Source organism: Myodes glareolus, chromosome 1 (assembly GCF_982192425.1).
Source record: "Myodes glareolus chromosome 1, mMyoGla1.1, whole genome shotgun sequence".
In the NCBI taxonomy this organism is placed as follows: Eukaryota; Metazoa; Chordata; class Mammalia; order Rodentia; family Cricetidae; genus Myodes; species Myodes glareolus.
The window spans coordinates 69,438,671-69,498,153 of NC_142026.1; the positions used below are offsets into that span (position 1 = coordinate 69,438,671).

The following is a 59,483-nucleotide window of genomic DNA, read 5'->3' on the forward strand; positions in this document are numbered from 1 at the left end:
TATATGCAAAGCACATGCTCACACACTGGGCCACAACTCCAGCTCTAGAATGTTTTCAATGTCATAAAGAACTTAGAAGAGCAATGTGGAACCCTGGAGAATGGATGAAGTGGGCTATGTGATCTGGAGATTTTTTTCAACATAGTATTTTTATTATTTGTGAATTTCACATAATGCATCCTGATCTCACTTGCCCTTCACCCTCAAGACCTCCTCCCCCATAAAAGAAGAAACAAAAACCAAGTATGTTTTTAATTATGTGTGCCTGTATGGGAATGTATAAGTGCAGGCGCCGAAGTGTGAGATCCCCCTAGGCTGGAATTATAGGTAGATCTGAACCTACAAAGGTGAATGCTAGAAACTAAACTGGGGTCCTCTGCAAGAGCAAGAACTTTTAACCATCTAGCCACCTCCCAACCCTGAAGAGTTGTTATTTTAGTCTGATTGTACACCATGGCATACAGAGAACTTGTAGAATCAACTTGTAGAATCAGTTCTCTCTCTACCATATGGGTCCTAAGGATTCAGCTCACATCAGACAGCTTGGTAATAGGCCCCCTTTAACAGTATTGTTAGTTCTTTATTTTTTTGACCTGAAGATTTTTTTTTAAATCAAATTTGAAAATGGGCATCAAACACATGCTCTGGTGTTGCTAGTGTTTTGTCATTTAACACAGATGAGCAACTAGCCAGGGAATCTTCTCTCCCTCAAATGGTTCTTTAGGAAAGATGGCAACATAAAGCTAGCGGATAGTCCCATGTATCCCTGGATTCACTAGGGACTTCTAGACCTTTGGGCCTCCAATGATTCCTGCTGTCTGCACAACTGAACCATTCCATCACAGTGGCCTAAAGAATAATCTATTCCCCCAAACTACCTGGAACTTGGGACCCAATCACCCAATCACTCTAGCTTTAATAGATCTGCTACAAGTATATGATAAGCTCCCCCCCCCCCCCAAGACAGTTTCTCTGTGAAACAATCCTGGTTGTCCTGGAATTTACTTTGTAGAGCAGGGTGGTCTTGAACTTAGAGAGTCGCTTGCTTCTGCCTTCTGAGTGCTGGATTAAAGGTGTTCACCACCACTGCCTGGCAAAATGTTTTAATTTTGCTCATTTAAGCATCAGGTCAACATTTTCTTAAGCAGGTATATTAGGGTTCTCCAGAGTAACATAGTTGAATCTTTTCATTCTCTCTCATATGTATAAATACACACACACAAACACACACACAGAATTAGAATGACTTACAGGTTGTGGTTCAGCTAGTCCAACAATGGTTGTCTACCAATAGAAGGTCCAACAATCCAGTAGTTGTTCAGTTCACAAGGCTGGATGTCCAGTTGGTCTTCAATACACACCAGAATTACTATGTAAGCTCTAATACCAGTGAAAGAATGAACTAGCATGAGAGGAAGGAGGCAGAGAGAGCAAGTTTCCTATGTCCTTTATGTAGGCTGTCAGCAGAAGCGGTGGCCCAGATTAAAGGTGGAGTTTCCCACTTCAAAAGATTTAAATAAGAAAAAATTCTTCACAGATGTACCCAGCTGCTTGTGTTTTAGTTAATTTCAGATGTAGTTGACAACTGAGTATAGCCATCACAGCAGGAAACACAAATTTTAAAGCAATTATATTTATTTATTTATATACATTCTTTTGAATTTGTCACTCACATACTTTATTTTGTATATAATTAGCAGTTCTGTGTTTGGTTAACTGGATTTTTAAATGTAGGAGCATTTTCATGTTTTATATTTTCTTTAATGGCTAAATGAAGCAATTACGAACTCCCTGATTGTTTCACCTGCTGGGTGGTGTCCTGAGCAGTCCTTCAGGCATGGGACTCTCCTGCAAAGTCTGCAGAGTGCATCTCAAGGCTGGCAAGGCGGTGGTTTGAAAGGCACTAGGACTGCAATTTGGACTGCTTCTTTTTGAACCTCATCCCGTGTGTTTTCTGATGTCCAATAAGGTGTGAGCTCTGAGTGAAAGCCCTCCCACACTTGGTGCACACATATGGCCGCTCCCCAGTGTGAGTTCTCTGATGCCTGGTAAGGTGGGAACTCTGGCGGAAGGCTTTACCACATTGCTGACATCGGTAGGGCTTAGCCCCAGTATGAGTTCTCAGGTGCTGAGAGATGGCTGAGCGATCATTGAAGGTCCTGCCACACTCTGAACACTCAAATGGTCTCTCTCCACTATGAATCCTATAATGCTGTGTGAGGGAGGAGCTCTGAATAAATGCTTTCCCACAGGCCCTACATGTGTACGGCCGCTCTCCTGTGTGGATCTTTTTATGGACAGAGAAATACCTAGCATTCTGGAATAGTTTACCACATTCACTGCACCGGCAAATTTGGCTCCCTTTGTGAATCTTGATGAAAAATATCTGCTGAGCATGCTGGCTGACAGCTTTCTTACAGTTGTTGCCTTTCCTGGGAGTCCCCTCTTCAGAACCTTTGTGGTAAGTTTTCACATGGGGGCTATATTTGATGGACGTGTTGACTTCCCTGCCTTCCCCTCTTTCAGAGGTCTTTAGGTGAACCTTTATATGGGGACTGCGTTTGATGGAAGTACTCATTTCTCCGACTCTTCCACTGTTAGAACCATTCTGGTTCATTCTTACATGTTTCAAGGAATTCCTGTTTCCCTGCATTTTACCCCCTTCACAGCCTTTCTGGAGAATTTTTACAGGCGAAGCCTGTGTCAAGGAATTGTTCCTGTCCCTGGCTCTTCCTTCGCCAGACCCTGTCTGGTAATTTTGTATAGATGACCCTTGTGTCACAGAATTGCTGCTTTTCCCAATTTTACCCCGCTCAGCACCTTTCTGTTGTATTTTTGTAGACGTATCAGGTGCCATGGCGTTGTTCCTGTCCCTGACTCTCCCTTCAGAGCTGGCGGTTTTCTGGTACACCTTTGCAGGTGTTGTAAGCATAACGGGATCTCTGCTGTCCCAAACTTTACCCTGCCGGTGGTTTTTTATACAAGGACCATGTGTCTTAGAATTGCTGCCATCTCTGACTTGCCGCCCCACAAAGCCCTTTTGCTGTTTCTGTATGGTTGAATCTCGGGTCATAGAAATGTTTTTTTCCTTTGCTTTTCTCTTTCCTGTGCCCTTCTTGTTAATTTTTACATGCAAGTGCTTTCTAGGCAGAACATCATCAAGTGAGCCCTGGCTTATAAGAAGCCTAGTTTGCCCCTGAGACTGCTGGCTTTCAGAGAGCTCTTCCTGAGGGAGGTCTTTTTTCTGTACAGGCTTGACCTGATTTGATTCTATGGTATGAATTTCTTGGACCTCATCTTGAGAGATATTTTCAAAGACAATGGGCTGAGCAACATTCCTTGAAAAATCTTTTGGCTTTGGGTTGTGACTTGGTTCTACCACAGAACTGGGAGATTGTGGAGTTAACTCTTTGTTTCCCAATGTAGGCTCCCACCCTGAAAGAAATCAAAAGATAAGCATGGTGGAGTTAAAAGTGCCAGAGTGACAGCATAACAAACAGTATTTAAAAAATGAGATTACATCCTCTCCTCAAATAGCCAAACCAGGACCAATCAAACTGGGGGCCAAGATACTGGGTGAGGGCAAAGTGATTACTCTCATTCCCCCAGGCAACCTGAACCTGAGGCTTCTGCATACCCAAGGTTCCCTACCCTGCAGGGTCACAGGTCCAGATAAAGGTCCTGAACAGAGTGTGAGACCCGAGAGCACAGCCACTCCTGACAATGAGCAGAGATGAAGTGTGTACCCGAGGGAACCCTGTGGCAGTCTAAATGTAGGCACGGACTTACCCACAGAGACCAAGTTATCCAAGGTCTCCAGCATAACATCACGATACTCAGTCCTCTCCACGGGACCTAGCAGTCGCCACTCCTCCTGATTGAAGTCCACGGCCACATCCTGGAAGGTTACTGGCTCCTATAATGTTATACAAGTTTGGTATTTGTCAAAGGGGGCAGAAGAAAGGCCACTGGGAAGTTAACAGGCAGGGACTCCTTTGCTTTGGTGGTTTGCTCAGAGACAATGACTTCTCCAGCACAAAAGAGATCCACAGGGTATTTCTCCAAAGTAAAGTCTGGGTCTCATGCTGGTAGACAAAGTCCATGATTGACAAAGAGCTATAAGTGCAATAAGTAAGCCACATCAATCACAGTAGCTCTGTATCAAGGATGCACTGTCTCCCTCTAGAGACATCTTGTCCCCTAGAGTAAATCCCACAAGAAGATGCAGTTCTTGCCTTTGTGGACAAGTCTGACCTATGTGTAGCATTCATCTATGCTATGTCAGTATTTTTTTCCCCTCTTTCTTTTCTTTTAGTTTTTTGAGACGGGGTTTCTCTGTGCAACAATCCTAGCTGCCCTTAGGATTGTAGACCATGCTGTCCTTGAACTCAGAGATCTGCCTACCTCTGTCTCCTGAGTGCTGGGGTTAAAGATGTGTGGCACCACTGCCTGGCTGCTACTATGCTAGTTTTTTTATGAGCAGCTAAAGATTCTGAAAGGAAGACTCCTTCACTTCACCAAGTTGCCTAGATTGGGGAGGGGGTGTAATTTGTCCAGCTGGAGAAGAAACTACTTTAGAAGGGACAGAATTTGGAGCAGCAAGTTTGGGATTAATCAGTTTCTTCCAATTCCCAGGCAGCAGCCTTGCTTGAAGCCTACTCTAGACTGCTCATTACATGAGAGTCAACAATTTCAGTCACATGTCTGAGCCAATATAAACCACGTACACAACAAACACCATTGACTCATCCCATATACACACCATATTTTAAGGCTGGCAGGGCTAATCCTGCTGCATGCACACTTCCTCAGCGGAGTGTTCCCGAAGAACAAGGGCTCTCTCATTGTAACCAGGGAACAGTGTGGTTCTTACAGACTGCCTGTCGTTGCTCTGCTTTCTTTGTTCATCAGTCTCGGTTCACTTACTCCTGCCTTTTGCTTTCTCTACGGTCAGGTCACAATATCAGGAGCAGGGCTGCCCTTCACACTTCGGTTGTTTCAGAACTCCACTCAGTCCTAAGAACTTAGAAGGTTGAAACTGCCTATCTTGTGTGAACCTCAGCAAGGCTCAGTGTAGAAGGGGTCATCTTACGGGTGTGAAGCTGTAACCTAAAGAACAAAACCTAAGCTTCTTACTTACCTCAGGTGATACAATAGCTGGTAAGGTGGCCACGTCCTTTTTCTCCTCTTTCAGTCGACCAGTGGCCTCATTATGGCAGGCAGCCAGAGCTGGAGGAGACATCACATGAATGGATCAGTGGGGTGGCAGCCCTTAGGCAAGCAGAACTGCCAGGATCTTCGACCCTTGAGTTGTGCATATACATGTCCCTTGAAGGTCTATGCTGACCTCTTCACAATGGATAACTAATTCCCATACCTGGAATGGCCTAGATTGTCACCCTGCAAGGACCACTAAGGGACTGGTTTTTCATTATTAAAACCTTTTATTGCCTTCTCCCTCCAGCTTCTGTTTTTCAGGCTCTGGCCTTATACTTTCTTAGTGGTAAAATCTATTTCTAGCCCGCAAGCCTTCATCAGGCTTGTGTGGCTGCCCTTCCCTTCTGCTGCCCTGGAGAAAGCTCTTTCTTTGGCCACAGGTTGTGTACCCATTTTGTGCTTCTGTCATATTAAATAATCCTGGCCAGTGCTAACAGCCTTCCCACAGACTCCTTCAGGTCTGGCCACGCTCCATGGGCTTTAACAATACTGAGTCTACTCCAGCCAACATGGGCACAAATGTGACTCAGGTTGTTGGTCTACCACGATATTACTTCCAAGATATGGAGGACTTTCAGAGCTTTTGCTGGAACGTTTAGGAAAGAGACATCATATGTTTGGAAGCCTTAATGGGAATGAAGCCAGCTCTAGGCAGCCAACTGAGATATGCAGAAAGGTTAAGTTAAGGTGCTTATTGAAGGTATAGAACTAGGTATAGATGTTCCTAGTTCCTAGAGTTAGAACATCCTTGAATTCTTCCAGTAATTCCAGTAAAATTTCCTTCTTGGAGCCATTTTTAAGTTTGTTTGTTTGTTTGTTTTTTTATGACACCAAAGAATCCCAACTAGTACACTGACCACAAATAGTTTTCTCAGGGTCATTAGGTTGTGACATGTTAAACATAGGGCAAACTAAATTTCATCTCATAAGCACTACTGCTTGTTTGGTGTTTGTAATTGTGGTCTATGTGCATGAGGGTATATGCATGTTACAGTGCATGCAGAGGTCAGATGAGGGCCTCTGGTGTCCTGCTCCATCACTCTTTGCTATATTTCGTTGAGTATTGACCTCTCACTGAACTTGTAGCCAGGCCAGCAAACCCTAGTGATCTTCCTGTCTCCATCTCATCCAATAGTGTAGTTACAGGCATGCATGACCATAACGAGATTTTTTTTTTAAAATGTAGCTTCTGAGAAGTCAGATTCCAGTTAATGGTTGTTAACTGCACCCCACCCCCAAATTCTGGGGATTAAACCCAGAATTGCAATGCAGTCCAGGTTAAGTGTTCCACTATTGATGACAGCCCCAGCAGGTTTCTATTTTGAGGCAGTCATGGTAAGTTGCTCACACTGGCCTTGAACTCACTTGCAGCCCAGGCAGGCCTTGAACTAGAGACTTGACTTGACCTCTTAGGTATCTTAGATTCTAAGCCTATGTCATTAGGTCTGGCAAAATATATTAAGGTTTCAGAGATGAGAGCTCTAGCATCAGTCTCACTAGCCTAAAGTCAAGACTCTCACAGGAATATGTTCTTTTGGATAAGGAAAGAACCCATTCTTTATCTTTTCAACTTCTACAGACTACCCAGAATTCTTGGCTCATGGCCCACCGGCATCCACTCAGCCTCCTTTCTTCCTCATTCTAGTCCTAACAGGTATCAGTGACAGAAGCAGCCTAGATAAACTCCCCCAGTATCCCGACCTTTCCACCACCTTAGCACTGTCATGTGTATTCACTTGTCATAGCACATCTCTCTGCAGGACCACAGGCTCAATAAACTACAAAGGAAGGCTGGTTGTGTGTCAGGGGTACCAAGAGAACAGGGGGAGGAGAAGCACTGTATCTGAGCTTCCATTGAAGCCCATGAAGTTTTTGTTTGGGAGAACAGGGCAGGATACCAACCACTTCAGATTTCTTAGCTTTGACCTAGTAAGACGTGGAAGACACAGATGTTTGTGGTCTGGAGTAGGAACAAGTCATCCTTAGTTGGCTTGTTCCTCCACTACTCTTCATTCCTCCTCAAAGCCTTCATAGAGAAGTTTCTCACCTCACCCTTCCATGAGACTCACCATCTTTCTTAGACATCGAGGTCCTCTTTTTCACCAGGGCCACCGCTGCCTGGCAGTCCTCTGGGTGCTGTGATTCTACCCATACCCGCAGCTTCTCAGGCAGTGCATTCAGGAACTGCTCCAGCACCAGCAACTCCAGGATCTGTCTCTTTGAATGTGTATTGGGTTGCAGCCACTGGTGACACAGCTTACGAAGCTGAGACACAGTCTTCTGGGGATCAACTGATTCTTCACACTGGAAATGTCGGAACTTCTGGTGAGCGACTTCCGTGTCAGCCAAATGCTTGCTTGCTTGTTGAGCTGGCTTGAGGCTACTTGGGCTCAGGTCTTCTCCATTTTCAGGATAGAGGGATTGAATCAGGGCATTCCGGGGACCAGCTACATCCTTGTTCAGTGTAAGGACCTCAACGACCTTGATCTTCATCAAGGGATTCTCATCAGGAAAGGAATTTATTTCATGGTCCAGAGAAGGCCCAGAAGATTCTATGAGTCAAAACCAGAGTAAAAACTAGGCAGGGTGGCACACTCCTGTAATTGCTATCCTTGGGAGCCAGGGGCAAGAGGGGATCCCTGGAGTAAGAGTCTAGCAAAGTTTATATATTCAGTTCTAGGCCAACCAGAGTCACAAAGACAGACTCATCTAAAACACAAAGACAGAGTTGAGTATGTAGCTCAGTTGTTAGGGAATTACCTGGCATTTGGGAAGCCCTGGGTTCAATCCCCAGCAACGTATTAAAACTAGGGAATGAAATGCACGCCTACAATCCCAGTACAGAAGAGATAGAGGCAGAAGGATCAACCTTGGCTATAGAGCAAAGTCAGGCCAGCCTAGGATACTTGAGACCCAGTTTTATATACATGTTTTAAGGAACATAAATATTGCTTTATTCAGTATATAAGCAGCTGTCTTATTCTTATATACAAAGAACAATTCTTAAGTTACATGCACTGCAGCCTAGCTGTATTGATTACCCCCTCTCCTGTATAGATTTTTAACTTGTGTTTTATTTTGTACACCAGTTGTTTGTAAATCATTGTTTTTATTTTGTCTAAAAAGAAATGAAGTTCACGCACTACATTTTTCCTTCTTTCTAATTTTTCTTTCTTTGCCTAGGGTCTAGCACACACTTACTGAATGTTCAACCACTGAGCCATATCAATGAGAACTCACACTTTTTTTGGAGACAGGGTGGCCAACATGGTTGGCCTTGAACTCTATGTAGTAGAGCAGGACTTTAAAATTCTGATGTTCTACTTGCTTCCTGAGGTCAGAGATTACAGGAATTCAGAGCATACCTGGTTTATGTGGTACTGGGGATTCAGCCCAAGGCCTTGTGCATGTTGGGTAAATAATTTGCCAGCTGAGCTACATCCCCATCCCTTCTTTTTGATTTTTATTTGAGAACAGGTGCTCACTAAATTGACTGGTCTTGAACCTGTGATTCTGCCTCAGTTTCTAAGTAGCTGGGATTATAGCCCTATAACACCAGGCCTAGCTATTTGTTTCTTGCTTTAAAATTTTTTTTTTTACTTTTTCAGAGTAATATCTCTCCCTCATCACCTCCCCAAAATACTTGCTTCAATGCTTTGCACATTGATTTTAGAAATGTATTTGAGACTGCCCAGTTACCTTAGATTCTAAGTATAGATGTTAGAGGATGGTATACACTTAAGAGAATCATAACATACATATTTGAGACAGACAGATAGATGGTAAACAAAGGTCCTAGAGAAACAAATACATGAAAGATGAGAGAAAATGTGCTCTTTACAAAAATCAACAAACCATGCAAACACACTACTGGACTAGGCTCTAGCCAAAGACATGGTCACTCTAGATTCTGGTCTCTCAAACAAATCAGTAAGACTCTTGAGTCCTCAGAGGTCTTTGAAACATTTTCTGTCTCAAAATTTCCCTTTACTCTCTCAAAGCCTGGACTCACACTGAAATTCTTTCTGAAGACATGCCCTTGTTTCTTGGGATTTCTTTTGCTATGTATTCACTCGGTAGTATCATTCTAACCTCCAAGCAATTCACTCATATTAACCAACTGCAATGGATAGAATTATAGTAATGATGGCTCATTTAGGTCAGATAACAGAATCAGGGAAGTCAGAAATTGCTTGACTACAATTATAAATTCGTGTTATTCAAAGTTTGTACAGGGTTTGTACTTTTATGACTTCTGACATTTCCCTTTTCTTATTCTCCCTAGTCCTTTCTCTTGAGCATCTTTTTCATTCTCAGAAAATGTAGGGGTTAAAGCTGATAGAATACATCTAAATGGTCTTTGCCCATATGAGTCCTCTGATACAGAACACAATGAGGACTCCTACTGAAGTTTCTTGCATCGTCATGCTTACAGGGATCCCCATCAGGAAATTCTTTAACCTTCAGTGGCTTCCTAACAGCGATGATTTTCTTCAGACTAATGCTGGCATGACTGCGATGGCAAGTAAGAGAGCTGCACGAGGAGCTGGCTCCTCATGCACATTCTTGCGGCTTCAGAGTTCTCAGAGGCTATAGGCTATTATTTGGTATAAGAAAATTTCCAAACATAAAATTGTTATTTTTTCTGGAAAGGGGGGGGTCTCATGTGAATTTTCTCCAGGTAAGACTAACTTAGGTCAGAAGCTGTTCCCGTTCCAATCATATTTCTAAGCTTTCTTTCCTTAGAGTGAGTTCTCAGAGACTGAAAATTGAAAATTTCACAGAAACCCTGTACAGATTAATATCTGGTTTTATTCTTCTAATAGTTAAGGAGGTCCAAGCTGAGCTAAAATTGGGCTTTCTCACACTAAATACACTGCACATTGTTTTTTGTAACACACACACACACACACACACTATACAAAGATCTCAGAGAACAAATACATGAAAGATGAGAGAAAAAGTGTTTTTGGACAAAAGTCAACCAGTCACGCAAGCACTGTACTAGGCTTTAGATAAAATGTATGGCCATTCAAGATTCTAGACTCTCAAACAAATTCATAAGGTACCGAGCACTCAGAGTTGTATATATGTGAAATTCCTTCATTTTCCATATATTCTAAACTTTCATATAATTATTTCTTTCATTTCCCATGTTTGTTCATTTTCATTTTCTGTTTGTTCTAGCATATAGACATCCTCTTAAGCTATACAAAGAATTAAACCCTGCAATATCTGCCTCTTTCTCAAACAAAAAAGAAGACACTTGTTTTGTAATTTAAATTCAAATATATTTATAAACCTGTTTACTGTTTGAAAGTGTTGCCACAATCAAATTTATCAGGTTCAAGTCACACTTCTTTTTTCCCTTTTTGTTTTTCTAGACAGGGTTTCTTTGTATAACAGTCTTAGCTGTCCTAGAACTTTGTAGACCAGGCTGGTCTCAAACTCACAGAGATTCACCTGACTGCCTCCTGAGTGCTCAGAATTAAATACATGCGCCAGCACCACCTAGCTCCTGCTTCATTTCTTAAGTTGACAATATCAAATTTTGGGCTAGAGAGATGACTCAGCAGTTAATAGCAATGGCTGCTTTTGCAGAACCTGGGTTTCACTCCCAGCATACATACAGGGTCGAAACCACCTGTAACTTCAGTCCCAGGGAGGATGCCCTCTTCTGGCCTCTGTGGGAAATGCATGCATACAGTGCACAAATACACACACAGGCAAAATACATGCACATAAAAGGAAAAAATTAAAAAGAAAAAAACATTTTTGGAGGTTGTCTTTTGATTATAGCTTGTTCATTTACTAGTTAGTCTCTTTCTCTCACCTTCCTTTCTTTATTTCCTGACAGGTTCTATGTTACATTGGTAGACTAGAATTCATAGATCAGCCTTCCTCTGCTTCCCAAGTGATTTGATTAAAGGTATGTGCCACCATGCCTGGCCAAAAATCTCTTTTATGCATTGATTTTCTAATGATTAAGCCTTTCACTTGAGGGACATACATGTGCTTTTCTGAATGACCAAAGAAAGACAACAGCCGAATATATGAGCCATGCCCCTGCCCCTTTTTCCTTTTTCAAGACAGGGTTTCTCTGTGTATACCCCTGGCTGTCCTGGAACTCACTCTGTACACCAGGCTGTCCTTGAATTCACAGAGATTCAACTGCCTCTGTCTCCTGACCGTGCACCAACATCACCCAGGAAGCACAACCTAATCCATTTTTTCAACATTTTCCCATGCAGTCACAGGATCTTATTCAGTTCAGAGCTTTCTTGAGGAAGAATGACATTTACCTTAAGATTTATCCATTTTCTCATATCACTTCAACAACCACATCCCATGATGTCATTCTAGCTATGGTGGAAAACTGGAGAGGCATGCAAGCTGAACTGTGAAAAACAACCCCAGCTTTCGATTAAATCTCTGTTCTGTGCATCAATAAGCAGCACAGCACACCACTGTTGGGAGACTAGAGGAGACCTGTTATCTCATTTAATAGTAATATCTGACACTCTAAAATCTCATATTTTTATTTGCTATCTGGACCTCTTAAAATTCAAACAAGTACATTTGATTAGCTTAGCAAACCTTCTCGGCTGTGTCTAAAGCTTCTGTTCATTTCTCAGTTATCAACAGAACAAGTAGAGGCACAACACAGTTAAAGAACTTTTAAGGTGGATGCTATTGGGTAGTTCTTTACCTGATTAGCGTAAAGTTTTACTTAACATTATGTCTTTATGGAGAGAGAAAGAAAAACAAAGGTTTTACTTCTCAAAATAGGTTATACCAGCTTAGTCTGTTTGTGGGGCCCGGAGCAGCAGGACCAGGACCTGTCCCTGACACTTGAGCTGTCTTTCTGTAACCCACTCCCTACGCTGGGACGCTTCACTCAGCCTTGATGCAGGGTGAAGGAGCTTGGTCCTGCCTCAAGTGGATATGCCGTGCTCTGTTGATTCCCATGAGAGTCCTTATCCTTTCGGAATGGAGAAGGAGGAGGAGGGGAAGAATGGGTAGAAGGGAGGAGTGAGGAGAGGGAACGGGAGGAAAGGAGGGAGGGGAAACTGTGGCTGATATGTAAAATAATTAAAAAATTAAGAAACAATGAAATAGTTCATACCTTTAAAGTAAGTTAATTTAAAAGTTTCAAGTTATGTTTTCCTGGCAATACAAGGCTGGGTGTGTAGCCCTATGGCAGAAGGCCTGTCTAGCATATAAAAGGTCACAGCACCAGGCTCCAGAACCACAGAGAGAATTCTTACAGTGAACAGAGTACAAACAAATAGACAGAAAATCCCTTCAGGCTTCCTTCACTCATAAGAATTCTCAGCAGCTTCTTAAATCCAGTTTAGCTGTTCACTTACTAGATTCACTGAGTCTACCCTTGAGTCATACACACTCCTTAATTCTCCCTAAACCTGCTGCTGCTCTCTCACAGCGGGCAATTTCACCCCTAGATGCTACCAAAGCCTCCTTCCTTCCTCCATCTGTGTCCTGCCACAGTTTTCTTCACAAACCAACTAGAGCGAGCTGTAGAAGGCCATGACACACCACTGTGCAACAACAAAAGCCAAACTCACTGAAGATGACACCAGATGGAGATTGATAGGTGAACAGTGCCAGAGGCAGTGGCTCTGATACTACTCCCACCAGAGTATTACAAAACAAAGAGAAGCATCCGGTAGCACATGCTGTGCTTTATGTCCAACACTTAAATAGAAAAGTTGAGGACAGCAAAACCAGTGACTACCACCTCATCATTCACGAAGAGTAACACAAAGGTAGAACCTTATAGGGAGGCACTTCTTAAATCTGCTATGTGACCACTAACTACTCAAAGGAGAAAAACCATTTGGATTACCTTGGAAGATTCTGTAATGGAAATAGGAAGTATTATTGATTTTCATTCACTTCTAGCACTAGATTAATATTTATTCATTCAGATGAATGTTGATGTGAAACTAAGTTGAATCTAACATCATTCTCATCAAAACCTAGATATCTTCCCATTAAGTTAGGCCAGTTTCCCGCTCCTTACTTTCAGAATCGTGATGTGCTCAAATATGTGATGATGCAACTATGTAATTATCTAAAGCAAAGACAAAAATTAACATAGGGCTAAAGACATGGCTCAGTGGTTGTGGTGGTTTGAAGGAAACTCATACCCATGGGCTTATGCGTTGAATACTTGGTCCCCAGTTGGTGGATCTACTTGGGAAAGATTACAAGTTGTGGCCTTGTCAGAGGAGGTATGTCACTGGGGTGTTTCAAAGGTTCATGCCAGTCCCAGTTAGCTATCTCTCTGCCTCCTGCTTGTGGATCAGATGTAAGTGCTCAGCTATAGTTCGAGCACCATACCTGCCTGCCCGTTGTCATGCAACCCACCATGACGGGCATGGGCTAACCCTCTGACATGGGCTAACTGTTAGCAAGGCCCAAATACATGGGGTTGCAAGGTTTGGAGTTGCCTTGCTTGGTTTTGACCTTTTTTGCCTCAGTGTTTCCTTACTTTTCCCCTTTTGGAATGGTTACATATATTTTGTGCGATTTCTATGTGAAAGTATGTAACTAGTTTTTTAAATTTAAAGGGGATTCCAGGTAAGAGTCTTCCTTGAGCCTCAGAAGAGACTTTGAACTGCTTTGTTTTTACTTAAAATTTTATTCATTATTAAGTACTTTGGTGAGTGTATGCGTATGTGTGTGAATGCAGTGCCCTCAGAGGACAAAAGAGGGTGTCAGACGCCTTGGGACTGGAGTTACAGATGGTTGGGAGCCACCATCATGTGGGTACTGGGGATTAAACCTGGGTCCTCTGCAAGAACAGCCAGTGTTCTAACCACTGAGCCATCTCTCTAGCCCCCAAGACTTTGAACTTTTAAAGTGCTAAGACTGTGAAAGACTATGAGTTTTGATCTTGGACTGAATGCATTTTGTATTATGATACTGCCATGGGCTTATGGGGCCAGGAAGTAATATATCTGAATATTTAGTTCCCAGTTGGTAGAACTGTTTGGAAAGGATTAGGTGTGGTCTTGACAGAGGAGGTGTGTCCCTGGGAGTAGGTTTCGGGTTTCAAAAGCCCACGTCATTCCCAGATATCATGAGCTCTGTCTTGCTGCCTGCTTGTGGATCAGCATGTAAGCTCTCAGCTACTGCTCCAGCGTTATGTCTGCCTGCCTGCTGCCATGCTCCTCACCATGATGATCCTGGACTCACCTTCTGAAACTGTACGCAAGCCCTCACCTAAATGTTCTCTCTTATAAGTGGCCTTGGACATGATCACTTAGATGTTCACAGCAACAGAAAAGTAATTAAAACACCAATGTTTAGAGAATTTAGTGGGATAACAGATTCTTCTGAACAACCATGCAGGAAAGGATTAACAAGAACAGGTAACAGCAACAATATAAGTCTAATCAAATTTAATGTACATGCTAACAGAATATTGTCAACTAACCCTAGGCAAGGTGGTGTTATCCAAAGGACTAGATGGCCAAAAAAAAGTTGTTTTTTTTAATTACAAGGGGAATGAAAACTTGTTGAAGTTCATTAATATACAATAAAATGTATAGAATTATGGCATGTGCCACCAGAGAGGAAAAGCACAAAAGTTCAAAGTGAAGAGCACAGAAGAGGCTTTTACACTATGACAATAGTCATTTAGTCTATGGAAAGATAAGATGGTGTTCCCAACAAGCAGAAGAATAAAGCAGTATATGGGGCTGAAAGAACTCATGTCCACCAGGGACAAGTGAAGCTAGATAAATAGAATAACTACAAAAAAGTAAAAAATGCCTTAATTCACAAAAGTATGCAGACAATATGCCTATGTGGTTAAAATCAAAACCAATAAACAAAACTTGGAAGAGAAATAAAAAGAGGAGCCAATGTGGTAGCACACATTTGTAATCCAGAACTTCTAAGGTAGAGGGACGATCAGGAATTCAGTTAGGTAGCAGGTTGAGGTCAGACCTCATTTCAAAACAAAACAGAAAACCAAAGCAACAACCAAACCCCCTACCGCATGAACCCCAAATACCGTAAGTCCCACCCCAAATGAAGACTGAGGCTGTGGATGCTAGTTCAGTGATAGAGTGTCTGTGCTGCTTACTGTGTGAATGACCCGGGGTTAATTACCAGCACCATGAAAACAGTGACTGCGGATTGGAAAATAACCTGTACTAATCACAACATGCTGCCTGAGTTCCCGTGCTCTCCACCGCTTAGAAGACATTAGTCTCAGAACAATCCGTAGGCCCATCCCTTTGGGGAACTCCCTCATGCCTGGCTCTCACCTGGACAGGTATCTTGAGGAATTTCTCTCTCCACTGGCCAGAAGTCTTCTACTTCTTCTAACTGAGATATCACGTTTGGCTTGGAAAAGTGGTGTTCTGCTCAGGGGAAAAGAGACAGGGCTTGGGGAGTCTGCTTAGAGAACATGCTGTCCTGCTGTAACACCATTCCTTCCTGTCCCTATAATAATATTAGGACATAACGACTTTAGGCCTTGGGCAGTGACAACTACACATCCATTCCTTTAGTTGGATTTCTTGGGTTTCCTTAACAGCAGAGGAACCATAAAGTAAAAAAAGGAGATTGCTCAGTTGGGGGACATTCTGGGGAAGCTTTTGCTTCTTTGCTAATGTGACAGTTGAGAAAGAACTGGTCAGGAAAATCTACTTTGCTTGTTTCTGCCTAAACATAGGCATTAAGCTTAGAGCCACGGCTATGCAATAATTAGAACAGAAATCTTCCTAAGAACCACAAGAAAACAGTCTTTGATGATACCCCTGAGCAGATGGACACCGGTATTTCATACATGGGAAGCGTCTTTAAAGTTATAGGCAACTGTCACTGCAGCTATAAATAGCCCTTGTAGGCTCTGCCCAGCACTCAGGGGATCTGATATATTGATTGGATGAAATACCTGAAGTTATACCCAAAAGCTGCCTTTTTCTTTTCTACCAAGTTCTCCACTGCCGTAACACTTCCACTCTGGTCTGTCCAGGATAAGCCCAAGTGCAAACAGTTCACAGAAACATGTTTGCTTTTTAAAAAAAAAGGGGGGGGGGGAGGAAGAAAGAGGTAGAGTCAAGAAGACTGTCCCTCAACTTCCCATCTTCGTCCTTCTCCACTTCTGGAGTGATGAGTTCATGTTCGCACCACCCACCCGAGGCCCAGACAGATCTTTATCAAGGTGGAGGCTGCCTTACCCACTGAAATCATGTTATTATAGTTCTCCAGCATGATTTCCCTGTATAGGCACTTCTGTTGGAGGTCCAGCTGTGCCCACTCGTCCTTGGAAAATGTCAGTGATACATCTTCAAACTTCACAGAGTCCTAAAACCCACAGAATGTTGTTCAGCCAGGGGTCTTCCTCTTCCACAGTGCCACGAAAATGGGAAGGCTGACCAAGATGACCCAGCAACATTCTACTTGTCTCATCTCAAGTTCCTTTGTCTGAATCCTTGAGCAAATCGCTCTGACACTCATCAGGAGGACGCGTGAGAACCCTAGTCTATGAAAACCTTTTCATTTCTCATTAGCCAGGGGATGGACTGTTGGTTCCCATCTACACTGTTTTTCTTTTTATTGTCACCTTCTCAAAGCAGTTGCTGAAACTAAATACGAGCCTATCTTCTCACACTCGTCAGTTTCTCCCCCACACCTCCAGCTTAAAAAAAAAAGGCAGAAAATAGTTTTAAAGCCCTGGAGAGATGGCTCAATGGGTAAAGGTGCTTGATCCCAAGCCTAAGTTTGATCTTCAGGACCCACAGGAAGGAGAGCAGCCATTCGGAAAGCTGTCCTCTGTCCTCTACACGCAGGTGCATACCCACACACACAATAGATGTAACAAAATTTATTTTTAGTTGAAAAGCTTCAATCATGCCTGTAGAATCCCCCGTTCAGAAATTGGTTTATTTGTTTCTTTCTTTTTCTATCTAACCACCCTCCTGGACAGCGAGGCAGTCCTTCACCTCCTCCCGGAAATCTAGGGTATTCGAGAACAGACGTCTCACCACCAGCCGCCCCCATCTGGGGCAGACTCAAAAGCTGAAAGAAACCTCTACTCACATGGGGCCACGTTGTTGGAAGCGTGGAGGCCATACTCTTCTCCATGTTCTCTCGAGGGAGTAGGCAGGGTGCTGAGAAAACTGAAGGTGGAAGGAGAGTGGGAAGGGCTAAGGACTGTGCTCGGAAGCTCTTTCCACCTCTGCCCTTAACCGGTCCCTCAGCAGACCACCCCCAAAATGAAAAATGCCCAGTGAGTCCTCTCCCCGACTCCCACTCGCCTATGAGAAAGGTTCCCCTCTAACCGCGAGGGACAGATCTTCTGATGTCCTCCAATCCAGAACGCTGTTGGTGTACCTAAACAGTGTATCACATCCAGAGCGCGATATATACCTCAGGCTCCAGATCCACGACTACACAGATCCTTCCGTGCCCGCAGAAGTGGAGGCGCAAGCAAAGCCGGCTCTGGGCTCCAGAGGGTGTAAAGTAATAAAAGACGGGTGCTGTCCCCGACGGGCATTCACGCACAGCACTCACAGTGCGTGCCAAAAGACACAATGGCGCTGGAGCGTCGGTCGGCCCCCGAACTGCGTCAGCTTACAGGTCCGGACTACAACTCCCAGACGCCCCCGCGGGCGTCGAGCGGCAGTACTTGGCGGCATTCGTCTTGTTGGCTGCGAAGCTGAAGTCCGTAGAAGTGTTGGCGGCCAGAGAACTAGGAAGAAGCCTTTTAAGGAGGATACTAAGTCGCTGAGCCTCAGGACCTCTGTTCACCGAGAACGAGCATGGAAAAACCGGAAGTTGGGAACGGGCAAGGGGTGGGCAGGAAGTGCTGGTCATAGGGCACAGGGTAGTGGGGAGGAGGTTCGTGTGTGGGTGTGGGTGTGTGGTTGTGGGACGGACAAGGGATAGGCAGGAAGTGCTGGTCTTAGAGTAGAGGGGAGGAAGTTGGTGTGTGTGTGTGTGTGTGTGTGTGTGTGTGTGTGTGTGTGTGTAGTTGTGTGCGGGAGGTAGAAGACAAACTTAACAATTTCGTGAAGGTTCACAAAGTATAGAAACAGAAAGTCAATAGGCATTGGAATTAAAAGCTTGCCTAAGTTTCTATGAGAAGACAGGCGTCTGCGCCCAGATTTGTAAAGTAGGCAGGGCTGAATGGTCTCGCAACGTAAAGGTGGGATGTGTGGAAACTTGGTGAACATGAACTATGTGAACCATACTAAATGTCCCCTCCAGTTTTCCCCTGCAGAGGAAGGGACATGGAGGAGAACTAAAATTTCCCTCAGCCCCAGGGAGACTAAATGTAAATGTCCACACAGGGTCTGAAGAGATGCGCTGTTACTTGTACCCTACACATGGCGGGGAGGGGAGGTGCAGGTCCTGGTAACGTCGGTGTCCTGTGATTAGGTTTGCTCCTTGTGACCGACTGGATCATATCCAGGAGAAGGGAACCTGAAGTTTGCCGCTGACCATAATCTGGTATGTTTTTTAACTTTCTTGACAGCTCAGAATGACAAAGAACTCTATTGTATTCCTTATACTCTCTAGTATTCTATTCCTAGGGTCTCTTTGTATTCTGTTCTGACTAATGTAGTCTTGTCTTACTTGGGGGTCCAGATACTCTGATGTTCTCTTCGTGGCTATAGTATCCTTCTCCACCCAGGTTTTGTGTATTCTTTTGAGGTTTCTAAATAGGGTCTCAACAACTCTCTGTATTTGTGGTTATGTTGCTTGTCCTTTTTTTTTTTTTTTTAATGCTTTGGAGCCTGTTCTGGAACTTGCTCTGTAGGCCAGGCTGGCCTCAAACTCACAGAGATCTGCCTGTCTCTGCCTCCCAAGTGCATGTGCCACCACCACCTGGCTATGCTGCGTTTTCTTTTTTTTAAAAAATTATTAAGTGTACAGTGTTCTACCTGCATGCATGCCTGCAGGCCAGAAGAGGACACCAGATCTCATTACAGATGGTTGTGAGCCACCATGTCGTTGCTGGAAAATGAACTCAGGATGTTTGGAAGAGCAGACAATGCTCTTAACCACTGAGCCCCTGTGCTACTTATTCTTATGGCCAAAGTAGACTATACATTGTTCTTAATTTTTACTGCAATTAATTTTTATGTATTATATCAACTCAGAGATCATGCTATTTTTATTCTGATGGTGATGGACTTTATATCTTTCTTTCATTTATTCATTCATTCTGGGTCTCATATATCCCAGACTGTCCTTGAACTCTGTAGCCCAATTTAATTCCTCTGCTAGAATCAAAGTTGTATACCATCCTAGTGGGAAAATTTCAGAATCAATGACAGTAAACCAGGCATAGTAAGAACCAAAGATTCATAAGTTAACACTCACATGTGTATGCATAAAAACTTCAATAACTCAAACAATATTAGGATAAAGGGCTTTTTAACAGTAGAATCATAAAAATAAAATATGAGATTCATTTGTTGGGATGTGTAGAGGACCTCTTGTCCTATTTGAGGGTAACTTTTGAGGTGCCTGAGTAAACTTAAATGGATGAAAATGCTTGTATTCTAGAATTAGAAGCCAGTGTCACTTCTTCCCTTCATTACTAGATTCAATAATATTTCCAATATTAATGCAGTGGGGCTTTGGAGGGACTTGGCATCTTGGGCTTTGTTTTGTCCTTTCCCTAAACATGTAAGGGGAGGAGGGAAGGCATCAGCTCCTCCCCTACATAGAAATGATTTGGATTGGATTCAAACTCAAGGAGAAAAGTCCATAGAAATTACTTGTTCAGAAAGTGTGTGTGTGTGTGTGTAAAGGGGACAGGGGAACCATCTAGACAGCCCCAGCAAAAACTTTTAATGACTATATTAGAGTTTTTTAGAGGGATAGAACTGATAGAATGAATCTGTCTTTCTGTCTTGTCTATCCATCCATCTAAAGGATCGTGTGTGTGTGTGTGTGTGTGTGTGTGTGTGTGTGTGTGTGTGTAGGGGGGAGAAGGCAAAGATCAAGAGCTTCCTTCTATGTCCTTTGTATAGGTTGCCAGCAGAAGATGTGGGTGAGATTAAAGGTGGATCTTCTGACCTCAAAAGATCCCAATTAAAAGTGGACCTTCTTACTTCAAATGATTTAGTTAGGAAAGAAAAATCCCTCATAGGTGTATCCAGCCACTTTGGTTTTATTTAATTCCAGATGTAATCTGGTTGACAACCAAGAATAGTCATTATAATGACATTAGACTCTCACAAATAATTCAGGATAATCTTTCTTTCTCAAGATACTTAACACAGTTCCATCTGTAAATGCCTGTGTGCCCATGTGAGGTAATGTGCATACATGCTTATAAGGGTTAGTATAGTCTTCAGAAGAGAAAAGGAACATCATTATGCCCACCATAGGGAAGGCATCCTATACAGACATGCTTAGATTGCACTGGTCATAGATGATGACACATCTACTTCTTAGCTGTGGGAAAGGCAATACCCAGCGTTTTGACATCTATGGGAGGGAGGCGGTGGCAGGGTCTGCTGCACCAAAAGAGAGTGAAATAGCAACAGTCAGTACAGAGGTCAGCTTGAGTGAAACTCATCCGTTCCAGGGGCATCCTCTCAAGTTGAGTTTTCACAGGCCCAATCCGAGGGCATTTTATAGTGTAAATGTCTGGACTTCCTGATAGCAGAAATCTGGAATTGAGCAAAATCTCAATGTCCAGGGAATATTCAGGAAACAAGAACCTTGGCAGAAAGCTTATTGGTAGTGCTTGAAAGGAAAGATGGATTTCCATGGTAAGTAAGGAGAAAGAAAGGCTGAGTATTTCTTTCAAATAGGAAGGAAGACAACATTTCAAAGGATTCTTAGTGAACGAGAGGAGATCTTTAGGGTTCATGTGTGTGACCATTTTACTCATCCCTTCTCAGGGTACCCTATTAGCAGTCCATGGACGAGGATGTCCGACAGTCCAGCAGCAGGGATGAGTCCTCAGTGTAGCCATATGAGTTCATTCTGTTTCCATCGTCACTGCAATTAACCCACAGACCTCTGATCTGAGCCACTCACTGAAAGGTATCTTGATGGCAATTGGGTTAAATGAGTGAGCACAGATTGAGAAGCCTGTCGTTTTGATTAAAGATTTGGAAAATATATTAGGTTGGAAAATGGCCTCTAAAGATGCCAGGCCCTGATCCCTGTAACCTGTGACTGTTATCCTTATGAAGGACCAGAGACTTTGGTGTTTTTTTAATTAATTAATTTATTTATTAAAAATTACCACCTCCCCACCTCCCTTTTCTCTCCCCCTCCCTACCCCCCCCCCCCCAGTCCTAAGAGCAGTCAGGGTTTCCTGCCTCGTGGGAAGTCCAAGGTCTTTCCCCCTCCATCCAGGTCTATAAAGATGAGCATCCAAACAAACCAGGCTCCCACAAAGTCAGTCCATGCAGTAGGATCAAAACCCAGTGCCATTGTCCTTGGCTTCTCAGTCAGCCTTCATTGCCAGCCACATTCAGAGAATCCAGTTTGATCACATGCTCCATCAGTCCCAGTCCAGCTGGCCTTGGTGAGCTCCCATTAGATCAGTCCCACCGTCTCAGTGGGTGGATGCACCCCTCGTAGTCCTGACTTCCTTGCTCGTGTTCTCCCTCCTTCTGCTCCTCATTTGGACCTTGGGAGCTAAGTCCAGTGCTCCAATGTGGGTCGGACCAGAGACTTTGTATATGTATTAAATGTGTTGTAATATGAAGATTATCCTGGATTACTCATTGCAGTCATGTGCCTTTATCAGAGGCAAGCAGAGAGATTTGAATACACAAATACACAAAAGAAAGTGTCGTTACCACAGAAGCAAAGGTTGGGGTTATGTACCCATAAACCAAGAAACTAGAACAACCACCAGAAACTGGTAGAGGCATAGAATTTATTCCTGAATAGTACTCCTGAAGCCTCAGTGTGATGCATAGTCCTGCCAACCCCTTGATTTCAATCAGTGATACTGATTTTATACTTATGGCTTCCAAAATAGAAGAATAAATTTTTTATTAAGGTTTATCTCTTATTTTAAGATATTTGTAGTAATGGAGTTAGAGCAGCCATAGGAATGCAAAACAAGTACATCTTATCTTTGCAGGCAGCTATAATGTAATTAACAACCAATATATGGGCTAGAGAGATATATAGTAGTTAAGAGTGCTTACTGCTCTTTCAGTGGGTCAGGGTTCAATTCCCAACACCCACCTTGTGGCTTACACTTGTTTGTAACTCCAGTTCCAGGGTATTAGACAACCTCTTTTAGTCTTCATGGGGAGGCATGTATGCAAGTGGGTAAAATACCCATATACATTAACAAAAAAGGATAATCAATATGAACACAGTCTAGGGAAAAGATGGAAATTGAGTGTTTGGAGTGATTGCTGACTGCTAGATCATACTGTTGCTTTAGCTATATTGGTGATCTAACTCTCTAAGCATATAAATGAAAAATTCTCTGATGGTGTTAGTCTGAGGTGGGCTAGCTGTTAATAGTTACAGAATCTCACTCATACAAGTGGCAGATCCATTTTTTGGTGTGTGTTTGCTTTTGGTTTGGGGTTGTTTCAAATCGAAGCATGAATCTCTGTGTCGCATTAATTGGGATTTAGTTTTAAATATCTTGTTATTTTAAAATTGTGTGTGTGTTTGTGTGTGTGAATGTGAATGTGCACAAGAGTACAGGTACCTGCAGAGGCCAGAGACTTATTCCCTGGAACTGGAGATTGTAGGTAGTTGTAAAGTTTCCTTGGATGCTGGAAAGTGAGTGAACTTGATCTTTGCAAGAACAATATGCACTGGTAAACACTGAGCTAGCCCCTACGGACTTATTTTATGTGTATGTGTTTGTGTGTTTATGTGCACACGTGTGTGCAGGTGCCCTCGGAGGCCCTGGAGCAGGAATTTGTGAACAGTCTAGTGTGGATGGTGGGACCTGCACTCCAGCTCTCTGACAGAGATAAATGCTTCTAATTGTTCAGCCATCTCTTCAGCCCCGGTATCTAGTTTTAAAATGACTTGGCATGACAGTGCACTCCTGTAATACTACTAGCACTTGGGTCCTAAGGTAGAAGGTTGACAAATTCAAAGTCGGCTTGAGCTTCATATGGAGTTTTAGGCTAGCTTGTGATACATAGTAAGTCCTCACTTCAAAATAATAAACAGTTTTAAAGCTAGGTGGTAGTGGTACATGTTTTTAATCCTAACACTTGGGAGGCAGTAGTAGGCCTATGAATTTGAGGCCAGCCTAAACAGCCAGGGACGGCAAAGATTATACAGAGAAACCTTGTCTCACAAAACCCAAAATCCAACCAAACAATAAGACATAAGAAGTACCAGTCTTTAAAATGGATATATGGAGGCTTGAGAGATGACTCAGTGGTTAAGAGCAGTGCCTGCTCTTCCAGAGGACCTGGGTTTGATTCGTAGCATCCACATTGTGGCTCACAAATTATATAATTCCAGTCTCAGGTCATCTGATGCTCTTTTCTGGCTTCTGGGGGCACCAGGCAGACATACATTCAAGCAAAAAACCAGTACATATAAAATAAGAAAAACATGTTTTTGATATTATATATATATACACACACACACATATATTATATATATATATATATTTGTGACATAGTGTGATATATGATATATATAGTGACAAATACAAAGTCCTCATCTTTTCAGGTCAATGAAATTAATTTTTGAGACAGTGTTTCATGTAGCCTAGGTTGACTTCAAATTACTGTGTAACTCAGATGGCCATGAACTCTTTAGTCTTCTGATCTCCCATGTGCTGACACTGGAAGCCTGTACCATAATACCCAGCTTCAATGGATTTTCTGAAAATCTATTTTTACTTGTGTGTGTGTGTGTGTGTGTGTGTGTGTGTGTGTGCCTGTATGAGTTTATATACACCTCACACATTTGGAAGCCCATGGAAACCAGAGAAGTTGGGTCCCCTGGACCCGGAGTTACAGGGAGTTGTGAACCATTAAGCATAGCTGTTGGAAATGGACTCAGGTCATCTTCAAGAGAAGCAAGTGCTGTTATCTTCTGAATCATCCTCCCAAATCCCCTCAATAGGTTTAAAACATAGAAATGCATATATTTCCCTCACATAGGTAGCAACTGTACACCTTCGAAAACCCTGTACTACTGAACATGAAAGTAGCCAGCATCATAATTATCCCCCATTAGTTTTTTCTTTTCTTGCGTCTGGGTTTTTCACTCATCAGTGTTTTTAAGTTTATGCTAGTTACTGTATCAGTAGTTCACTCTTTAGCTGTTGTGTAGATGTACCACATTTTGTCCCTTCGTTTTATTATTTAAGGACTTTTGGAATGCTCGTAGTTTTCCCTTAGCACTAAAATGTCTATGGACAGCACCACTTTTATATGACTTTTGGGCCCTGGCTCACATATCATTATGAGTTATTGCTGTTATGTTCTCTTAGGGGAATTTCTCCTGGAAAGAAGATAGTTTTTGAATCTTTACCAGCTTGAAAACATTTACTGTCATGTATTACTGCACAAAATTCTAAAAGTAGTGTCCTTTTGTTATTGGAATCCAATACTTAGGATTTCTTTTTTTAAAAAAATTTATTGAGTTTTCTTTCAATTTATCTTTATGTGTGTTTGGCCTGCATATATGAGTGTGCACCACATGCACGCTTGGTGCCTGTGGAGGTCAGAAGATGGTATCAGATCCCCTAGAAGTGGAGTTACAGGAGATTGTGGGCCACCATGTGGGGACTTACACTTGAACCCAGGTTCTCTGGAATAGCAGCCAGTGATCTTGACCACTGAACTACCTCTTCAGCCCCACGATGTCTGAACAGAAACTAATGCTGTGCTTATTCTTCATTTTTCTGTAAGGACTTTTGGTTGATCTTATCGTTATTCGTGGCATATGAACACTGTAAAGCAATGGTACGTCTAATTCTGCTTAGATATTGGCAGTGCTCTTAGGACTAAGAAGTTGCACACCTAAGTAAATAGTGTAATAACACTGATAACACATTGATGAGTTATTATAATCTGTCTGACTTGTTTGCAATGAGAACATATGGAATATACATGGGAAATTGATGGTGTAACCTCCAGCCTTTTTCAAATATTTTAAAATCACATACACATTGATTCTGAAGAATATGCTGAGGAATATATGATATCTGTATGGATTTTCAGGGTTGGTGATTTTCTGAAAGTCTACGATTAGGAAAGCTGTGTTATTTACAGTATTTGCATGTAAGTTGATTATCCATTGCAGTCATTTTATCAAACATTGGTCCTCAGATCAGACCCTTAGTCCCATTAGGTTTGTTTTCAATGTAAAACAAAGGGACATGTAGCAAAGAGCTGCTTGTCTGTGATTGAAGGAAGCCGTGTGGGCAGTCTTCATGCATTTAGGTAATGTATTTGTTTGTGGCCCCCAAATCACTTTAGCTTTTCTCCAACTTTATGATTTATCTCTTGGTGTGGGAAGTCCTTCTATATATGTGTTGCTTTTATTGGTTAATAAAGAAGCTGATTTTGGCCAATGGCTTAACAGATTATAGCCAGGCTAAACGATATCTGTCTGTCTGTCTGTCTGTCTGTCTATCTATCTATCTATCTATCTATCTAGTAGGCAGAATCAAAGAGCCACCATGGAGCCGCCAAAGGGGAAAGACGCGAGCTGCCCGCTGGTAGGCCACAAGCCTCATGGTAAAATATAAAATAATAAAAATGGGTTAGCCAAAGATATAAGAGTTATCTAACAATACACTTAAATGATTTGCCAAGCAGTAGTTTAAATAATGTAGTTTCTGAGTGGTTATTTTGAGTCTGGATAGCCGGAAAGAAGCAAGCGGCCTCCTCCTACAATAATCTCTAATGGCAAATGAAATGGAATTTTGACTCTACTTCCATGTTGATTGTGTCTGATGAGTTTCTCTAACAAATTTCCTGGTTTAAAATAAAAACTGTGTCTTTAAAGGTGTATCTTAATCCCAGTACTCAGAAAGTGGAGGCAGGAGGGTGAACCACGAGGATGAGCACTTCGAAGTCATTCCCTGCTACATAGTGAGTTTGATGTTAGCTTGGGATACATGGAACCTTGTCTCAAAAGAAAATTAAAGCTTCAGTTGAAAGATCACAAAATCAACTTTACTTACAGAGAGTTTCCCAGTATGAATCCTCCTAAATTGAATACCCAGAGCAAGAAGCAAGAATACCAAGAAGCTTTTGTTCATTGATTACACAACATGGTTCTCTCAGTATGAGTTCTCTGATGTTGCCTCCTAAAAGCTGAGTGTTGTCTAAAGCCTTTTCCACAATGACCAATGACTGCCTCCTTCAGTGTCCTTCCCCAGTATGTATTTCATGATGCTAGAGAAGACCAATGTATCCACTTAGAGCGTTTGTCTTCTATATGACTGTTGAAATGTACTGAAAAGAATCTTTTCCTGGGAAAGATTCTTTTACACTTAGCACACTTAAAAAGTCTGACTCCCGAGAGTTCCCTCACAGGTCCAAACGGCCGTGCCTCGTGCAAAAATGTTTTTACATTTATATGAATGCTATCCAGTATGACTTCTCTAATGTCAAAGTATACTTCATGAAGAGATTTTTTTGTTTTTACTCTTGGGATGACTCTAGTGTCTGTCACTAGCCATTCTGTTGAGTCAAAGATGGTAGGAGCTCTGTATAACCATTGCCATATTCCTTACATTTAAATGGGCTCCTCCTCCAGGAATTATCCTGCATGTACTGAGGTTTGTGTTCCATCAAAACAAAAAATTTGGTGCATATATTTAATTTACATGATTTCTAAAAAGCAGAAAGACACCAAGAAAAAAAGGTGGTTGTGGTGGAGCATACCTATAATTCCAACACACAGGAGGGAGAAGTAGGAAGATCAGAAGTTCAATCTGTAATTCATTTTTTAAAATTCAATATATTAGTAGTATTCCATTATTCCCTATTCTCTTGCGGTATATGTAGTAAATAATGATTCTGCATAAAATAAAATTCAGTATATCACATTATTTTTTTCTATTGTAAGATTCTGAAAGTTGGATAGTGTATAGTCCCTAGGTTGTCACCTCCCCACCCCAAAGTAGGGTTCTAATAGAATCTCGAATGTTTATACTTTCAGTGAATTAACTTTTACAAGTGGAGGGCCTTGGAAAAAAAGTGTGTGATTAACTTTTTTGTGAAAGATGTATTTTTAATTATGCATGTATCTTTGTATGGGTACCTGCATGTAAGTCCAGGCGCTAGAAGAGACCAGAATATAATAATATCAGATCCTCTGGAACTGGAGTTACAGGTAGTTATGAGATGTGGATGCTGGGAACCTAAGTTGGGTCTCCTAGTAGAGCAGGAAGTGCTCTTACCTGCTGACCCATCTGGTAGCCCCTAGCTTTTAAAGATATTGCCAGGTTATTTTCTGAGATGACTGGTATCAATTCGGTTTCCCATGAGTAGCTATGAAAGATTGGTAGCTCTTTTAATTTTTCTAGCCTGATAGCTCAAAGTATTTATTTTTGTTATTTTATTTTTTAATTTGATTTTTATTTATTGTTATTTATTATACACATATATATGTATGTGGAAGTCAGTACAATTTTATGGAGTCAATTTTCTTCTGCTTTTACATGTATTCTGGGGAATGACTCAAGCCACCAGACTTGCATGGTCTGCACACTATTTGCTGGGCCATCTTTCTTGTTACTTTAATTATTATTTCCTTCTCTATAAAACAGCCTGATCAGTATTTCATATATTTAGTAACTTTTCTGCTTTCTACTTGGATTTGACCATTCAGTGCCTTTCAGTCCATTCCAGTCTCCATTTGTTGAAGCTGTCTTCCTGTTACATGTTAATGTCTTTTATTGTGTGTCTGTTTTCTTTGTACTTTTATCATTCAATGCTAGGAACATCCAATTCTTCTGTTTATACTTAGTGTACTTTTTATGACATCTATGGTACTTCTGAGAATATATTTGAAGTATATGAGTGTATTATATGACTTGCTACTTTTTAAAAGAAATGTCGTAAGGTTTTGCAAACATGGATACAGTGGGCTATTTTGCAGTATGGTGAAATGGTACAATATGCGTTTTCCAATATGCAACTTGGTGAAAATACATCAAATTGATAGAAACATATATTCTATAATGTTAATATATTAAAACACAATGCTCAACATTGGGGTGTATTTCAATGGTAGAGTGATTGCCAAGCATGTTCAAGGCCCTAGATTCAGTCCCTAACATGTTAATAAAACTACTCCAACATGCATTGGAAGCACTTAAAAAAATCTGTTTTTCAACACTATTGATTTGTACATTTTGCATTTGATTGGTAGTCAAAGATAAGCCTGTTTGGATTTATTTCTACTATATCAATTTTTGTTTGCTATTTCAATTCCGAATCAAATCTATATTGAGGGGCTCCTGCAGTTATCCAGGAAGGGAAGCAAACCTGATAGGAGATGAGAATGAAAACCTGATTCAGACTGACTTTGGGGAGTCTAATGGCAGACAGTTCATCGCCTTCATTGTCAGCTTTTTAAAAACACAGTGCAGTTTGGGAAAAGGTTTCCAAACAAGTCAGTCCAATCAGTTCTGTTCCAGGGGCACAATAAAGCTTAAGGTGTAATTACACAGAGACTCTTTTACAAAGTACATGTGACCATGAGGGTGTATTCTATAGCTAAAAGGCTAGAATCTAATGTGGTCTCTGATATCATAGAGGTCAGCAGACCATAAAAGTACACATGACATCTTCCCTAAGGATGGGTAATGATCAGGGAGGGAAGAGTCTGGGATAATCATTCTGGGGAATTAGGGTGAGGTCTTTCTCCATCAGGTAAAAAAACAGTCACCAGATCATTAATAACCTCCACTCTCAGCTTTCAGGATGCAATACAGATATTTGGTTTTTATCCCGGCTATTGAGGAGACACCCCTGTGTGATTAATATTCCTGATTCTCTTAGTGCTTCTCTGTGAGTGGAAGGACCTTCGTGACTTCAACACTATATTATTTTAGCTCTTTTGTTTTGTTCTGTTTTTTTGTTTGTACAGGATGCCCTGTAGTCCAGGCTTTAAACTCCTGATTGTTCTGCATCCACATCCTGAGTGCCGAGATTACAGAAATGCCTCCAAATGTCCAGCTTTGTGTTTGTTTTCCTTGCAAATGTTATAGCGTCTCATGAATTAACTTATTTGTCTTATTAAGTCAGGGTCTTCTGTATTGTAGGCCATGATGTCCCTTGAGCTCCGGATTCTCCTGCCTTCACCGCCCAAGTGCTGAGACTATATACTACCATGCCCCATTTAATACTTTGTTTGAAATTTTCCACTTTCTCTAGAAAGAATATTTTAAGCTTTGCTTCTGAATTTGATATTTTTCTTTCACTTTATCATCCAGCCTTCGGAAGCTTGTGTTTGAATTGTCTGCTTACAAATTTGAGATTCAAGCTGTTCAGTTACAGAAAACTTTCCATTCTAACCGCAGTTCCTGGGTTTGCTCATTTGGTTTGGGTTAAGGGCATTCGTTATCTCTTACAGCAGTTGCTCTTCCTTTGTGGTGGCTTATGATGGCTGGCTTTCTGCCCCCCCCCCCTCGAAATAAGGTCTCTCTGTGTAACAGTTCTGGCTATCCTGGAACTTGCTTGGTAGAGCAGGCTGACCTCAGACTCACTGAGATCCGTCTGCCTCTGCTTCCCAATGCTAGGATTAAAGACATGTGCCACCACTGCCCAGCCTTTTTGGATCATTTCTTTGCTGGTTGCTGGAGCCTTGTTTTTTTAATGTCCACAACATTGCACACCCTTATTGACTGGGTCATGGTAAATGTCAGGCCAGTGAGTGTGGCAGCTGCACACAAATAGTCATTTATTCTGGGTCTTCCCAGGTGCCTGATATAAACACCTTATTAGTGGAAGCAACAACCTATCTTCCCTCTTTGGTTCTGGGCCAGCTCTTTGAAGTGTGCACAGTTCGGTCAAGTCTAAGATGTCACAGAAAGGAAACCTCTCTCAAAGGAGAACACATATCTAAAGTATGATTCTGGGAAATTCTTTAGTTTTTTTCCTTCTGCTTAGCTTATGAAAAAAAGAAAATAGCTCTTGTCATGGTTCCCTACATCTAATACTTTTCCTAGGTTCACTTGGATACTTGTTTAAATAGAAGAATGAGTCATGGACCATTGTATCCCCCCCCATCCCCATTCAAGAAGTCACCTTCTTAGAAAACCCAACTCAAGAGAGAAGTTCAAATGTAAATAGAAAGAGAGAAAGACAGGTATAGTTTAGGGAACATGTAGTTTAAGTTGAGACGTAGAGTTCAGTACGTCCAGTTGAGGCAGAATATAAAGAAAAGGAATAGTAAGGGGACAGTGGAGGAAGGGGACAGTGGAGGAAAAGGAGCCTTCTCCACTCTGGGAGAAGTCTCATCAACTGAGAATTAAGAGTTCCAGCACAAGTCACCAATTGCTGTAAAAGTTGCCTGTGTGGAGGCTATGTTTCTTTTACATAGAGGTGTTTTCAAATAAGAATGTTAAAATAGGAGTGAGCCAATGGTTAAGGCCTAGGCACATACAACTTCTGAGTTTGGCCTTACTCCTTCCCAGACATGAATCTGCAATTTTCTATTGACCATGCAGACACGACTAAACTTTGTTTACAGTTAACTGCTATGAAACTCTTGTGACCTTGGGTTTACTTTGTCAGTTGTAAACTTTGGTGGACATTGCAACAAAGATCAACAGTGTCCTTACATGAAATCATTACTACTCAAATCAAAAAGTAAAACATTAACAGCTCTTTCCCAGGCGATCTCCCAAATTACAAAGGAGCAGAGCGACATTAGCATATCCTGACCCTTTGTAATTTGTCTCAAGAGGCTAGGTGACCGTCTTCTGTGTGACAGGTGCAAATTGTGGCCTGAAATTCTGGCCGCCATACAATGTAGAAATATGGGTCTGTATAATACGGCCTCTTTAGGTCACACTTTCTAATCCTTTTGAAACAGACATTCAAATATATGTGCCTATGGGGCCAGTGTTATTCAAAAGACCACAGTGGTACATTCCAGCACTAGGGACAAAGATGTAGGACACTTAAAATTTGAGGTCAGACTTAGTGACACAAGACCCAATTATAAACAAAAGTTAAAATAACTCACTAAATTTTTGATCTCTGTTTTATAGAAGTTTGGTTTTGTCTTTTTAAAGGCCAACTGGTTCTCTTTGACAAGTGCTGGGATCACAGGCATGCTCCCTCCACCATGCTCACTTTTAATTTTTCTAAAAGAATTCTGTACATTAACATAAAAGATTGAGAACATTTATTTCCTTTCAATACAGTTTCCAACTGGTTATTACTGATTTTTAGCTACTGATTAAAAAAATTTTGCTAATTATCTAGAATCCTTAGCTGTTTTTAAAAATTGTTTTTAAGGATGTAGCCTGGGTCTGGAGATATGAAGAGAGAGGTTAAGAGCTTTTACTGCTCTTCTGTAAGACGGGTTTAATTCTCAGCCCCCACATGGCGTCGCAATCATCTATAATTCCAGTCCAAGGGGATTTGACACCTTTTTTTATGGGGGGAACACTGCATGCACAAGATGCAGATATATATGCAGGCAATACACATAAATTTTAAAAAATAGATGATTTCCTCCTATGATTGTCAACAAAATAGGTGTATTTGGCTGAATATTAGCATTTTTCCCTTTAAACGTATTTTTGTCAACTTATGTAGTAAATAAGAATAAGACTCATAACAAAATCTTAACATGGGGAGAACTTGGGAGAGACTAATTTGTATCCAGAATCAGCCCTCTCAATTGTGGTAGAAAATGAATATCCGTGAGTCCTCAATGACTTAATTGTATTTATGTAAATAAAGGTGAAGAAACGTTTCTTCCTGTTCGCAATCCCTTGGGTGACAGGTCCAGGCAGTCTGTCTCTTACGAAGTGCAGAGACCAGTCAACAGTGCAAAGCTCTTAAACCAGCACCTCGCTGTCAGAAGGGGCTGGACCTCTAGGATGTGAGCGAATCACGGAACCGGAGTCTGCGCATGCGTGCTCGCCGTGAACATGGCAGCTGCCGGCCGACGACAGTGAGTTCTTCCGCGCCTCGGCGCCGTTCTATGCTTTATCTTCTCCGCCGAGTGTTGTGCGGGTGCGAGTCGGGGAGCGGGGTATTGGCGGGGGTGGCGTGCATAGCGTCTGCGTCGGATTTCACGGAGGCCGTTGGCGTTTCGGGCTCACCGGGAGGGTGTGGCCGGGGATGCTACTGTCCTGGCGGGTGTGCACGCCCCCGGTCAGAGAGGTCCCTTTCTGACTGCTGTGAACGCTCCTCCGCGCTGCTATCGGTGAGGTGGTCCCGGCCCTTTCCTCCCTGGTACTTAGGGGCCCGGTGTCCTTGTCTCGAGCCCGGCCCTTCCGAAGCTTTTGCCGAGATCCTTTGGGCGCCTGGGCCCCCCGGATCTGCCAGTCTCGCGCTGAGTGGACTAGCTGAGTGGACTACTAGATTCGAGTGGGCGTGGATGCTTTCCGTCGAACCTTCTAGGTAGTTTTCCTTCTCTCTCTCTCTCTCTCTCTCTCTCTCTCTCTCTCTCTCTCTCTCTCTCTCTCTCCTACTTGATTCGAGTGGGCGTGGATGCTTTCCGTCGAACCTTCTAGGTAGTTTTCCTTCTCTCTCTCTCTCTCTCTCTCTCTCTCTCTCTCTCTCTCTCTCTCTCGTGTGTGTGTGTGTGTGTGTGTGTGTGTTTATATAATGTTTGTAGTCAGGGAGGATTCCCGCCCCCCATGAGATTTTTAGCTCTTTTGCTATCTCTTCCTTGGTTTTTCAGTGGTTTTATTTTCCTGTAAAAACACGCTTTTGTCTATCTCCCTCCAATAAGTTCCCTCTGTTCTTCCTCTGCCTTCTCTCAGCTTTTGTAATTTCAAAGATTTCACACCCACAGCTAAGCTGCTGGCAGAGTTTAGTAGATCGTGACTAAACCATCCAGATTGTTGAGTTATTAACGTTTTGCTACATTAGCTTTTCTTTCTCTTAAACACGTCTACTGTGTTTTATACACACAATGAGTGTATCAAAGACAGTTGCGATACGAGCATATATTAATATAGTGTGTGTGGGGGCTGGATTACTAGAAGTAATATAGTAGATATTGTGAGACTACATTGAAATTTTTTAGTGAAGAGTCTCTTTAAAATATGAGCATTCTATTTTGTTTTTTGTCTTCCATGAGAGCAAAGGAGCATAGGTATTCTACCAACTTCCAGTGGCTACACCACTGAAAAAAATGTTACTCTTGTGGTGGGGGTTAGAGAGACTTGGTGATTAAGAACACTTACTGGTCTTCCAGAGGACACGAATTTGGTTTTCAGCACCCAAGTCTTGAGACATACAGTCACCTGTAATTAAAACTCCAAGGTACCCAACGCACTGTTCCGACTTCAGAAAGCATCCAACATAGATGGCATTCACTCATGTGGGCACACACATGCACATAATAAAAATAAATCTTACAAAAAAAGAAAAAGAAATCTCTATCTTCGCCAATAACCCTTAACTGCCCATTACATGGCAATTACTTGTATATATTTTATTTTTTAATTTTTTAAAAATATTTTAACTTAATAATAAAAAAATGACACATACTGAGTTTGGAAGAAAAATGTCTTCTTCCCCTTCTCTTGTAAATAAACATTCATGTTTATTTTTTTCCTTTGTTCTGAGCCTTTGATCATATGGTCTACTCAGTCCAATCCAGACAGTTTTCTGCAAAGAAACCTTACTGGGATGAGCTTGGTATGTTTTAGTTTTTATTTTTTTTTAAAATTAAAGATTTATTTAATTTATGTATATGAGTGTACGTATATGAGTACACGTATCTGTGTGTACGCCTTTATGACAGAAGAAGGCATCAGATCCGACTGTAGATGGTTGTGAGCTACCATGTGGTTGCTGGGAATTGAACTTAGGACCTCTGAAAGAGCCGCCAGTGCTCTTAACAACTGAGCCATCTCTCCAGCCCCTGTATGTTTTATTTTTTAAAAATAGTTTTGGTTCAAGATTCATTTCAGGATTATGTGTGGCGTTGTCTTTTCTTTCTTTCTTTTCTTTTTCTTTTTTCTTTTTTGGTTTTCGAGATAGCGTTGCTTTGTAGCTTTGGAGCCTGTCCTGGAACTAGTTCTTGTAGACCAGGTTGGCCTCAAACTTACAAAGATCCCCCTGCCTCTGCCTCCTGGGTGCTGGGATTACAGGTGTGAACCACCACCGACCGCCTGGCTCTAAGTTGTCTTTTTAATCACCTTCAACTATTGATGCTATTTCTACTCTATGATCGTTTTTAGTGTTTTGACAGGAATGTTTTTTAAAAGACATAGCTGGTTATCTTGTAGGGTGTGCTTCTGTTCAGTTCATACTGACATTAAATTCTTCTCTTGTTTTGCTGATAGTTACCTGAGTAAAATATGTCTTGGAGTCATGTCAAGTTGGTAGTGGTTAGTCTTTGATCATGTGGTTAAAGTGCTTGCTGCCATGAGTAAATCATTCTTAGGGGTGCTAGTTTAATTCTTTGCTTTTTTGATTTTCAAAAGCCAAGATTCATAGTGTATTACTTATTTTCATATAGTTAGACATTTTGGGTTTTTTTGGAGTATGTTTTGTGTACTTCATTATTTAGAGAAACTTCTTTATCCTAGCAACTTGAATAACTCTTTAGCTCTGTATTTTGCTTTCTGTATTTTTGTATGTGTCTTTCTTAGGTCTGTGTTTTACCTTAAGTGTGTGTGTGGTTTTGAACCAAGCACCTTGTATGTGCTAGGCAATCACTGTCCTTAAGCTACATCTTTCATGCTTATGTTAATCATTTCAAGGTTTATGGAGATCCCTCCTCCGTAAGTTTTTTCTCTGTCATTTTATAAACGTGTGTGTGAGAATTTGTATGAATTAGGACTTAATTCTATTTTTCTCATCTGAAAAAACAGTAAAAGAAATATACACTTTTGTCAGGCATGGTGATGCCTGCCTGCAATCCCAGCACTTGAGAGAGGAGCAGTTCAACATAAGCTAGCACAGTCTCATAACTGTTCATTTCTTTCTCAGAAATTTAATGTGCCAGCTGGTGAGTAGGCCAATAGATCTGATCTTCGTGGATTCAGTACACTTAAAAAGTAACAGTAATAACAAAAACTTGTCTGTGTGGGCATACCCTGTAGTTTATCCTCTTAAGGTATACAGTTCAGCATTTCTGTTGCTGTTTTTGTTTAAGACAGGGTCTCTATGTAATCTTGGCTGGCCTGGAATTTGCTGTATAATCCAGGCTGGCTTTGAACACAGAGATCCACCTACCCCCGCCTTCTGGTTGCTGGGATTAAAGATGTATGCCACCATGCCTGGCAATTTTAGAAATTTTCTTCAGTCCTCCCCTCCTTCCAAAGAAAACCCATACTCATTAGCTACCACTTTTATTGGCTCCATCTCTTTGCCTGTAGCTTTTTTGTATGTTTTAGAGATTCCATAGAATTAGTTGTAGAATCTGTGTCCTTTGTGTCTGATTTTTTTTGACTTAGGAAACATCTTCAAAATTCATGTATTTGCTCTTTGTTCGGTTTTGTAGTTTTGTAATACTCTCTGAATTTTTGTTTCTTCAGTGTATTTTGTTTTGGATGTCACAAATAATATTGTGAAACTTTAAAAAAAATAGATGTATGTTTTTCTGTCTTGTGGAATAGTTACATAGAAACGGGACTGATCGCAGCATCTTAGTGAATATGAAGTGAAACCTCGTGTTGCTTTGATTTGAATTTTTCTCATAGCTAGTAATATTGGGCATCTCTTCTTTTGTTTATTGTTCATTTGCAAGCTAGGAAGTGGCCCCTTTCCCATATCTGACAATGGTTTTGGACTTTCCAGACTCTGGGACTATGAGCCATGAAGCTGTTGTGTATTTGAATTCAGAAAGCAAGCTAAGATAAGAAAGATCTCTGCTTTGTTCATTTAAAAATGTGGATTGTTGTATTTGTTTATTTATTCAGGGACAGGGACGGGGCATGGTTTCCTTTCAAGTGTTGGATTATAGGTGTGGACCACATGTCTGTCTCATTTTATTATTGGCTCTGAGTTCTAGCTATATTCTAGATACAGTATCTCTCATCTGGTGGGTGACTTTTGACTTTGTTGGTTATATTTTAGGCTATGATAAAATAAATATTAGTTATAGGTGGAATTAATTAAAAAATTCTTAAGGTAGTTACCCACCCTATTCACAAGACAGTCAGACCTTAAATTTTTTACTTTTTATTTTAGTTTTATGTGTATGGATGTTTTGTCTCTGTGTGTAACTGTAACATGTACATGGTGCCCACTGGGAACAGAAGGTCTTGACCCTCTGGGACTGGAGTTAGAGGTAGTTCTGACCTTCATGTGGGTCATCTTCAAAAGCAGTAGGTGCTCTTAACTGTTGAACATCTCTCCAGCCCCTAGTTTTACTTTTAGGTCCTCTAATATTTCTTGGAATATTTTTTTTCATTTTGGACACATAGAGATTGTATATAAATGAGGTATCGCGTGAGAAGTGAACTCACTAGCATTCTGGTTTTTTTTTTTGTCAAGCTAATAGTAGGTGGTAAAAGTATGATTATATAAAATGCCTCAAATTTTCCATGTTCAAGTATGTTTTCCACCTTCTTTTGGTAAGGTGGCAAAAATGATGACCAAGCTTGAGTGTTCTTTTTAGTGGAAGTACGAGGAGCATATTATGTTGTTCTGGAGCATTGCTCAGTGGGAATTTGTGACTCATCCAGACGAGTTTAGGAGCCATAGATAATTGTGTTTTAGCCAACAGCCATTCTAGGAACACCATACTTTACCCACAGCTGCACTTGTGGTTTTGTTATTCATATTAGTATATACCATCAATTCGTCATGACAACTTGGAGAAAATCCATCTCTAAGGTTGAGGCCCCCATGACTAATTAACCTGCTACACAGTATATTTTAGGATATCCAGGAATTCATCATTGTTACTGTTTCTGATGTTGGGGCTGGAACATAGGGTCTAGACAGGCTAGGTCAGCACTCTTCCAATATACACTCCTAGCTCTGTGGTCTTCTTTTTTCACAGTAAGTGTTAAAAAACAATACTTTCTGTCCAAGAACTAAGTTCACTGCAGCCTCTTTTGTCATGGTTTGTGATAATAGCATTTTTATTCTTCTTTCTTAGAGGTGTTTTCTTATTTTTATCAAGGTTTTTAGATCCATCACTAAAAAATAGGTTATCACATTAACACTTTTTCAAAGAAATGCAGGTTTGTTTTACCTACGGTTTTTTTTGTATTTGGTTTTCTTCTGTTGACTGGTTGTTAGCTTGACTGTACTGTATTCCGTAGACTGGTCTTTTATGCTGTTGTCTGGCCTTTGCTCAGTATGTTCTTTGATCTGTTTTGTGGTCATGTTAAGCAAATATTTCACATGTGCTTAGAAAACATTTGACTTTCAATGTGCATGGCTTTTCAACCAGCTGTTTGATAAGGCTAGTTATTGAAAATTGTTGCTGCTTGTCTTTGTCCAGCAGTTTTTTTTTTTGAATTTCCTGTTTTCAAAGGAAATAAGCCTCTTGCTGTGTTTGGATATATTGATTTCTTCTTCCTTTTGAGGATGCTTTATCTGTTTTGTTGCATGTTACTGCTGTTGTATTGTACTGTGATCTTTATCTGGCAAACACTTGATCTTGTTTTTTTCTTGTTTTCAGCATTGGATTTATCCATTTAGCATTTCTCTTTCTTTCTGTTCCCTCCTTTCTTTAGTCCCCCTCTTTTTGAAGAATGTCTTTGCTTTTCTGAATTTGTTTTATTTTACTCTCACTCCTGAATCTTGGCGAACCTGGTAGTTTTCCCTTTAGTACTTTGAAGGAAACTTTCCATCTCTTTTGCTCTTTCTACTTTGCTATTAAGTAATCGTGACCATCACATTAACTTTCATTTGTACCATTACTGTTCTGTCTTTTCTCTTCTTTTCTTTTAAGATCATTCCATAGTGGGCTGGAGAGACAGTTCAGTGGTTAAGAGCATTAGCTGCTCTTGCAGAGGACCTGGGCTTAGTTCTTAGTCCTTACGTGGTGGCTCACAACCGTATGAAACTCTCTCCAGGCACTAAACATGTGTGTGGTACACAGATATGCTTGCACAGAAAGCACCTATACATATAAAGTAAAAAGTTGAAAAAGAGATCATTTTATAGGTGTGTATTGATATTCATTTGTTCTTATTTTCTGAGGTAACTATGATTAGATTTGCATGATGAAAGGGAAAATAAAGAAAATAGATTTATGTTTTATTAGTGGATACCAAACTATCCATCTATGCTGACTGACTAATTTACAGCTTTTAACAAACGTGTGCAAATCTGAGCTTTATGTTATCATACTTTATTTATTTATAGATAGGGCTTTACTGTTTAACCCTGGCTGATTTGGTATTTGTTATATAGAGTAGACTGACCTCATTCTTATGGCTTTCCCTCCTAAGTGCGGCATTTACAGCACTGGTTTATAGCGCTAGGTTTTCTCTTTCCTCGTATGATATGCGTTGACCTCCAATGAGGGGTATTGGTGATAGAGGACAAGAAGGCAGTGACCAAGATCGTATTTGAGAATGAACAGAGATGTCTGGCTTCCCTTCTCCCATATACTGAGTTAATTATTTTTGTTTTATTTATCCTTACATGGTATTCCTTTGACCTGTTCTCTGAGAGTATTACAATGTAATGTCACTTCTTTTGAACCTGCACTTAGCTTCAGCCTTGGCACTCATTCAAACTCCCTATTTTACAGATATGAATTTGAAAATGAAAACAAGTAAAATATACTTTAGCCCATTATCATTTTTCATTTTCTCCCAAATATATCTGTTTCCTTAATGTATCTTTTTCTTTCTTTTCAGTATGGAACATGGGACTGAACAATAATAGCTCAGAATGTTTCTGAAGAAGAAGAAGAAGAAGTTTCCTTTGAGGTAGAAATGGAAGAATTTAAAAGAGAGGGACTCTGCTTCTCCATTTTAGGTGGCAGTTGGAACTGTGAGAGCCAGGAAAGAAATATGAGGCAGTCTCCTTTAATTGATGAGAAAACAGGGGTTCAGGAAGCAAATTGTGATGATCGTGGTGTGGGGGAGCATTTGAGTACAAGTCCAGCTCTTCTAGAATCTCAGAAAGTTCCTACAACAAATGGCTTTCATGTTCATAACTTAGATATTAAAACTTTTGATTGTGATCAAACCTTCCATAGTTGTCCCCAGAGTTATACAGCTAAGGAAACTGGTGATGGTGATGCTTGTGAAAAAGCCATCCATCCTTCCATGGAAATCACTCAACTTGTAAGAAACCAAATGAAAGACAAACCCTATAAATACACAGAAAGTATTAAATCTCTAAACCACTTTACTACTCCCCTTTGTGACAAAAAAATTAAGAAAAGAAGCAAAAAATTTTACAAAGGTAAGGACTTTGGGGATATTCTGGCCCTGAGCTCATCTCTTAATGAAAAAAGAAGTCATTCCATTGAGAAACCCTTTAAATGCACTGAATGTGGCAAATGTTTCAAACGGAACTCTTCTCTTGTTTTACACCATCGAACTCACACTGGCGAGAAACCTTATACCTGTAGTGATTGTGGAAAGTCATTCTCCAAGAACTACAACTTGATTGTCCATAGAAGGATTCATACAGGAGAGAAACCTTATAAATGCAGCAAATGTGGGAAAGCTTTTAGTGATGGATCAGCTCTGACACAACACCAGAGGATCCACACCGGCGAGAAGCCTTATGCCTGTCTAGAATGTGGAAAAACTTTCAACAGAAATTCATCCCTTATTTTGCATCAAAGAACTCATACAGGGGAAAAGCCGTATAGGTGTAATGAATGTGGGAAACCCTTCACTGACATCTCTCACCTTACTGTACATCTACGAATCCACACCGGCGAGAAGCCTTATGAGTGTAGCAGATGTGGAAAGGCTTTCCGAGATGGCTCATACCTCACTCAGCACGAGAGGACACACACTGGAGAGAAACCTTTTGAATGTGTAGAGTGTGGGAAATCCTTCAATCGCAATTCTCACCTCATTGTACATCAGAAAATTCATTCTGGGGAGAAACCCTATGAATGTAAAGAGTGTGGGAAAACTTTTATTGAGAGTGCGTACCTCATCAGGCATCAGAGAATTCACACTGGTGAGAAGCCCTATGGTTGTAACCAGTGTCGTAAACTCTTCAGGAATATTGCTGGACTTATCCGGCACCAGAGGATTCATACTGGTGAGAGGCCTTATGAGTGTAATCAGTGTGGTAAAGCTTTTAGGGATAGTTCCTGTCTGACCAAGCATCAGAGGATTCACACTAAGGAGACTCCATACCAGTGTGTGAAGTGTGGAAAGTCCTTCAGGCAGAACACTCACTTGGTAGTACACCAGCGACTTCATAACAGGGAGGGTCCCAGCCAGTGTCCTCAATGCGGGAAAATATTTAGAAGGAGCTGGTGTCTTGTCCGACATCAGAGAACACACCTTGAAGAGCAGCCTGTGGAAGCATAAGTAACGTTGGCCAAACTTTCTTGAATGAACAAAGGAGAGGTGTCTTCAGATATGATTTCCCTTGTTAACAGAAAAGAATTTGAGTATTAAATGTCCTATAATCCCATTAATTCTGTTATTAGGGAAACTCCTGAAGAGGTAATCAGTGTAGAAAAGGCTTCAGGGATGATTCAGCCTGTACCAAATATGTAGTGCAGACACTGAAGTAGAGCACCTGGAAGTGAGGGAGATATTTCCCTAGAGAGACCCGTCTACCTTTACATCAGGTTCCTTAAACTGGAAAGAACCTGTGAATGCATTCAGTACGTAATCAATAGGAGGCATCTTTAATAGTGAGTATCATCTCACTGTATATAAGCAAATGCTTAGTAGACTCCAAGCTTTTAAGTGTAATTAGGAAGAAAGCTTTTGTCAGGAGTTTTTACTGTCTTTCCTGTTTGAGCAAAGGCATAGTGGTGAGAGATCTCACACACGTGCCACTACAGCCACAGTGTGTAGTTGAATTTGCTGTTCAGATGTGCTTGTGTTTCATAGTGCTGCCAGAACACTGAGGACTCTTAGTGAGCTGAAACTGGATGTAGGAGTTGTTTGTGATTGAAGTTTTCCCTTTTAAGACTAAAGTGCTCTCCATGATGGAAAGGGTTGCTTCTAAGAAATAGGATCCATTGCTTTAGTTGTTGAACAAGAAAACATTGAATTATTGTATTTCAGTTATCACTTGCCTTCACCATTGATGATCATTTAGGACACTAATTTGTTTAGAGTTAAGGTCCTTTGAAGCAAAATCTAAAGATTTTGTTGCAATACGAAAAATGCTTAGATCATTACAAAAGAAGGCATAAAATAGATTATTATTACAGTCATGTTAAGAGTGTTCATATTAGGTTAGCAATGGGTGATGGAAAAAATTAATGGCTTTCTTAGGAGACTACATTTGTATAATTTTTCCTTTTTATACATTTTTATATAACTGATAGTGTATATAAAAGTGAAGCTAAAAGGAAAGGAATTTGGTGTTTTTCATGAACCTTTCCCAGTGAATAGAGGCCAAAGATATTGTTAGACATTATAAAGGCTAGATCATGGTTACAGGAAGCTGTAAGCATCTACAGGTGTATATAGACAGAACTTTCTCTGGAATCAGCGCATCCTGAGCCTAGAATCATTTCTTCTGGAGCTTATATTGTAAAGACTATGGCATTGTGGAGGGAGAGGCTTATCACTCTGAGGATAGGGAGGAGAAAGTTAAAGAAAAATCTGGAATAATCCAAGCACGTCCTTTCTCAGTGCACTACTGGCTAAATGAAAGCTATACAATTTGTTTGACAGCTTCAAAGTCCTGTGAGCTGATCTGGTAATATTGACTTGATCCTGTATTTTCTGGTTCCTGTGGAGGGAGACTTATAAGTCTATTCTGAGATGATTAAAGCTGTTGAGTAGATTGATAAGGAAGTCAGACATCTCTGTCTTCTGTATGGATGCCCTTCTTTGACAGGAAGAACTGTCACATGATGGGGATGGAGAGATAGTGGTGAAGAGCACTTGTTATGCTTGCAGAGGACCTTGGTTTGGTTCCGTGCACCCACATGGTGGAAAAGCTATTGGTGCCTAGTAGATAGAGGCCAAAGATACTGTCGGACTCTTACAAAGATAGCCCTTGAAACAGTTCATCTTAGAATATTGAGTGCTGAGATTGACTTATATATATTTCTTTTGTATACTTTTCAACCTCATCATTTGAAAAATTGGTCTCATGTTCCCATGATAGATACAATCATTTATAACTTACAGATCGTCTCTATATAGCAGTGGTTCTCAACCTTCCTACTGCTGTGACTCTTTAATGCAGTTCCTCATATTGTGGTGACTCCCAACCATAAAATTGTTTTCATTACAACTTCATAACTATAATTATGTTACTGTTATGAATTGTAATGTAAAGATCTGATTTCCAATGGTCTTAGGTAACCCCTCGGCCGTTTAACCCCCAGGGGTCATGACATACAGGTTGAGAACTGCTGCCGTATAGGGTTAGATGTCTCTAAGACATATGAAAACTCCTAGTGGACTGTCTACATCACTCAAGGGCTGGACACTTGGTGTCTGTTACTCTCAAGTAAAACATGAGTGTGCCACAGTGTTAATATTAGCAGTGTCCTTGCTTTCTGAGTCTGCATTCTAGATTCTGGAATAGGAAATTAGCACCAGACCAGCCATGGTCTGAGGGCAAGCACCCCAAGGAGGAGGTGTCAGCTGTGAAATTGTAGTGAGTCCACATGGGCTCTGTGTGATGTGTGAATTGTTTCCCCTTGCTCTTTTCTAAAATTATTGGTCTCAAATGACCAAGAATAAGTACTATAATGAAAATAACTACTCTAAAGAAGATGAATACTTCTGACTAAAGAGGAAAAGGTGAGATTTGAATTGGGAGAGTTCCAGGTGACTTCTAGTGCAGCCTGAGCGATTGTTGATGTTAGGCCTGAGTGACTGGGGAGTAGGACAGAGAGGAGACTAGCCTGGACTATCAAGATAAGTCCCATTTAATCACTCAGACCCTGAATAGGCAGAGAACGTTGACTGGAATCAGATATAGAAAGTGAAGGTAGAGTATTTCAAAGAATGATCATTTACTTTACTTTTTCTGTCTTTGATGAGCTTTTAATTTACCCGTTTCTGGCTTTAATGCTGGAATGTCCACAATGTGGGTAGCTTCTGAAAGCCAGAGAGGCAAGAAAATGGATTCTCCCCTAGAAGAACCTATTCCTGTTCTTCCTACTCTTATTAGTCTAGTGTAAGTGAATTGATTCCAGTCTTAAATGAAGAGAACTGGTGTGTGGTTTTAAGCCACAGTGTTTGTGATAATTTATTGTATTATCTATAGGTGATGGCCCTCACTAGTTTTTTTAGACTCCTGATAGAAGTGTTTTGTGTGTGTTCTCTTAGCCAGCAAGTTAGTAAACCAACCCCTTCCACTCCATACCCATAAAAAAAGTTTAATAAGGAAAAAAGAATTCTGTTGGCTCTGGCTTCTGTCCTTTCACCATTTTAACAGCCCTGATTTTTAGTACTGGTTTAGAGAATTAAATCCTATGAGGTGTGATGGAGCAGAGACAAGAAGATCTCTTGTGAATTAGAGGCCAGCCTCGTCTACCTAATGAATTCCAGGACAGCCAAGGCTACAAGTGAGACCCTGACTGAAACAACAAAAATTAATAATAAGTTAAAAATAATAAATTTAAAAAATTAATAATAAATCCTGTGAATGAGTAGGAAAGATAAAGAATAGATTTCCCTTAAGTTTACTCCCACCCACCCCCACAGACTTAGGTGGCCAAGAAGGTAAAAGCATCATAAAGCATGTCTACAGTCTAAGAATGCAATGTCTAGAGCTGATTTTGGGAGCATTTATAATTATAGCCACTGTCTTAATAGTTTCTACTAACCCACATTGTTTTGATGCTAAAGTTATCAGTGCTCAAGTGTGGCTGCAGATTGTTCATTAGATTGGTCCAACTTCATGTCTCTTTTAGTTCAGCAGCTGCAATGCTGTCAGAGTTGTTACTATAGCAGAAAGCTGAACGAGGTGTTTACAATTGAGCAGGGAAGGATACAGGTATGTATCATGTATCAGATGGTGGTTGATGCCTGGGAGAACAATAAAGCTGGGGAAGGGGATGGGAGGTATGTGTTGTATAGAAGTGATTACAGTTTTGGAAACAGGTCAGAGAAATTCTCACTGAGATGATTCATAATGACCTGTGAAATATGAGGGAAGGAGCCAGTAGTTACTTAGGGAAGAAATATTCTTACAGAGGCAAGAACATACTGTATTTGAGGAACAGCCAGGAGACCATTGATTGTGATTAGAATGGATGATGTGAAATGGGGCCAGGGATGTAATAGAGAGCCATTAATTAAAATACTGTTGCCATGCCAAAAAAAAAAAGAGAGATTTTGAAGACAACTGTGATAACCTGTATAACTGTTGAAGGTACTCTCCCCAAGGATGTATTGCACATCTCCAGCCCTGTGAATTTTGGCTTGATCATTCATTTCCTTTCATAGTGAAAGGCAGTTGCATGTGTGACATGCAAGGGGTGTGATGTCATGCAGCAAGAGGTTAGGATTTGGGGGGGAGAAACCTTCCATCATGTCAGTTACAGGCGGGAGCTGTTAAGCCGTAAATGGTATTTCTTTATGAGCAGTAATTAAAGAAGAGGGTTTATTGTAGAGGCAGGTGTCGAGAACAAAACTTAGCAAAAGAAAGTTCATTTGCAAGAAAACATCTGTGACTCTGAAAGATGTTTTCAGAATTACAAACCATCAAGTTCAAGAAGAAAATAACTAATATATAAGTATATGCTTGTATCTAGGCTTGATAACCACAGACATTCAGCATTAATGGTCATTTCTGATAAACAAATATTCAAGTTTTTAAAATTAAGTGTTCTGTTCAGTGGCTCTTAGTATTCTCCCTTAAGGTTGTTCAGTCACCTCCATTCTGTAATTTCAGTACATTTTTCATTAACCACAGCAAAGACTTTTGTACCTGGTAGCATTTTTTCTGCTCCTGAGACCCTGGCAACCGCTGATCTATTTTCAGTGTGTATTTGGAATTCTATACATTGCATGTCCATAGAAAAATAAAACATATGGCCCTTTGTCACTAATTCATTTCATTTGGCATATATTTTCCAGGTCATGTTATACTAGGAATCCTTTTTGTGGCTGAAAAATATTTCACCATATGATTAAAACCATATTTTGCGTATTGATTGATGGACATTTCAGCATGTACTTTTTGACTGTTAATAATATTGTTTTGAACAAATATACAAACTCATGTGCCAATACGTTTTCAGTAATCTTGGGTAGATCCTTAGTGGAATTGCTTGGTCTTTGCCTTTTGAGGAACTGATGTCAATATCACTTGAAACATTTTATGTTTCTACCAGTGATGTATGACTGCTCTGACTTCTTACCATGTCCTTATCAAATTTATTATTTTTTTGTTCTAGTGGTGTGAAGTGTTATCTTGTGATTTGGGAGTTTTTTTTTAATATAGTTAAAATTGATACCTTATCCCACAGGTCAGCATTTTTTCCTGCAAGGGCAACAGTATTTTAAACTGTGTACTGCACTACTCAACCACATGTGACTGCATGTGGAAGTAGCTATTGATGATTTGTAAGCAAACCAGTGTGGATGTGTCCAATAAAATTTTATTTATGGACTCTGAAACTTGAATTTCCTGTCATTTTCACTGTGGAATACAATTAAAAGGCTGTTTAGCAAAATAAGCAAGACCTGGTGATGCTCACCTGTAACTCTCAACACTTAGAGGCAGTGACAGGAAGGTTGTCACAAATTTCAAGTCAGCAAGGACTATGTAGTAAGACTCAGTCTCCAAAATGCAAAACAAAACTATAAAAACATATTCTTTGCCCAAACATACAAGATCTGGACTAGGTTATACAGGAATATAGTTTAATAGCCCCTGTTCTAGACAAATTATTTAAATGGAAAAGCAAGAGGATGAAGCGTCTGCTTGAGACTATCAAGCATTTTTTTTGTCATCTTGACATAGGCAAATATTTTTAAGTGAAATGAATATCAAAGAAACGGATATAGTAAATTTAAGAATTCATATGCATCAGGAAGTTCATATTGTGTAAGTGAAAAAGCAGGCAATAGAGAAAAGACCATTGCAGGTCATAGAGCCAACATAGAAATGGTATTCAAATATGTAGAGTATCCAGCATGTCAAAGAGAAAACCCAGTGAAGATGTGGGCAAACACTTTGGATCTGTAACATCGTGAGTGAGGGAATCCAAATGGCCAATAAATTTATGGCAGTGTCCAATTTCATGGCATTAAACAAAATCCCAAGATACTCTATCTGGGTGGGTAATATTTGAAAACAAGTGTTGACAAAGCTGTGTTGACAGGCACCTTGCATTTTGCTTATCATTCTGGAGGAGTCTTTTATGTGACTATATATTCCCAGAAACACCTGCAGTCCTAGACCCTGACCAAGACGTTCACAACAGTTTCTGCTTAAGAGAAAGGGGTTCAGGCTATATAGTCCTATACAGTCCAGGCTGGAGTGGAACACTGTAAATTAGGCTGGCAGAGAACACAAATAGCCTCCTTCCTGGGTCTCCAAAGTACTGGGTTTGAGAGTGATCATGTTCCAAGTGTGAGCCTGGCACACAATTCTGGAAACAGTACTCCTATGCACCATAAAAGTGAAGCTGGCAACCCTTACAGGAAAGAGCCATAAAACTTTGCTGTACTGAGCACTGGTAAATCAGCATTTGAGGGACCGTCTAGGAGACATTTCAAAATGTTAAGTGCTGCGGATGTAGTTGAGTGTGGAAGACTATATAAGTTAGTTCCTTCGTGATAGGCGGGCAGATAGGGTGAAGGCCCATGGCTAGGGAATAGAGACTATGAATTTACAACGTAGCTGGCTGCTTTCTCACCTTCCTGACCTAAGACAAAGCCTGACAATTTAAAACAGCCTTATGGGCTTTTTCTCCAGCCAGGAGGACCCCAGCTCACGGACTGACTCAAGCTCAAGGATCTGGGCATATTTAAATAACAGATATAGGCCAGTCAGTTGTGTTGTCTGTCTTCAAACTGGCCAGTACTAAATTAGGGGAAGAAGAGAAGCTGGGCTTTGGCCTTCTGCTTTGCAGAGGGTCTGTGTGCTTCCTGCCCCCAAATAAAAGCTATTCTTGACGGACTGATTTCCGTCTGCATTTCAGAGTTTCCCCCGCTGCTGCTGGAGATTTTTTTCTTCTGCCTTTTGATTCTTGAACTGGCGAGGGGAGGAACTCCTATCAAGACCCCTAGACGGTAACAAATGGAAGGGCGTTGGCCTCGCTGGGCTCCCTGGGCCATATCCCGAAGTGAGGTGGGTGGGGAGACGACAGGGGAAGGAACCGTCGCAGGAGGACGACCTCACGTGAGAGGTTTGCGCAGTCTGGGACTGGAGGCTTGGAGTTTTCCCGTTCGTTAAACCTCAGCAGTAGACGTGTACTAAAAGCCTCAAAGCTCGAAACCGGAAGACAAAGGGAAGCTGCTTATTCCTGATTTCCGCACCCAGCCTTCAGTGACGTCTGGCAGTTCAGAAAAACCTCATTTAGGAACCTTGGGCGCGTATGTGCAGAGCACGTACCGTAGGCGGAGCAGAGCCCTAAACCTTGGTGTCTGGCTGTCATGGGGCTTAAAGCTGAGGCGGGGCGGTCACAGCTTAGTCGTGCCCCTTGTCCAGAGTGATCCTACGCGTCTTCTCACCCCGCAGGACGCAGATAAATCTTCCTTTGGGTCGTGCTCCTTGAGGTTCGCCTGCCTCCACCAGTGCGGGCTTCACTTCTTCCGTGTCCACATGCAAATGCAGCTTCTCCCCTTCCTCCTCTCTTCCTTCCCTTCTCAGGGCTGGGGACTGGAATATCTTTATGGTATCCACTCCCATGCTTTCTCTGTACCTTTCTGCCCATCACCCCTTCCCTGCCTTCCCTCCATTCTTTCTGCCACAGAGACAGCGCCCCCTCGCGGCGCCTGTGTGTGTTTGCTGTAAAGTCTCCCAACCCGTCTGCTTGCTGCCTTTCTCCTTCATCCACCACAACATTCGTGGACTGGGTTGCCTTTACCCACAGGCCCCTCTAATGTCCACTCTTTTCCCGGGGTCAGACATGCCAGACTTGGATGGGTTCTCAACTCAGCACCTAGTGTAGTCACTCCATAAATGACCTCTTCCTCTCCATTCCTCAGCGTTTGCCTTTATTTTTATTCTATTATCCATACCTCTCCCCCCATTGTGTCTTCAAAATCCAATGCGTCTACTTTCAAGAAATTTCAAGAAATTCCTCACTCCCCTGCCTCTGACAGTGTTTACCAGACACTAGGGGGAGTTTGTCAGAATGACGACCTTTCACCACTTTCAGCCCTGACCCCTTTTGCTCAGGAACTGGTCGTCACAAGCCTAGGCTGCGGCTGCTGGCCCTGGAACTAATTGTTGCTAGGCTACAAGACATAAGGAGCCTGCGTCAACTTGGAAATCAGAGCTCAAGCCTGCTGTCCTGGGCAGTGCATTCTCTGAGTTAGCTTGTCATTGTGAACAGCGGTAAGTAACTGAACAGTTACTCCTAACCCTGAAAGCAAATACAGACCTGTGTAGACCCTAAGTTTGTGGAGTGAGTGTTTGATGGAAACAGCGGTGTATTTTGTTCTTCGCTTTCTTTCCCATTGCAGTACATCAGTCAGATCTGCTGCTTAACATCGTGGCCTAGAAGAGAGTCTGGGGCACAACAAGTGTCCAGTAAACGTTTCCTGAGTGAATGAGAGAAAAAAGGCTGTCTCTGTAGTTACAAGATTCCAGAATAGGTGTGCAATACCTCCAACATTTCTTTCTTTTTTCTTTTCTTCCACTTGCTTTTCTTACCAACTTTGTGGTACTTGGAACTTTCAGCACTACTGTTTTCCCTGCCGGGTAGAAGTCGCCTTATGAAGATGCTGAGTTGACATGTTTCTTTCTCATCCTTTCCTTGTTGTGAACTTGCAGGTTTTCAGGTTTTGTTTTGAGATGGACGTGCTGCATAGTACAGGCTAGCCTAGAACTGTCTGTGTAGCTGAGGCTGGCCTTGAGCACACAGTCCTGCCTCAGTCTTCCAAGTATCAAGATTATAATTTACACCATCATGGCAGACACAGGTTTTTTCCTTTTCTTTTTTCTTTTCTTTCTTTTTTTCAGTTCTAGCAGTATATTATGAGATACTTGAACACTGTCCTTGCGAGACAGATTTTTTTTTTTGCCTAATGATTTTCAAACTTGTTTGACCCCTTGTCCAACATCTAAATTTAGTCCATGTAGTATGTTATGTATAATGTTGTTGGTGTGTATGCTCAGGTCTGTATTTGTGTATATGACATGTGTGGACTTATATGGAATCTTGTGTGTACATATGAATATCACATACATACTTATTTGTGTGTTTATAGGTATTCATATATGAGTATGAATGGTTTTGCATTTGATACTGTATATTTGTACATATTGCTATGTATTTGAGACAAGCATAATTACATAGTGAGCTGTACACATGTGTAAGCAGAGTTAATGTGGAATGAAATAATATTTACTGTGACGACTTCCTTTGATGTTACTTTTGAATTTCATTTTGCATCATTGCAAAATGAAGGCTGTTAAACCATCATATTACTTTGCATTTAATTTTCTTATTTCAACAGTACTTAGCAATTATCTGAATCAGTTTTTAAAGAGAATTTGTCATTTTGTATGCTAAGCAAAAGATGTTAATGATGTGGGAACTGCCCATAATATAATGTTAAGTGTGCTGTATATCCAACTTAAATAAGCAGTTTGACTCCAAACTGTGTTAAATGACCCTCTAGGGTAGAAGATGAGAATTAAATGGACTTAAGACTTGATAGTGAGATTATGGATGATTTGTGCGCTTTTTAACATTTTGCTATATTTTCCCGGTTTTCTATAGGTTATTATATTATTTTGCAGTGAGGTCTTCTTTTGTTTTTATTCTTTTTTTTTCTTTTTGTAATACTGGGGATTAAACCCTGGGCCTCACATTTGTTAAGCAAGTGCTTTTACCACTGATATACTGTGAGACCAAAACAGGAACAATAGATCTTGCACGTTAATGGGAGACCAAAACAGGAAAAATATACCTTGCGGGTTAAGAGCTCTATCTGCAGTTAAGATGTGGAAAAGAGGTTCCTGATTGTTCTGTGTTAAGCCTTGCAAGTTAAGGTTTTTAATTGTAATTAAGAAGAAGTTCCTGTTTGTCTTGTGTTAAATCCTAGTTAAAGAATAAGTTCTTGGGCTGGAGAGATGGCTCAGAGGTTAAGAGCACTGACTGCCTTTCCAGAGGTCCTGAGTTCAATTCCCGGCAACTACATGGTGGCTCACAACCATCTGTAATGAGATCTTCTGCCCTCTTTGGGCATGCAAGCATCCACACAGACAGAACACTGTATATATAATAAATAAAAAAAAATATTTTTTAAAAAAGAATAAGTTATTGTTTGTCCTGTGTTAAGTCTTTGCAAGTTAGGGTTTCTATTTATTTATTTATTTATTTTGTTTTTCGAGACAGGGTTTCTCCATGTAGCCTTGGCTGTCCTGGAATTCACTCTGTAGAGCAGACTGGCCTCGAATTTACAGAGCTTCATCTGTCTTTGTGTCCTGAGAACTGGGATTAAAGGCGTGTGCTCAGTCTGCAACTTAAAGTTTCTAATAGTAATTAGGAAGAAGTTCCTGTTTGTTCTGTGTTAAGTCCCAGTTAAAGGATATGTCCCTGTTTGTCCTATGTTAAGTCTTTGCTAAAGGAGGTTTCTATTTGTAATTAAGTTCCTGTTTCTTAGGTCTGATATAAACTGGTTGTAACCTCATTTATTTGATGTATATCCTGGCCTTTGTTCCCTCGTTTTCATTATATCCTTCTAACTATTTATAACTGCCAACCCTCTCGCCCCCATGAACACCCTATCTCTCCCATAAAAGGGACTTCCAGAGGTCAGAAGGGGCTGCTCTCTCAGTTCCTGAATTAGGGTGAGGCAGCCAGCTGGCCAGTTCCAGTCCAGGGTACACCTCAAAATATAGATTGCTTTAATTGGACAATTGTGAACTTGGTCCTTTTTTCCTCATGAATATGAGGTTTAACAATATTTTTTGAAGCCTGTAATAAGTTTTGCTAGCAAAACATTTAGATAGTTAATAGTAAAATATTGAGTAAATGCCCTAACTTATTTGCTTGGAACTTTTAGAAGTTTGTCTAGTTTATGTAGTAAAGAAATCAAATAGCCTTGACCATGGATCACCTGTCATCTGTTGGTAGCAGCTGGAAGTCCAACATTTTCCATAGTTGGCCAGCGTAGTCTATGGTTTGAACACTCGGCTTCACCCTAATCCCACTTCTTAGAGGCTGAGATTCTTAGCATTCCTGTTCTCTGCTGCTTCAAAACCCGTCTGCAAAATTTTGTAAGTTAAGAATTTCCCTAGGAATGAAAAAAAAAATTTCCACATGTGGTAACTTGATGGATTTCTTATGGTTCTAGCCGGTGTTATATTTCTCCCATTAGCTCATTTGTAACCATCTATTGAGGCTCTTATGAGAGATATGTTACTAAACTTATTCTTGCCAAGTCGTTAAGGAATCCTGACTGTAGAGAGTACTTCTCCCAGAAGCACTTACACCTATCCTGTCTTTGTATTTTGACACGTTTCTGAAATATTATAACAGGAAATTGGAAGAGTAGTGAACACCCATTGCCCATTGTGTAAATCTAGCAGTTAATACATGTAACAGTTATAGATTATGTGCTATATGTAATATGTAACAGTTATATATTAGGTACTGATAATATGTGTTGTGTTGCGTGCATGCTCGTTTATATGTTTGTGAGTATGATCTACATATTTATGTGTAGGTTTATATGTATTTTTGCATATGTGTATTGTATACATATTTATAAGACTATGTTCATATATGTATATATGAGTATAACTGCATTTGCATGTATGTTTATTTACATTACTACTTCATTTGCATATACCATTTGGAAATAAGTTTTTACGTAGGACATTTTACTCCTAAATATTTTTTCCCCGGTATTTTAAGAGAAAATCATTCTTGTGCACAGCTCTTAACACCATTGCCACGCTTGAACAAATGAGCAGTAATTTCTTGCTGCCACTTGAGGCCGATCTATGATCAGGCTTCTGCAGTTCCCCGGACACCTGTGTTTCTTTAGCCAGGAGGCTTTTAAGCATCGTGTTTTAACAGTTTTGAAATAATTATATAATTATATATTCACAAAGAAGTGGGTTTATTTGTTGTTTGTTTGTTTGTGACAGGACCTCTCTATGTAACCTAAGCTGTCCTTCACTTTCCAATTGCTGGGATTTTTTAAACAATTTGTCTATTGAAAAACAGTAGGGATTCATATTTCTAACTTCTAAATGAAGAGTCTTTAATATTTTGTATAGGTCTCTGTCTCTTAAATCTTAATTTTCTTAGGATATATCCTTAATAGTGTACCATTTCAAGCTTTCCTAGAGCTTTTATAGTGCTGTGTTTTACATTCAAGACCATGACCATTTTGAGTGGATCCTTTCAAGGTTCAACCTCATTCCTTTGCATTTGGATATCCTACTTTTCCTCACCATTGTCTGAAATTTCCCATTTTCTGGTCTTGTTGAAAGTCATCTAACATGTGTGCAATATTTATATTCAAGCTCTATATTCTTTCTCTATATTGGTCTGTATGTCTGTCTCTCTGGAAATTTTGCAATCAAAAAGTGTAAAGCCTCCAATTTATTTTTTTCAAGATTGTTTTGGTGACTCAGAATAATTGAACTATACATTTCCCCCACTTCATATGAATTTTAAAATGGATGTTTTCTATTTCTTCAGAGATTTTTGATTTTGATAGGGATTACATTGAACATGTAGAATGCTTTGGTAGTAATGACATCTTTTTTTACTCAGCAGGGAGGGAGCAGGCAAGGAGGGATGCTTGCAGTTGAGGGGGCGTGGTCATGATGTGGGTGGAACCCTGGGGTTTCTCAGCTGGTGAGAGAAGATTGATACACTGTGCACCTGGCATGGTCTAGATGTGACCAGACCTACATTTCCAACCTCACCTGGTTGGTCTCCAGATTGGTGAGGTTGCCCGGCAGAATTGAAGTTGTTTGCTCCGAAGCTGGATGACTTCCAGGAAGAGTGTGGGCTGGTCCTGCATGGGCTTGGTGAAGATCTGCAGGAGATAGGCTTTCTCATCGTAATCTACCAGGAATTTCAACTTCTCTAGCACGTTCATGCTCTCCTTCACCTGGATCTTGGCTATCTGGAGATTCTCCCACAGCATCTTCTAAGAAGATGGGACAGCCAAGAACTCCATGCCTCGCTTCCTCAAGTGGTGGATCATTGTGATGATGTCTTCCTTCTTGACAGCGATTTGCTGGACCCCGGCATCCCCAATATAGTCCACATATTCCTGAATCTGTGACTTCTTCTTCCTCGGCGCTGGTTCTTTAATGGGCATCTTGATGGACTCCTCATAGTTGGCCACCACGATGGAGCATAGTGAGTTATATTCCGTGTGCTCCTGCGTGTTATCCGTGGACCAGAAATGGTGGAATTGCAGGTTTTTCAGATAACATTTCCTGGTCGGGTTGGTTGCCTACAATATGGTTGATGATCTCGAGGTTGCAGCTGGGTAGTTTTAGAAGGAGCGTGTCTGTGTCCATTGGGTTCTCGAATCCAGACAAGAAATGGCCAGTGTAGTTGATCTTGTCCACCAGAGTGTGTGTGGTATCTCCATACATCTGTAGCACAGCTAACTTCACCTTCCCAAACTTGTCTTGCCCCACCCAGGGCTCTCTCACAATTTTGGCTCCCCGTTCCCAGGCTTTCTGTGCAATGTGCTCAGTCTTCCACCTCGACTGCGATGTCCTTCACCCATCGTCATCCTTCACCAAGCGGTTGCCCATCTCTTTTTCCAGGGGTTGACAGCAGAACAGAGAACAAACACAAACTTTCCTTGCTTGATAATGTGACTGACCACCTTCTGGGAACCCATCCGCAGGTCCCTGTAGGCCAACGATTCAAAGTTCGTCTTGTTGCAGGAGAAGGAAGCAGCCTGCTTGGCGTTGCGGACCTAGATGGTCATAGAGGGGAAATGGAGGAATCGGCCTCTCTCAGACTTTGATCCTTTGTTGGTACAGGTCGTCTTTTCTCAGTGAGGCATTTTCATCTTGCTTCTTCTGCGTCTGGCTGGTGACTGCATCTCTCTCAGTAATGACATCTTAATAGTATTAAGATGGCGTAAGTCTTCTAGTTCCTGAGTATGTGATGATTTTCTATTTATTTTTGTCTCCTTTGATTTTCTTAGTAACATTTTTAACTTTTTTGTACATAGGTCTTCCCTCCTTGGTTAGAGTGCGAATGAAGGTCCTCACCCAAGATTTTTTTAAGAAAGAGATTTATTGGGAAGGAGGAGTCCAGGAGAGTGGTTGCCTCTACCAGGGAGGGATTAATGGCAGTTTCTAACTGAAGGGGTGGAGATGCTTATATAGGACTTCTTAGGGGTGGGGTTTTCCCAGGGAGAAGGGGGATTGGTTAATTTTTCCCTGCTCAGGGATTGGTCAATTTAGCTGGTCAGGGGCAGAGATGGCTCTGACTTCATGGCCAAACTGTGTTTCTTTCACCGGTCCTTTCTTAGCTTTTTGACTCTAATCTTTGGACCAGGGCATATATTTTTCACTGGCTCTGATTCTAGGGCCAAAGAGTGTTCCTTTGATACTAGTTTCAGAGACAGGGCACATGTCTTTAGTGTCAGGTTCAGGAATAAAGATGTTTCTTTCCTGGCTCAGGCCTCAAATACAGAGTATGTGTCTTTCACTGGCTCTGAGTTCAGGGTCAGGGTGCTCAGTGATTTGTCAGTTTTCTGCCCAGGGATTGGTTGGGTCAGTTAGGCATGGGCAGAGGTGGTTCTGCCTTCATGGCCAAACTGTTTCTTTCACTGGTCCATTTTTAGCTTTTTGACTCTAATCTTAGGACCAGGGCACATTTCTTTCACTGATTCTGATTCTAGGGACAAAGTGTGTTGTGTTTCTTTGACACTAGTTTCAGAGACAGGGCACATGTCTTTAGTCCTGGGTTCAGGGATAAAGATGTTTCTCTCCCTGGCCCAGGTCTCAAATACGGGGTGTGTTTCTTTCTCTGGCTCTGGGTTCAGGGTCAGGGTTCCCAGTGATTGGTTGGTTTCCTGCTCCAGCTGTCCCTTTTACCCAACAAATATGGCTACTGGGATCAAAGGTATGTGTGCCATTGCTGCCTGGTCTGTAAGGCTGGCCAGTGTGACTGTTTCACTTTTCTGATCCTTAGGCAAGCTTTATTTATTAAAACACAAAAGCAATGCCACTACAGGGGCAACCAGACTAAGAGAACTCTGGGAAGAAGAAAGGCTGAGAGTGAGTTAACAGCCAGATACAGAGGAAGCAAGATGAGAATGCCTCACTGATAAAGGGTACCAAGCCATGTGGTTAGACATAGATACAAATTTTGGGTTAATTTAAATTGTAAGAGCTAGTTAACAGAAAGCCTGAGCTAAAAGATCAAACAGTTTATAATTAATATAATCCTCTGTATATTTCTTTGGGCTGTGAGGCTGGATGGGACAGAAACTTTCAAATACAGACATGCACCATCACCGCCTGGTGAATCTATAATATCTTAATAAATATTACATGCTAAAATAAACCCCATTCCCTGGCTGGTGTTGAAAGACATGGATAAATCCAGACCCCCCTAGGAGGAAAAAAAATAGAGCCAAAAATCTAAGCAGGTAGAGAAGAATCAGAAATCTAGGATTAGCCGGTACAGTGACTGTTTCAGGAACTAGCTGAAGATAAAGTTAGATTGTAATCTTGAGAATAATCTTGAGAAACAGGGAGTTGCCCCCTTGTGATCATCACTGGTATTTTCGGAATTTTCTATGACACCCTCCCTACACCCTTTGGATTACTGGGCCGTGGTTTCTTCCCTTAAAAACCCTTTCTCCCAGTTACTCGGGGTTGAATTCCTCCCCTACGTCGGTTATGAGTTTTAGCCCCAGTGCACTGGTACCTGTCAATAAACCTTGTGTGATTGCAGCAAGGACGGTCTTCGTGAGTTACTGGGGCGGTCGTGTTATCCCGAGACTTGAGTGACAGTCACCCTACACTGGGGTCTTTCAGTGTGTTGTCTGTTATGCTGTTTTGGATTTCCTGTCACTTGAGAAATACCTGAGAAAATAGCTGTAAGGGAGGAAAGGTTTATTTTAGCTTATAGTTTGTCGTAGACTAGCCTCGACAAAAACACCTTTTACCAGAGTAGTGGTGTGGGGACAGAAAATAGTACAGAGGATGAAGATGCAAATAAAATAATAAAACAGAAACATAGGATAGCAATGGGATGGAGTTCTAGTGAATCTTGAAATCTCCCACATTTAATTTTCTATACACTTTTATACCACAACACCTTAGGGGGAAGAAGGCAGCAGAAGAATTCTTTAACATGATACAAAGGACAATTACAGCAGTTACTTGCTTCAACACTTTGAGACATCAAGTCATTAGCATTCTGTTGTTTAGTCAGTGAAGCCACCCTAGACCAAATTACCTGAAAGACAGCCATTCCCCAGGTTAAAACTCCTAATACAAAAGAAGTAGCAGAAGTGGATCTGCATATCCTGACTATCTATCAGGGTGGAGTGGATCTACCTATATGGGACATCTTAATGTCAGAAGAACCAAGTAACCGTACCCTGGGCCAGGATGTGTAGCCCTGGTTGTTGTCAACAATCTTGAGCAATCTTAGACTCTCTGGCCTTCTGACAGGGTAGAAATAGGTTCACATTTTTGGGCCTCCACAGCAGTTGCACAAGTTATAGATCCTGATTTGCTGGTGCCATTGGTTCTGGGGCAGAACATCATGGTGTATCTTTTGTCATCCTAGAAGAGAGAGGGGGAAGAGGAAAGTGAAGAAAGGGAAGGAAAAGAGTAGATGGAGGAGAGGAAAAGGAGAGTGGAGCAGAGATAAAAGGACTTGGAACAAGATATCCCTCAAAAGCACATCCCTAGTGTTCCATTCTCAACCAACCTCCCACCCTAGCTCCCAAGGTTTCCACCAACTCCCAAAATAACCCCACCAGCAAACCTTTTAACACAAGAATTAGCTGGGGACATTTCACTTTCAAACCTTAATAGCGGCATAGTCTGACCATCTTATTTGGGCATCCTTGGTCTAAGGGGGAGATATATGCTTAAGCAACAAGTGAGAAGTCCAAATTAGCTTTAATTCATGGCCAGGAAATATTAGTGTGATGGGAAAAGATGCTATGGGTTTGTGGGCAGGTGTGGAGGGATATGCTCTCTGAAGAGGTGGCCATGAGACAAAGTGTTGGAGCCAGGGTCAAGCTATTATTGTTATGCCACTGGGGAACTCTGTTTCTCATCTGATAAAGCTTTCTCAGAAAAAACTGTAAGATGTAGTTAGCTTTTGTTTGCCAGTGACAGGGTGCATGAGGTGGTCATGTGGCTACAGGTAGGACTAGAATAATGACCTCTATGTTCAAGATGTGCATTGGGAGACAGTGATTCTGTTAATTTGGTGCTTGGGACAGCCAGGCTCCTTAAAAGTCTTATGTGTCCCACTTCTAGGTCGGGCTTCTTTGGTGGATGTTATTTATTGCTTGTTAAGATTAAAAATACCTAAAGCTATTTTTATTCCCTACAAATAACTCTATCCTTTTCATCTTTCATGTCTGTATATCCTTCAGGTTTATATCTGAAAAGATAAATCTATGATTTATCTAGCTAGTTGCATATTTTGATTCTCTCTCTCTCTCTCTCTCTCAGTGTATGTGTGTGTGTGTGTGTCTGTGTGTGTGTATACATGTACATTTTCCCCCCAAACATTCACTATATAATATATATGATGAAAATATAGGCAAGAACATGTTTCAGAATTTTTACAAAGTAAACATATTGTGTGTTTTGGGTCTTCCTCTTTAACAATTGTGCTTGAGGGGTTTGCTAATAATTGTTTCATACACCTGTAGTTATTCATTTTAACTTTTTAAAGTACAGGATCTTGCTGTGTAGTCCAGGCTGGCCTTGAATCCTTGAATTACTGATTCTCTTGTTTCAAGAGGGCTGAGAATTAGAGGTTTATGCCATTGCACCAAACCAGTTATTTATTTTTGTTGATATATGTAAATTAACTACAATTTATTCATCTGTTATCCATTTGGTGAACATTTGGATATGTTGAGAGTAGTGTTGTTGTGAATTTGGGTACACATTTCTCTTAGGTGTGAGCCTGCAAGGGAATTGTGTATGGGATAGGCAGAGAGTCATGTTAGTAGATATGTGCCTGGCTTGTTTAAGTATTTATAGATACCATTTTTAACTCTCTCTAGCTTTTTCCTTTCTTTCCCCCCTTACCTGTAAGTTTCAAATATTTTTCCCTTTACCTCCAGATTGGGAAAGAGACATCTAATGGAAGCATCAACTCAGGATGATTTTCAGTAACTACTCAATTTTGAGAACATGGTGAGGTTCATCAGGAGTGATTTCTTTTTATTTGAAGAGAAATCTGGGAATCCGAGGACCAGGTAGAAACATAGCATCTACACCCAGCATGGTATTTAAGTAGGATGCCATCCATCAAAGAGGACTCAGAGGTCAGGTTTTTACAGGTGTGAGGCAACGTAAGTCTCCTCAGTCCTCCGTTCATGTTGAAGAGTTCCAGTAACAAAACAGTGCTGTCAGTAGTCGAACTTAAATGTTTCGGTTTTATGGTCACTGACAGAAAGGCTCCAAAGAGCATGCTGGACAGAAACAAACTGGTATGTCCTGCAATCATTCTGCGTACCTCTGTCTACAAGGGACAATTGTCACAGCTGTGCACTATGCAGTGAAGGATGTGAGGTGGGCTTTGATCGGAGAACATACCCTGGGAAACAGAAATGACTTTGTGATGAATGCTATGCTTGCAGTGACTCTGCTCCCGCCTTCAGTCAGAAACCTCATTTCACTGGGCACGAGAGGATGGTTTGAAAGAGACCTATTACTGGAGTA

At 41.1% G+C, this 59,483-nt stretch overlaps 2 protein-coding genes and 1 pseudogene across 6 annotated transcripts; 1 reads left to right on the forward strand and 2 right to left on the reverse strand.

Moving 5' to 3' along the window:
• Positions 1 to 1,617: 1,617 nt before the first annotated feature.
• Znf274 (zinc finger protein 274) lies at positions 1,618 to 18,031 on the reverse strand. 3 transcript variants are annotated; one of them, XM_048427719.3, is made up of 8 exons: positions 17,629 to 18,031; positions 17,299 to 17,378; positions 16,437 to 16,563; positions 15,519 to 15,614; positions 7,287 to 7,769; positions 5,141 to 5,229; positions 3,790 to 3,916; positions 1,618 to 3,435 (listed from the first exon to the last, which is right to left on the reverse strand). In XM_048427719.3, exons 2-8 carry the CDS (start codon positions 17,341 to 17,343, stop codon positions 1,904 to 1,906), a joined length of 2,499 nt encoding a protein of 832 aa, XP_048283676.1. In that variant the 5' UTR covers positions 17,344 to 17,378; positions 17,629 to 18,031; the 3' UTR covers positions 1,618 to 1,903. The 3 variants fall into 3 exon arrangements, with proteins under 3 accessions (XP_048283676.1, XP_048283677.1, XP_085548083.1); XM_048427720.3 differs by lacking the exon at positions 16,437 to 16,563; XM_085691957.2 differs by lacking the exons at positions 15,519 to 15,614; positions 16,437 to 16,563.
• Positions 18,032 to 18,118: 87 nt separating this feature from the next.
• On the forward strand, positions 18,119 to 46,054 carry Znf329 (zinc finger protein 329). 3 transcript variants are annotated; one of them, XM_048427743.3, is made up of 2 exons: positions 18,119 to 18,711; positions 39,167 to 46,054. In XM_048427743.3, the coding sequence occupies exon 2, from the start codon at positions 39,245 to 39,247 to the stop codon at positions 40,811 to 40,813; it is 1,569 nt and encodes a 522-aa protein (XP_048283700.1). In that variant the 5' UTR covers positions 18,119 to 18,711; positions 39,167 to 39,244; the 3' UTR covers positions 40,814 to 46,054. The 3 variants fall into 3 exon arrangements, with proteins under 3 accessions (XP_048283700.1, XP_087765130.1, XP_087765123.1); XM_087909004.1 differs by lacking the exon at positions 18,119 to 18,711 and adding an exon at positions 32,154 to 32,393; XM_087908997.1 differs by lacking the exon at positions 18,119 to 18,711 and adding an exon at positions 32,155 to 32,331.
• A 7,443-nt stretch (positions 46,055 to 53,497) lies between these two features.
• LOC125396017 (4-hydroxyphenylpyruvate dioxygenase-like) lies at positions 53,498 to 57,036 on the reverse strand (annotated as a pseudogene).
• Positions 57,037 to 59,483: the final 2,447 nt, after the last annotated feature.

Coding starts and splice junctions, on each gene's coding strand:
- Znf329 (XM_048427743.3), top strand. CDS start 39,245: ATGGAAGAATTTAAAAGAGAGGGACTCTGCTTCTCCATTTTAGGTGGC.
- Znf274 (XM_048427719.3), bottom strand. CDS start 17,343: ATGGAGAAGAGTATGGCCTCCACGCTTCCAACAACGTGGCCCCAT. Junction 15,615..16,436: donor TAATAACATGATTTCAGTGG/GTAAGGCAGCCT, acceptor TCCCCTGAGCAG/AACACCACTTTTCCAAGCCA. Junction 5,230..7,286: donor CTCGATGTCTAAGAAAGATG/GTGAGTCTCATG, acceptor TGTCTCCTCCAG/CTCTGGCTGCCTGCCATAAT.